The sequence below is a fragment of the Falco rusticolus genome, chromosome 14, assembly GCF_015220075.1.
Source record: "Falco rusticolus isolate bFalRus1 chromosome 14, bFalRus1.pri, whole genome shotgun sequence".
Taxonomy (NCBI): domain Eukaryota; kingdom Metazoa; phylum Chordata; class Aves; order Falconiformes; family Falconidae; genus Falco; species Falco rusticolus.
Genome location: NC_051200.1, coordinates 2,623,985 through 2,681,255, shown reverse-complemented (window position 1 = coordinate 2,681,255; position 57,271 = coordinate 2,623,985). Strand labels below are relative to the sequence as shown.

General features: G+C 42.9%; 2 protein-coding genes across 4 annotated transcripts; both read right to left on the bottom strand.

Moving 5' to 3' along the window:
- Nucleotides 1–1,963: 1,963 nt before the first annotated feature.
- Nucleotides 1,964–29,929, bottom strand: LOC119157148 (pre-mRNA 3'-end-processing factor FIP1-like). Of its 3 annotated transcripts, none has more exons than XM_037407692.1 (16): nucleotides 29,450–29,929; nucleotides 28,753–28,792; nucleotides 25,654–25,759; nucleotides 24,306–24,412; nucleotides 23,179–23,237; nucleotides 21,986–22,096; nucleotides 19,386–19,516; nucleotides 18,540–18,664; nucleotides 16,354–16,459; nucleotides 14,746–14,944; nucleotides 12,756–12,782; nucleotides 10,250–10,307; nucleotides 9,640–9,695; nucleotides 8,129–8,327; nucleotides 6,076–6,234; nucleotides 1,964–3,304 (listed from the first exon to the last, which is right to left on the bottom strand). In XM_037407692.1, the coding sequence occupies exons 1-16, from the start codon at nucleotides 29,541–29,543 to the stop codon at nucleotides 3,172–3,174; spliced, it is 1,710 nt and encodes a 569-aa protein (XP_037263589.1). In that variant the 5' UTR covers nucleotides 29,544–29,929; the 3' UTR covers nucleotides 1,964–3,171. The 3 variants fall into 3 exon arrangements, with proteins under 3 accessions (XP_037263589.1, XP_037263590.1, XP_037263591.1); XM_037407693.1 differs by having other exon boundaries at nucleotides 25,675–25,759; nucleotides 29,450–29,928; XM_037407694.1 differs by lacking the exon at nucleotides 12,756–12,782.
- A 4,395-nt stretch (nucleotides 29,930–34,324) lies between these two features.
- CHIC1 (cysteine rich hydrophobic domain 1) lies at nucleotides 34,325–56,398 on the bottom strand. The gene is made up of 6 exons (XM_037408096.1): nucleotides 56,173–56,398; nucleotides 48,973–49,027; nucleotides 42,124–42,279; nucleotides 39,301–39,357; nucleotides 38,994–39,053; nucleotides 34,325–38,170 (listed from the first exon to the last, which is right to left on the bottom strand). Exons 1-6 carry the CDS (start codon nucleotides 56,334–56,336, stop codon nucleotides 38,120–38,122), a joined length of 543 nt encoding a protein of 180 aa, XP_037263993.1. The 5' UTR covers nucleotides 56,337–56,398; the 3' UTR covers nucleotides 34,325–38,119.
- Nucleotides 56,399–57,271: the final 873 nt, after the last annotated feature.

Here is a 57,271-nt window from a genome sequence, read left to right as displayed (position 1 = left end):
AGCTTTATTTAATGAGGCTTAACTCCCTGGTTCGGCGTGCTGCACAGCTCAGCAACTGCGAGGCAATGCTGGGGCTGCTGCTGTTGCTCCCAGAGGAGCCAGGGTGGGGGCTGGGTTAGGTTGTGTTGTGATTTCTCCTACCGTAGCGCCAAACATCCCCGACTGGAAAGGCAGCGTCTCATGGCCTGGGAGAAAGACATCACTACCATTAACTCTATGCTGCACAACTGTAACGAAGTTAGTCAGTTAGCCTCCCTTCTCCTTAATGCTGTGCCTATTTTATACTGTCAGGAGCTGAACCGCCTGCCAGCGGTTCCCCGGGACACCTCACACCTCCTCTCCGCGTTAAGCTGGCTGGCACTTGTGTAATAAGAGTTGTGCAAGTGTTTTCTCTGGCTGTGAAGTTCACCCTCCCGGCAATCCTCAGGCGTTCTGCGCTCAGGAACACACAGGCCCATTTCTCATCTCATTTTGCTCCAGTACAAGGACTGATGCTACCGGCCCAAGAACTGACCTCTTTTCTGAGAATTATTAGAGCCACCACGCAGTATCCCCGTGGAACACGACCACGAAGCCTGCAGTTGTTACCCGATGCAAGTGACGATTATTTCCAAAGCCCCACCTTTAGACTAATACATTAAAGGCAAACATTTCTATTTCATTAAACTAAACCCATTTCAAACCATTTCCCTTAAATTCACAGCTGCTTCTGGCAGCGTAGGCTTGCTAACACCAGTGAAGGCCTGCAGTCCCTGCCTCTGTAAAAACATTCAGCACACAAGAGGAAGTCGCAGCACCGACTCATCCACCCAGGAGTCTCTGTCCCCTCCCCCACACTGCCATCGGTAAGCCCCGGTGCAGAGGGGTGCAGACTGGATGTGGTCATCATTAATTATGCCAACTCACAGGTCGAGTCGCTTCTGTCACTGCCACAAACAGCACGAGACTGGGGGACTGGACACGGAACAGCTCTACCCACCCCTGGAGAAGCAGCACGTACCCCTTACCGTGCAAAAATGGCAGAAATGCTGCTGACTGGGGCCAAACCCTGGCCTTACCTTAGCGTAAAACTACTGCCAGCATTTTCCCCAGATTCAAGATGGGTGAAAACCAGCTCAGACTGGTCTGGGGGGCACTGCCTGGCCTTCCCTTTGGTGCTAGCTGCCCTAGCAATTTCAGAGTTCATGTTCTGGGGGGGGAGAAAAAAAATTACCAGATTGCATCATTACAGAACAGACGCTCTTCACAGAGGCACAGGCAAGGATACCTGCCCCCCCCCCGCCGGACACTCCCGCGTTGTGCAAGGGAGCCTGCGCTCCAGAGGGCATGTGGGCACATCTGCAACGCACCGCAGGCACGTGTACTTCCAGGGGCACGTACCAAGCACTCTTGATTCCTTCCCACCGGTTTTGGTCTCTCCTCCGCCCGTGCCATGCCACAACGAGATAAAACTTGAGTTCAACCCAAGTTCCTGAAAGCCAGCAGGCAATCCGAGCCGAGACCCACCACCCTGACCCCAGGAAAAACACGCCAGGTTTCCCCTCCCTCCACCCGCTCCATGCCAGGAGCTGGGATTCCTGCAGCTCTTCCCGCAGCGAGGCACCACTGCCCCCGTCTGATGTCCCGACAGGGGCTCTACCGGAGCTCTGGCGCGGCTGCAGCGGGAGGGATACTTTGAAGCCTGATTCCAGGCCCTGTCAAAGAACTGTGGTTCCATGCACACACCTCCCCTCTGCACACACATTTCCCACAATCTCAAAGCACGTTGAAAAAGCTACATGAAAAACAAATAAAACAAACTAAAAATGCCGCTCTTTTTCTTCTCCCCATAGGTGTTGCAGTTAATGACTCATCAAGTGCACTGTCACAGCATATTAACTGTTATCATAGTGCTATACTGGCTCAAGTCTCTAAGGTTGTAAAGCTTCACATGACAGACTTGCAAGATTACAATACAAAAAAATACGTAACATTTCAGAATTGTATTATTTTAGAGCAAAGATTTAAGACAGTTTTAAATAACAAGTCAAAGTAGTAGAAGATACTTAAAAATGAGACACTTGTGGACTCACACAAACAGAAGTGCAGTATCCTAAGTACTAGACATAACAAAACCCCTCAACATTATTTCCCCTGTTCTTCCTGCCCAGAAACATCTCTGTTGCCACCCTCCCCAAACAACACTTACTTCAAACAAACTTTGGAACCTGACTGAATTTATTTTGAGAACTAAGGGGAAGGAATGCATTGCACAGGAGTGTTGGTGATAACCAAATAGAAGTAAGCCAACCCTACGAGGGCAAACTGCTGGATGGGATTTCATGTTATCTACTGTGCTAAGATTATTCAGCTCAACTCTTAGTTAAAAAAAAAAAAGTATTTAAATCAAAACTTAATTAAACTCATGCTCTTACTATGGGTCTTCTGTTGATTTCCCATTTACAGGTGTACTATATGACAGAACTATTTTTGCAATGGATAAAAAAAAGAAGCAGCGCCGTGTTTGAAGTCTTTTCACACCCTATGTAAACACACAACAGCCTCTCAAAGCTGTCAGACCAAAGCAGACCTTGCGACCCACCAGTAAAAGCAGTTCTTCCTCACATGCTGCCCGGCTGGCCACAGAAAAATCGGTAGATATTTTTGTAGCTATAAAGAAATTTATTTGGGGGATGAGACTTTTCACTACTAGAAGCCAGACTCTAAGCTGGCTCTGAGGATCTAAATCACACTTTTCTTTGGACAATAAATTTCAAGTCGCACTTACTGTCCTATTTTTCAAAAAGGAATGATCATGACAAAAAATAAACGCTACTACCTAAATGAGTTAGTTTCAGCTGAAGCCATCTTCCATCAGAAACCATAGGATCTGATATGACAAAGTTCTCCCTAGGGATGTTTATGAGTCGAATAGCTCAGTGCTTTGTGTACTAGTACTGCTGTATTTTGTCTCGTATCAAAAAAAAAAAAAAAGTTTTAACTCTGTGTGCAGCCTCAGCTTTCAAACCACTGCAACGTGCTTCACTGCTCACCCAGAGTCAGCCTCCCTTGGAAATAAAAAATAATAATAATAATAAAAAAAAAAATCAAACCCTCAAAACAAAACATCACCAATGCCACGCTGGTTCAAAAGGAGTGAGTTCCCCCTGAGGGCTGACGGTGGGGCCTGGGTTACTCCTTGGCATCCTGCTCCTCTCCCTCCTGGGCACCATCTTCACTGGTCTCCTTCTCCTCTTTGCTACGCTTGTTCTTTTTGTGCTTGTGACGCCGATGACTCTCCCCCTCCTCGCTCTCATGTTGCTTGCTGTGGTGGGGAAGCAAGAGGAGAAGGACGTTACCCCAGAGCTGCACCAGCACAGCTCTGCCAAAGAGACCCAAACACACCGACTCCAGGGGCGCGCGCAGGGAGGGACGCATTGGTCTCGAATAGACAGACAGATCAGAAGTGCCGAGGGCATCGCTGCGCCATTGAAAGGCTTCATCGTGTTTATTTGGGACGATCTGATATCACATGTGGCTGAACCCAGGGCTGGTTATGCAAACTGCTGGAGGTGGCTGCTTTACACCACGCGCTGCATCGGTACGCGGTCCAGGCAGGCGGCAGAGCAGACAGACTGCTGCCAGAGTAATTTTTTGGATAGTTTTTATGAGCAACGTCTCTTGTGTCTTTGCCACTCCTAAGGCAGCTCTCACAATTTTGACACATCTCAAGCTTCAATGTGAAGCACTGAGGCTGCTGAGAGAAAGAAGAGTCCTAAACCTGCGAGGTGTGTGAAACTTTCACTCTGACTGTCTTGGGGAAATCCCCAGACTAGAGGCAAGAAAGGGATCAGCGCAGCTAGGGAAACGTGGATTGCCTAATGGGAGGCAGATCCTGTCTCTACTTCTGCTTACTCATAAATGACCTGGCACTTCACTAGCTTTAAGACTCCCCTATCTCCTCACCCAGAAGCGCTCTCCCGACACAGCTGGCCAGCTGTGGGTGTTCGTACAGCCTTTCTGTGGTGCAGGCCAACTCCCCGCCAGAAGTCACTCTGCCTAGGCTTGCGCCCCTCGGAGCTCTGCGCCGCTGACCGCAGCTGCAGCGCGTCCGTGCAGCCCCCCTGCACAACGCACGCGCCCCCCACCAGCCTCTGTCTCCCACTGGGAAAAGTGGAAAGGTGGGAGCTCTGGGTTCCTCCACACTGGTTCTTGGCTCCCCCCTGGGAGATTTTCTGCTGCTTCCCAAACATGCAATTATTTCTCCTCACAGGCTGAAACCCAAGTGAGGTCTCTAGAGCTGCACGTGGTGTGAAGGTGGCAGAATTAAACCAGCACGGAGTACAGGAAAAAGCAGGAACATTTACCACAGGAAGGCGTACGGTCACACAGCGCAGATGTGCAGCTCCACAAGTGGGGACAGATGTCAGGTGTAGAGACAAATCTTTACCACGGCTAGAATACCAGTTTAGCAGCAGAGACACCTAACTGGCTGAACCACTGAAGCCCGGGCCGAAAAGCTCCTGGCTTCAAGTCATTTTCTGACTTGCTTAATAAATGGTTTCACAGTCATTACAGGGAAAAACAAAAAAGAAAGAAGGAAAAAACAAAGGCTGCTGCCTTTCCTCAACACACCTTCAGCCACCTTGTGGACAGCAACGCGTGGTGGTTTATGACTGAATAATGCAACTGTCCTTTAATATTTAAACAAGCATCAGTGACTTCCTTCAGACCGGTCAATTTGCAGTAAACTGGAAACTACAACGAAACCCTTTCATCCTCCTGCAAATACCTTAAACAGGCTCAAACCTCAAAGTGCCTCAGGCAGGGACTCCGACAGGCACTCGAGTGGCCTTAAACTAAACGTATTCCTCCATTTGCTTCAGCTAACGAAACACTTCCCATCCTTCCACTTTAAGCAAGACAGAGGGCATCTGTGTGTGGTTTAAGGAGCAGAGGAAAAGTCGCCTCATTCCCACCTCATGCATTAGCTCAGTTGGGTACATCGAGCTCTCAAGCAGATTCTGACACTGCTTCGGTGAATTCCATCCTGTTCATGCAGTCAGGCATCTAAAACTCATCTTTAATTCTAAGAAAGCTGAGAAATAATCCTTAAAGCTACTGGCTTGTTAGTCTGGTATCAGCTCAGCTCCCATTTGTTTTGTGTTCAATTTTGATTATGGTCCTGGCTTTTGTTCCCATCACTTTGTGTCCAACCCTTCGGCAACCAGTCCTTCCTTGAAAATTTATTCATCTCCTTAAGGACAGGAACAGCCTTTTACCTCCAGTCACTATGTAGGTGTTTTTCTGACACTAATTTCAAATTAAGAGTAATTACCTACAGAGTTGACATGAATTTCATCTAAAAGAAGGAAGTAAGTTGAAACACACAAAAAAAGAGCAAATCTGCTTAAGTCATTACCAGGATGTAAACTGACACAGCAACTGAGCACTGCCCGGACCAGAGACCAGAGCTGTTACTTTGCTAGCAGAATGTTCTCACAGGGGATCATCTGGAGCAAACACATTTTCTCCAGAAAAGCTGGGATTTTAAGACATCCTACTCTGCTCCAAAAGCGTTTCACCTTTGTCCAGGTTATCATCAACCTCACTATCAGAAGCACTGGGCAGAGCTCCGATCATGCAGCACTCGGCCGCGGGCTCCAAGAAAAAATTTCTGTTTACAGGCTGAAGGGAGCGCTTCCCATCTGCACAAGAGCCTGGAATACTGAGGGCTGCTGCTTCCGTTACGGGCTGGCACTGGACCTTGTGCGTACCTTAACAGTGGGAGCTGTGCTGTTCTGGTGTGGCGTTTAGCACAGGCCCACCTCTTTGTCGATCAGTGCTGCAACTCTGTTGGCAGTGATTCCACATCCTGCCAGCTGCCTTCCTGAGAACTGACCAGGACGGCCCTCCCTGTCACAGGCAGCTCTGCCTCCTGCCCGGGTACGTGCCCGAGTGCTTTCTCTTGCCAGCGCGTCGCATCTCAGGACATGAGCAGGTCCCAGGAAGCCAGTATGTCCTGGGGTGACAGTCTCGTCTGCAGCCAAGGTGTGTTCCCATCAACAACCCCATTCAACCCCCCACAGCTCTCACCGTCTTGAAGACTTATGCTTGCTGCTCTCCTCTTTGTCTCTGTGCCTGCGCTCTCGGTGACGATCCTCTCGCTCCCTGCTGCGATCGCGACTCCGGCGGTAGTCACGCTCAAAGTCGTAGCTGCGCTCTCGGCTGTAGTAGCGGTATCGTTCATCATCACTTAAAAGAAAGGAGAAGTGAGGCAGAGGGACACACTGCTCATGGACCTGAAAGTCAGGAGCCACGTTTACAGGACGTAGAACCCCATCCTCCCAACAGGCTGAGGTATGGCTGGTGCTCCTGAAGAAGCCTGGAACAATAAGCTGCTGCTGCTCATCGAACCCCAGATGCAACACAATCCCAGTTTCTAACCACAGCGAAACAACTTTCTCCACTTGCCTGTTACACGGCTCATGAGCCCAAGCAGTTGAATGCCGTGGCTTTCTCCTGGCCTCTCAAGACAAAGGGTTTACAGAATTTACTCTCTGGATTTACCAAGGGAGTACCTTAGCAGCAGACATGTGGCCAGTGTCTCCGGGCTTTTGCCCTCACAATCCTTCTGGAACATGTCCGAGACATCCACCTACCTTGTTCAAAACCAACAGAAACACGCTCCTTGTATCATTCTGCCTCCCCTGGTGCTGGATTTTAACTCTCAACACTGTTGTCCCAGACTACCTGTAGTTCTTTCGTCAGCAAGTCAGACTATGGGACTATTTTCTTCCCCAAGTTCAAAAACTCCAGTTGTGAGTAAGGCTGACAAAGTCTTTCTGCCTACATCTAACTATCTGCTCAAGGCACCTCATTTAATCCACATACAGGAGGGGGCACGATGTACCCCAAATCCTGATCCATCTGACACTCCCCTCTACATCTCATAGCCCCTATTCAACTTCCAAAAGCCAAAATCTAAAGGGTTAACAAGCCACTGTCGGAAATCATATTCAGACTCTCAGAAAAAGTAAGTCTGAAATACTGTCTTAACACCCACGGAAAGAAGCTAGACAAGTAAATGTCCAGTGTCTGTGAGTGCTCCAAAGGACTCCGCTTGCCCTGCTTTGGCAAGCATGATCTCAGAGATCAGCGTGCTCGAAATCACTCAGAAATGCTAACAGTGTGCTCCGGAGTGCTGATCACAGGGCTTGGCTGCAGCAAGAACCTGCTCAGGAAGTGGGGGAGTCTCAGCTCTTCAAACTGTAAATAATTTGTCTTCTGTTCTGTTCCTCCCCCTTCCACCCAGAGCACCCACAAGCTTGTAAGGAAAAAACAGAGGGGAGGAAAAAAAAAAAAAAAAAAAAAGAAAAGGTTAGGAAAACGTTGCCCTGTTTGCTCACCCCCTGGGCTGGGAAGTTCCCCACGAATGCGCGTTCTGATCGTGTTTGGAATGACTATTGGTATGTCTGAGCCTGAAGCCTGCAAAACACTGACGCTGCCTTTGACAGGACCAAAAAGTGATGGGTTTAGAAGGAGCCCTTGCAGCCCAGCCTTCGCCTTATCTCCCTAGGTCAACACTGGGAGGCTGGAAGCACTTCCCAAGTGCTCCCAGCAGTGCTGTCACCGGAGGTCACATCAGTTCCCAGGAAGGTGGCTGTCTGCCTGGTTCAGGTTTTCCATGTCAGGGCTGACTCCTGGTAAATGGCACCTCTTGCCCTGCAAGCCTCTACCGAGCCGAGCAAAGCACGGGTGCTTGGTCCTTTGATCTGACAGTTACACTTAGAAGACAAGAAGCAGCAGCTTCACCGGCCAATGGCTCACACTGAGCTGTGAAATGCCCAGTGAACAGAGAGGGGCTATGTCATTCACTGGCCTCACCTTGCAGGTGGGAGAGCAAGTGTAACTGGTTCTGCTGGATTAAAACAAAAAAACAGACACGGGAAATCAGCCAGTGACACTGGCTCCTTGTTTGTCCTCTAGTTATTGATCCAAATTATCTCTTTGCCAGTCGTTTCAGAAAATTATACTGGTACGATCTATAATCCCATCCCTTGACCAAACACCTTCTTGCAGTCCAAGGCAAGGCCAGAGTTCCCCACACGGCAGCTGCAAGCAGAAGCTGCTGGAAACCAGCACTCACTTGTTGTATTCACTAGTGGTCGGAGTGCGGTCTCTGTCTCTCTCTCTCTCCCTCTCACGCTCACGCTCCCGCTCCCTCTCGCGCCTGGAGCCCGAGTATTCCCAATGGCTGCTGCTGGAGCTGCTTGTGCCTTTGTCCACCGTCGTCACCCAGGGTGTGTGGGATGTGGAGATGGGCGGGTAGCTGATGAAACCTGAATCTGCAGCGAGAAAGCAGAATTCTTGTTCATTTGGAGTATTAACAGCATCCTCTCCGTCCCTTCCTTAACATACAGGTGAGTCCAAGGAGACAACAGTGGCCCAGCTCCCCCCTGTCCTCTCACTTTTTGCTTTCAGCCGTTTCCTAAACACGTGAACCCCTCTTCCCCGAGGAAGACAAGCAAGACCAGATATTTACAGATGTCGCTGCCAAATCCCCCCGGTGCCTTACACAGGGCATTACTGCAAGGGCTACGTGCTCCCCCAGCTCTTGCTCTCTACAGGTCCTGCTACACAGGGCATGCTATAAGGCCTCCACCCAAGGAAGCTTCAATCCATCCCTCCCAGACATCCTGGCTTAGAGGGCAAAGGTGCCTGCGGTGCTGAGCCAGCTGAGTTTAAGCAGCCCTAGGCTCCTGGCCACCTTTACAAGGTCTCACTTCTCACCAGGGACTTTCTCGCCTAAGGTGGCACCTGGAGAGGGCCAGGGGCACCAGCTAACAAAGGATGCCGCCCGATGAGCCCAGAGCCACCAGCACTTCCCCATCCAGATGCTGGCCTGCCGGGGCCTGCTCAGCTGGACCAGTGAGGGCATACCCCAGAGCAGCACCAGCTGCTGAAAAGGCAGCACTTGAGGTCCCTCTGGCTGAGGATGGCCTCCTGCTGCCCACTCCTCCAACCTCCTCTCCTGCTGCCTCTATCCTGGCTGCTCCTGTAGCAAGGAGGTGCCACTCCAAGTGCTGGTCACTAAGGAAATGGGAGAGAACACTGCATTGCTGGCAGGGCTGCAGCAGGGAAGGGAATTTGCTGAAATTCTGGCACTGCCTCTTCCATTACAAAACAAAAGGCGACAGATGCCTGCTGGTGCCTGTAGGCAAGGAAGATAACAAAGTGGGGGCGGAGGGCATTCAAAAGAGATGCGAAGCTGAAGGTTGCACTTGTCCCTGAGGGTGGTGGAAAAGAAAGTGTGGGTGAGTTTGAGCAAGTGTGTGTGTAAACTAGCACAAGAACTTGCTGCCGAGGCACACGGGAAAGCTTCCTGTTGCTGGGTTATCTGCACTGAAAACAGCGATCTGAGGCTTAGCACTCATCTACAAAACTGCATTCACCACCGCTGCAAAACAGTCAGCTTTCCAAATGCTTCACGGTGTATTCAAACTCAGCACGTGTTTCTAGTGACTGGGATGGTCTGGGGCACAAGCCAGACCCTAAAGCTCAAGCAAGCACGATGTCCGTCAGCTTAAGAAAAGCCTGAACTACCATATCCCAGCAAAGGGAGACAGAAGCAGTTTGACTGTTATCTTCAGTGCTCACCTGCAGAATTGTAGCCAAAGGGAGGCGGCTGCCTGTTGTTGTAGCTGGCTGGCTGGCTTTGGGGAGAGAAAAGGACGCAAGTTACGAACATCAGTGACCCCACGCAGACCCATGCAGGTATATCTGTGCTGCAAGTCTATTCGATTTTTTTCTGAAGGTCTGCGGAACATCCTCATGGGAAACCCAGTGAATCTCTTTCACTCTGCAGTGAAAGCTATCGGAAATGCATACAGGTGCGGTTGCTTTGTCACAGCTTCTGAAACTGCTGTAATTTAATTGCTTGCCCTGCGTTACCCCTCCCTTCTGTAAATCAGGCAGTGCTTACGAAGTACCTGCGGAACCTTTATAGAAACAGGAAGCAACATATATGCTATCAGCTACTCTGCATTAAACCTAAACACACACTTACATTTTATTGACTCCTTCCTGTGTCATGAATGTAACAAATCAAGGCAAATGTACAGAGGATTCCCTACAAGCTCTGTTCTTGCGCCCCCCACCCCAATCCGAGACCAGACCAAGAACTACTAGCACTAATTTTAGACCTATTGCTCTCCCTTCCTCGCTACGGAGGAGCAGTGCCGATGGCGCAGCCCAGGTGTGGTCTTACCCATCCAAGGTTGGAATGAGGAGAGCTGGTGGCGGTGCCAGAGGAGGCGGGAACAACCCTAGACACAGAAGCATAAGTCATCACAAAGATCTCACAGCTTGCCATGAGGGAACAAGACTTCATTGCTGTTTACAGTTAAAAGCAGTTAAAGCACCTTTTTACTCTAAATGAGGCCCTGAGTAATTTCCCTTCAGGGGTGTGTCTCCTACCGAAATTAAACCCCTACAGCTATGACAGTTCTGTAGGGGTACAGAATGAAAAATAAAAGGAAGAACTACCTTCGGTTGGATTTGATGATCTTAAAGGTCTTTTCCAACCTAAACAACTCTATGATTCTATTTTGGCTTATTAATCTTAAACATAAGATTCATTAAGGAGTAAAGATTAATCATTAACAGTCCTGTGGAAGACAGAAAAAGTCTGGTTCTTGGGATGCAGACACACTGCAACTACAGCAAAGGTTTTACTGCTCCATTGATTGAAATGAGTAACTTTGTCTTTTACAAAGCACGTAACATGGAATTCACCTGATTCTGTTTAACAAAAGCCAATTTTCTGAGGACATATACATTTAAAAATCGTAAGACAACACAGCATCAATGATGCAGAGAGGGCTGTCTGAAAGGTCTGACGCTTTAAAAATGGCAGCATCTTCAAGAAAGCAAAATTAAGCAGAAGTTCACAAAGGCCACTCCCAGAAGCGATGCAAGCATTGGAAACCAAAGCCCCCAACCTTGACCAATCTGAATGTGAAAAGGATGCACTGACTGCCCCTAAGAGAACATCCTAAACTCCTACCGGTAACTATAAGCAGCCATTATTTCTATAGGCAGTTATGAATACCTACAAGAATAAGTTAACCACCCACTGGCTTGACTGTTTATTACTAAACAAAAAAATAAAAAAAATGAGCAAACTGTACCAATACAAAGGCTAGGAATCACCCAAACTAGCTGCAGTCATTTACGCTGGTTCCTTTTCAAGGCAATGAGGTTGAGTCAGCGTTGTCAAGACCCGTGGGACAGCTCAGCACCTCTTACCGTGAACACCTAAACGGGTCGGGGAACCCCTTCCTGGCAGTGTCTCACTGCAAAAAGAGGTAGCCTGAAGCCTCCGGCTCAGCTAGTGAAGATCTATGCTGCAAACAAGTTGGAGGACACATCTCACTCCTAAGATGCTTTTTCCCCCCTCCTTTTCCTAAGATCTTCCGATAAAATGCAATGCCTAGAGCATTTCAATCACACCTGTTCACCAAGCACAAGTACTTCAAAGTACTACTGTTAAAAGCACCTAACTCTAATGGTGGTGGATCATCATCATTATCATAATTAGCAGGTATTATCCCTCATCTCCCTTTCCAACCCAGTTACCTGAAGTGGAAGTTCTGTTTTGCCCACCTTGCTCCTCCCAAACAACTTTAATCTAAATGTACTTGGCTAGCAACTGGGTGCTGCAACGTCTACAATTAAGACCAGTTTGCATCCACTTTCACCACAATCTAGTTCTTCTAAACCCAAGCTTACTACAAGCAGGTTTCTTCTATTACAAGAACGAAAACCAGCTCTACAATATTATTTTACAGAGAACTACAAAAAGTGACATTTTAACAAGTACAGGCATTTTCTCAGTCTGAGGGATGGCCCAGCTAGGGTAGGTTTTCTGTATCTCCACTTGGGAAGCTCAGGGCAGAACATGAACACAAAAGCACGGACGCAAAAGCTGCGAATCAAGCCCAACGCGTCTGACACAGTGAGGACAAGCACATCCAGTACTAAGTGCTTTGGGTGCAGGGCTTTTGCAAGCACATGAATCAGTGCACAGTGTAACGCGGAGGCAGTGGCCTGACTGCATATACGCAGTCACCATCAGCCTTGGCTTTTCAGACATACGGCACCTGGTCAGAACGACTGCTCCAAATGGTCTATTATACAAACAGCTAAATTTGTTTTCCCTATACTAGGCAAAATTGCCAGTAGAATAAAAAAGAAAATTACAGCTAAAAGAAACTCATATAGTAGCTCTGAATCAGTGGGCTTCTTAACTTACGCACAAGATTTGTTGTTACTTTTCTTTATTAGTATTCACCACCTCTACTGCACACCAGGGAGCAAAGGCTGCTGATGGAAACGGCATTTGCTCTGCTCAGGCTCACACTCCAAATTCCTACACAAAGCACTAATTTGTCACTCGGGCTTTTGCTGTGCTAATGCCATAGCAAGAACTAAACCATTTCAGGCTTTTGCCGCCTGAAGTTTTCCACTTTCTAGATTGGTCTTCAGAGACAAAACGAGATCGCATTAAGAAGCCCTACAGATTATTATTTAGGTCCAGAATATAAGATAAAGAGCTGGAGTTCAATGCTGCATTGGAGTTTATCAGCCTTAAATTAACTGTGCTCTAAAATGGGTCTTGGTGCCATCCTATCTTGTGTTACTTAACCCAAACGCTCAGATAGGGCCATCGGTGTGTTCAGAATCACTGTTATTAAGAGCAAGTGAACACCTACCTGGAATAGGACCAGGCGGTGGCAGACCTATGGAAATAAACAAGCAAGCAAAACAAGTGAGGACAACCGGTAAAGCATGTCATCTCTGTACATAAAGCTAACCCAAAAGCATACTTCTGAATCAATCTCACATATCTGAGCAAACAGACCAGCAGAAAAATTGGTCTTACTAAGCAGTAACTAGCCTACAAACTGTATAATTTTCTCAGATTATTAACTCTTTACCTTAATATTATATTTTTAGATCATGCTGCTTTCTTATACTGGAGAATTCCTTGTTCCAAGTGTCAACACACAATTCATTTGGCCTTCACAACAACTGAAGGAGCTGGAGAGGAGGACCTGCTGCAGGTGCCAGTGTGTCCTTTTGCTTGTTTGTTGTTGGTTAGGGTTTTTTTTTTTTAATTTTTTTAAAAAAAAAAAAAGTCAGTCATAACTGCATAGAGAAATCAGACACCCTGGTCAACAACCAAGAGTGAACAATTAATCTTGATTTTGCCAATCATATTAATGGAAGGCAGTACAAAAAACTATCATGGTCCAGCGAGTACTGCAGTAATAATCCTCCTCCAATTAAAAGCCTTGACCATATTTTTTTTATTCTTCATCATCTGCATGTGGAGCACGTGCAAAATACAGGAGTTACTGCACGATGTGCTCCTGGTGGCTTCTCAGAAGTCTGGCTGCTACCGAAGGGACCAGGGGAGCCCAGAGCGTGGCCTTCGCTTCTGCTTCAATGCACTATTTAAGCCAGAAGCACGAGGGGCACGGACGTGACTCATGTTGGATCAGAAGATGCGCAGGCTTAGCAGGAGGTGAAGACAAAAAAGTGTCTTAGGCCACGGCTGGTATGTCCATAAATTGCACTGAAAAGGGTCAACAGAAAAACGACCCTATGCCCCCTGGAAAAGGCTACAGGAACGCACATGTATGTGCCCTTTTTGGCTGCAAAATTTATTCTCTCCACCAGTACTGCCCTGTTTTACCTGGTGCCCCATAGAGTACTACTGGCCTCTGTGCTCTGTGGAAACCGAGTTCCTACATGCGTAGCAGGGACAGTGAAACTGCTCTGTAACATGGTGCTTGAGACAACAAAGCAGAATAAAAAATTAAGACATTTTACCTCTGCTATCTCAGTAGGTTTCAGGACACAGTCTGTAACTGCAGGGCAAAGGGTGCTCCTGCAGACACAGAACCTACCTCCACGTGCCTCTCCAAGTGCCAAGTGCTCCTGGCACAATACAAACCCACCTGGTCATTGGCAAGAACACACAAACTTGCCAGTGCTGAGGCCTGACCATGCCCAATGGGTTTATAGCCCACGGTAACGACCTCATTTACATTAGTTAAATTTTGCTTTTAACATGAAGCACCGCTCTGATGTCTGCACTGGACACTAGACTCTAGGAGAGTAAGAATCACCCTGCAGTGGCTGTTGGTACAATAAAATGCACAGAAACAGACACAGAAAGATACACAACTTGGTATTTTATGGCACAAACCAACCAAGAACTGGCCTGGACTGGGAGGACAATTGTCTAAGCTGCTGTTGCAGAACTGCCAATTCCAGCATCACCCTTGAAACATCTGGAACTGGTCACAGCCAGACACAATCCTGAACTAAACAGCCTGCTGATCTCACGCAGGAGAGCAATTCCTACCTCCGTATCTTCCTCCACAGATAAACAGGAACCCATTTCTTGACATTTATCAATAAAGCAAATGGATGTGTAGCACCCAAAGGCTCTCTCGTGGAAACAAAGCCTATGCTTTTTTTTCAAGGAACAGCAGTGATTTTTTAAGTATTCAAGGGCAAATGTGAAATAGGCTGATGGAGACACTAAACAAAGATCAACCAGTTCTAAGGACCTGTTACCCAAACGCGCAACTGTCCCACCGCAGTTAACAGTTAAACCTTTAATTTGCTCCAAGCTTGCGACGTCCTAACCTGCAGCCTCCGACTGCCACGCATTGCTGTGTGAACACCTACCTGGAGGATGCAAGGGAGGTGGAACAGAAGTAACTGGTGGAGGAGGGTGGAGAAAGTGTGGTGGAGGTGGCCCAGCGAGCGGGGGAGGCGGTGGGCCTGCTGGTGGCGCAAACGGCTGTTGCTGAGGTGGCTGTTGGGGCTGTGAAGGCTGCTGGGGCTGCTGTGGGGGTTGTGGCTTACTTCCGTGGTCTCCAAGGACCTTAGAAGGCAGAGGAATGAGAAGAGAGCATTGTAACCTCTTTGCTCCTGCAGCTAGGACCTCACGCTGGCAGAAAGGGAGTGCATCACCGAAACGGGCAGCACGGCAGGATCTGGGAAGAGCAGGCTGTGCTACACCCAGGGGACAGCATCTTTTGAGGAGGAAGGAAGGCTGATCAAAGCAATCAGTACGCTTAGCAAGGTATCTTCGCTTACGTGGAAGAGCAGCGAGACCAGATTCTAGCTGTACATCCAACTGTGCAAGACGGCTGACATTTTAGTGTTATAAACACCTTTTGTTTACAGGAACTGCCACCGACACAGGCTTCAGATTAAAACCTGCCATATTTAAGGGCAATGCAGTCGTGTTGCTTTTTTAACCCTATTTATCTTTCCTGAGGGCAGCAAGAGGCCAAATTCTGCTCTAGATTGTGCCCACGTAGGTCAAAGGAAGACCAGATTCACTTCTGTCTCACAGAAGCAGGTCACGTACTACTGCTGAAGGAATGATTCATATGGAGAAGCCCTGGAAATACAGGTGACAATGCTTGTAAGTGGGAGGAACGTTTTCCAGCACATTCTTTCTCTTCCGCAAACTTTTTAGAGCACTGTTGGCAAAATTTGGGAAATTGACCACTAAAAAAAAAACACCCACAACCCAGACAACAAAACACATGTAAAAACAAAACCAGGAACTGAGTCTAGACAGGGGAAAGGTTCTGTATTTGGGGATTTTTGGTGACTTAGGAGTGTTGGCAGGAGGAAGGTGATTAAGAGGAGTTCTCAGCAGATGGTCCTCAAACCCTACCTAGCACCTTCCTCCCTAGAAGCCAACCAGGACATGATGATGATACAGTGAACATGCAAGATCAGAGCAGAGTCCAGTTTTAACCCCCAGGCTTTTATTGCTTGTAAGGACCAAGATCCTGTAACACAGGCCCACCCTACGTCTGAAGCGTGGGCTGCGTCCGGTGATGCTTAGACTAAATGTTACTTCAAACTAAAAAGAAACACAAGCCCCAAGGAGAAGTCCTCCACTGCAGAACTGGAGATTCCAGCCTGACAGTGGAGGGGAAGGGAATACTCCACATAAGAGCCTCCCAGCTACGCACCCTGAGGTATACTTCGGGGGAGCTGATGAGAAAAGGAGCTTGGGCCTTTACCATTCAGGTGGCAAGGCTGGTATTTAAAGGACAATCCCTCATTCCTCACAAGACAAAGCTTTTAACACAGAGGCTAATTCAACCTGCAGAAGGCAAGAACACATGCATACACCTCGATGGCGTTGACCTACTGCTTTCCAGACAGACACTGTGACATGGGAGGTCAGGAATGCACAGACAGACTGCTCAGGGTTCACCAGGAGCGCAATAAAGTCAGAAATTTTTCAAGATGGTGCAAAACATTTACCTGAATTGGGTTTTCCTCAGAGGCATGCTTATCACGTCGTCTTCCTTCTACTCTCCTAATTGTGCCTGCCTGGCCACCGATCACATCAATTGTCCCACCCAGCTTCCTGGTACAAAGCAGATGCATCTTTTTAGGCTCAAAGACATCTGAAGGAGCAGTTTCCCCCACTATTAGACAAACTTCTCTTATACATTCTTTCCCACCAGAGAAGAATCTCTAGAGGCAGCACTCAAACTGGACAAGCAGTGAAAGAAAAGTCCCTTTTCACTTTTGAGCAATCTGAACTCTGCCAGCAGGGGTGAGTTCGGTCCCTCTGAACACCCAGAAACATGATCCAAAGAACCACCACATACACAGATTGCTGAAATCCTTTACTCGTTCTCCAGATGTGAGCCTTATTCCCAGATAAGGCTCAGAGAAAGCGGAGAACATTTCTGTGAAGCCTTTAATATTATCAGCCCAGATTTTTCCTACTTTCTGTCCATTATTCCAAGTGTTGTTGATATCAGCGCATTTATTTACAAATTGGATTCTCAGACCCTTTCCAGCCCATCCCTCTGTGATCTATATTAAAGTCAAGTTTTGCCACTGCCTTCAATGAAATCAAGGCTAGATCCTTGAAGAAATGTAGCCAAGAAGCAGTGCTGTCTATGCACCAGTGGAAATCAGTCACAGAACGTACAGTTTTCCACATTCTTTTATCTCCGTACCCAGGACACTCTTAGGGGAAGAACATTTTTATAAAGACTTGCTGTAAGTTCATCACAAGTAAAGGTTTGTGAGAGGGGGAAGCACCTGCAACTGAAGTTTAAGAATGCCTCATCCTATATGCATGCAGCAATTGATTTGTGTAATTAGTATGGCCTTAGGCATGTTTTCTGCAGTTAGGACAGAAAAAAAGTCGCTTTTCCAAGCTAGTCAGAATTTTCTATCTCTGTGGGAAATTCAGACAAAGTAGATAAAAATGCTGGCTAGTTGGTGAGATTTTTTTTCACTGAAATGTCTTCATTTCAGAAAACTGCAAGTTTTCTCACTGAAATCTATTCACTTTGTTTAAAAAAAACACAAACCCCAAATGCCTCATTGCTGAGCCCATGGCTTTGATGTTGCTGCAGCATACCAAGCTAGTCATTCTGGTTCTGACCAAAAGCTCTGCTGCAGGAACAGAATCTTGTGTGTCAGTACTTTCAAACCCAGACTTTAATAAAAGTTAAAATGGACAAAAGCGCTGTATAGCTACAATAGCATCAGCTTATTTTGCAGTGGTGTAGATTTCCAAAAATCTCATGAGATACGCATAACAGCTGGAAACAAACCTGACTGATTTGGTGGCACTACGAAGGGGGACAGAAATGCCACCAATGTGCTTAAATGCAAACAGACTAAGCAGAACTTTAAAGGTTATACTTGAAGCATATAGTTGGTTCTATTCTCAGACAAAGTGCAAAGTTGGAATGTGAGACTGATTTCTGCAAGACAGGTGTGCAAAAGATGTAATGTGAATAAAGCAACAGAAACACCCAGGTCCCAAAGCTCTGGCTCTTCTGGTTTCACATGGCTTTGTTTTCCTGAAGCTTTTGATAAAAAACCCCAACCACCTCATAAGGTCAAAGTGGTTTTCCCAGCAGAGGCTGCCAAGCAAAATGACTCAATTGTTTTGCTTTGTCCAGCCTTGTGGATCCTCTCTCTCATTGGAGAAAATAACTAATTAGCATGCATCAAGCAGCATAGCATACACGTTCAGAAACCAATAGCTCCTCTTATCAGCTGCCAAACATGTAATCCACTTCCACTTAAGAAGGCAAAGATTAATATCGTGGGAGTAAGAATAAGCCAAGTAAGCACAAGCAGCTAGCAACGCCAGCCCTCAAAGCTGAGGTATCTGCCTTGGCTTTTTCTACTCCCAGAGATGAGTCCCTTCACCTGGGATATTGGTTTCCCTCCCCGCGCAGCTTTATGGAACGGATTTACCAAGGAGAGGTATATGGATAGGTAAGGGTTGCACAACCCGTAGAGGAGCAACTGCTGGAGACAACAGTTAATGAGCGACCACAGTAGCTTCCTGTAAAGTTCCAAATTTGCTTCTGGTTCAGGCTTGAGGAGGTTCAGATATGGCCCAGGTGGATCCCTGCTACCCCTGTGAAGAACACAGTGCACCCAGGCTTTGTTTCTGCATCGTCTCTTACCTATTAGGAGGAGGCCCAGCCTTCATGCGTCCTCCCACCAGAGCCAAGAAGTCTGTTTTGAATTCTGTTTTGATGATGTTGTTTTCCACTTCTTTTTCAGCATTTCCTGTTCTTCCTTGCTGAACCTATGGAAGACAAAATATAACACGTAGGTGTAATGCCCTTACTTTCAGCTGAATGTAGCAATGTAGAGATTAACTGTTAGCAAAGGAAAAGGGCTCCCTTGAGGAACAATCACAGGGCTCTTGCAAAGCAGTAGCCTATTATTCAGCCAAGGCAGTGGACACTTCTGTAAACTAGCTGGATATTCCAGCCTCAGCCTGCTGTCCACTGCCTCCTGCTAGAAGTCCAAAATTTAATAATCTGATAATCCTTCTTCATGCAATCCTTAAATCAAAACTGGAAATAGTAATACTTGTTGAATTGACTCTTTGGCTGAAGTTCTGATGAACAGTTGTTGGCCACACAACTGCTGCAGTCAACAGCAACAACCAAAACAGCCGTGTATGCCCAGCTCCCCTCTCTACATCTCTCACATCCACAGGGTCTTCCAACCAGACCCCCCTTTAGCTGGGTAGCCTCAAAGTCAACTGGAAATTCACTCAAGTCTTGCTACTGTAGTAGTTCAAACACGCCAGGCAGGTAGCACTGTTCATTCCATAGAGGAAAGATTGTTAGCAGGGAGATTTAACCTTTCAAGATACACTTTTGTATTTCTCATCAGTGAAAGGAACACAGAAGAGTGAGGTTTTAAGGTATCTCCTGTTCTTACACTCTCATCTCTGCAATTACAAAAACAAGCCCCAGTTTTACTGTAGCCATACGCAGGAGTAACACGTCACCTACCGTGATCTTATTTTCAGTGCTGATGGGAGGAGCAGGATCCAGTCCAAGCTGAAGCCGTCGCTGCTTTTCACAATAACCCTTCCATGTTTCTTCATTAAATCCGTAATTAAAGTAATCAGAAAGATCAGCACCTGACAAGGGGAGTAGAAGTTAACAGGGATTCTAGCAAATTTTCGTTCTCAGACTGTCCTTTAACTGTTTAAGAAAAGAATCTTCTAGATACCACAGCTCACTCTCCAATTTGTTCTGTCAGAAAGCCACTGCATGCCACAGCGGAGACGGCTGCATCTTTTGGGGGGAGGAAGACTAGAACCTGAGCAGCAGTGGGACCCTTTGGGACACAAAATACAGCAAGTATGCAGGCTATTAGAAGAGAAGCTTGCAACCACTTATTTGCTAACCGTTTTTATTCAGACCAGTTTCTTGCATTTGTTCAAATGAGTTGAGTGCTGGAGAGAGCACAGGAATGACAGTTCCAGCTACCACCACAAAAATGGGAAAGTGCCACAGCAGGTTTTTCTTGGCAGAGCTAAGCTAAGACGTTCTGCTGCTGACCATCGCTGCCTTTGCTGTTTTGAGAAAAGATTTTGGGATTCACCCATCTTGTGACAGGGCTAAAGTGGAAGTTTTTTTATTAAGGCACATAGTACACAAGTTCAGTCACGATCATAACTACAGCCTTCCGAGACTGTTATCTTACTTTGACAGTCTTCTGTGAAATGTGCCAATTCAGCAGGAGCACTTCTGAGTAAGAGAGGTGGCCACAAACTGCTTGCCAAGAAAACCTAGCTGCAGAGGGACAAACGCAGCTGCGGCTATCTCTGTAAGGCACACCTCACAACAGGAAGCATTGCAAAGCCCCTCCTAGCCCTGCTGAGGTGTCCCACAAACACCCCCCGCACAAAGGCGCTCCCAGACAGACCAATTCTAAAACAAGCAGCTGATATAAAAGGGCTAAGCGGAACACTCTGACCGTGCTGAGCCTGGATCTATAGAGCGAGGGTGAAGTTTATCTTTCAAGCAGGCCACCCTTCCTGTTGTACCACACAAATATGCAAACTACACCGACACAGACTCAGCAGCATGACATCTACATATCTGTTCTATCAGCCCTCTAACAGTTCTTCCACACTATTTTGTCTTCCTCTCCCTCTCTTAAAGAGATACCAACTTGTTGAACAATTAACTGTAAAGGATATAAACCTGAGAGGCTGCTGAGTAAGAAGCTACTTGCCATCCAAAATAAACTTAAGAGGCCACACTCCTTTGCAGACATCTTCCCTCTATTTGTACTTCAACAGTGTTTTAAGGCTAGGCCGGCTTCATTTTGGTCCAGGGATGTCAGCAGGACCACGCCGACTTCCATGCTTTCTCTCTGAACTTCTAACTTATTTTCTTCCTAGCCCCCCCTTTCTCACCTCACAACCCATGGGACATGCCCTGCAGAAGAAAGGCTACGCTTTCTGCTGCGTCTGTACTAGCTGCTGTTTGTCACAGAGCGCTTTAGTGCTGGCTTGATACCGCAACGCACCAATGTAGTAATTAGCACTGTTATGTACCCTGATGCCCTTCATTTCAGGTGGGCAAGAGATACCAAACCCAACCACAGACAACCTCATAAAAGCACGGCTTACTTGGCATATCTCTGAAAGACAAAGTACAGTGGCTGTCGGAGAGAAGTTATTTCTGAGAAGAGGCAAGTGGATTTTTTGCCTCACTTAACACTTCATCATAGCATGCTTTATGAGAGTAGCACAGCAAAAATTTGCACCTCTTTGGTTTCTTCATTTACATTTGTATCAAATTCAGATGAAAACCAGAAATTTATTTGTAGCATCCTACAGCTGCCATGCAAGAGTCGCTTCCAAGTAGAAATCTCCCTAATATTAATCAGGAAGACAAAAGAGACCATGTACAGACTAAAACCTGCTGTGCAAAGTACTATTTGCCTGGACACAGTCTAGACAGTATTGTCCAGAAGAAATAAGCGGGGACTGCTCACTCACAGTTATGCACCTAGGGGCAGAATCTAGCCAAGAACTAGGCACTGCAGCTTTTCTAAAAGAAAAAATCCTAGCCTTTCTTGTCAGAGTAGACAGTGTTTTCCTTCTTTTTATTCAATCACCTGCAGCAGGAGAATTCAACACAAAAAGATGGCTTTGCCACCATGACATGCTCAGGTGGCAATTCCCACCACTGCCACCCTCTGCAGAAGTGTGGACACCCCCAGGACACAAATAAGAAGGGGATGGCTCTGAGCTTGGCCATGGTGAGAAGAGACCACATATCACCAACGGCCAAAGCGTGATCCTGCTCCACTGACTTTAAGGCCAACAAACATCATCATGTTGGTATCAGTGTAGTATTTCTGGAACTAGGGAAATTCAATTAATAGCATAAATGCAGCCCAATTTTAGGCAGAAGCACGGCTTGATCAATCAGTAAATGTCACTGACTAGACAGGCATCAGAGGCTGAGCAATACACATTGTTCTGACTTCCCTGGTCCTTGGCAGCAACAGACAGAAATTACACGTAAAATTAAAGAGACAGAACTAAAACTGCAGAAAATATTTACCACAAGAAACTGTGAGGCCCCACCTGGTTTCCTCCACGGTTTGTCTTCAAATGAATCTAAATCCACTTCTATAACAGGCAATCCATTTATATTCCCCGCGGCATCTAAGTCAATACCTTTGGGCTGCAACTTGGCTTTGGAGAGAGAGAAACCGTTACTACTATTAATGCAATGCCTTTAATCCACTAATTTACTGAGCAAATTACTCCAGTCAAAAATAAAACTACTCTGAATTCATTGCTGGCTTTATAGCACGTAGGTCACCACAATCAACTTTTATTAAAAATTGCTTCAGTCACTCTATAAATAAATAGCCAGGGTATACAGCACTTGCAGTTGAGCAGCAGAAAAGCAAATTCAACCCAGAATGGTACCACAGACAAACAGAGTAAATTATTAGAGCATGCATGAAATTTACCCCAAATAAAAAAAATAAAAATAAGAATTAAAAAAAAAAAAGAGATGTTTCTCCCCAGGCAAAAATATTTATTTTTCCCTCCCAAGATACACATATTTTCTCACAACAAGAGATTCTTTCAGGATCAGCCTTAAGTGGACCATGTACTAACTGCAGCCAGCAAAAATCTGTTGGGTACAGAACCTTCCAGGAGAATTTGTTCTTATTTTCTCCATCAGACGACAAGTCATTTGTATAAAGAAATTAATGGAAGGAAGCATATGAAGCCCATGAAAGGACAGTATCATAAATGAGGAAGGACAGAATCAAAGTCTTCAATAGACAGTATAAACCAAACTGGAATGGTGGGGATAATTTCAGATGCAGAAATACGCTTATCTGATACTCAAGGCCAGTTTGTTCCATTTAGTATCTTACACTGCAAGCTGCTCAGTATACTGACCGCAGAGTTAAAGCTTCTCCAGGCAATTTAGAATGTTTGGCCCCAGTGCGACAATGATGTTTAGAAATATTCTGGGGTTTTAACTATAAAAATAACCGAGTTATCTTTTTTTAGTTTAAATAAAATTATAATCAGCTTTTTCAGTGATGGGTAATTAAATAATTCGATTGTATCCTGGACCCTCAGGCTGTCCTAGGAGGACACGTTTAGGAAATGCACTTACTATTCCTAGTCTAAATAAGATGCAATAATTTTATATCCTTCCAAACAGAGACCGAGATTTGCAGCTGCTCCAGCTGTCAGTGCCAGATTAGTGAAATATTGCAAAAGGTAAAGGATAAAAATAACAGCAATACCTGAAGCAGATGCTCCATAGCCTCTACCCGTTTTTAAGTTTAAATTCATAGGAGTTCCCCTATATGGAAAAGAATCACTACATTGGTATTTGAACAAGGTTAAAGTTTTTCATGCAAAATATATTCAAGCCCTGACATCCTTCAGAAGATGCTTAGTTCACTTGGGTTTATTCACGCCTCTCTAGGATTTTTAGTACTACGTCTCAACACCATAGAAGTGAGATGCATTTGCCATGCAAGTTTCTCTAAGCCTGCGGAAACCCAGCAAAATCCTGACCGACAACAGAACACAAGAGGATTGTCTTGAACGTGAAGAGAAAGGTTATTTCAAAGACTGGTAGTTACCATTCTGCCCAGGAACGTAGTTAGTATTTAAATGGAGCAACACAGAAATCACAGCTGCACATATATCACAGAATGGGGAGAGAAAGGTAGAAGAAGATTTCAAAAAGGATGTCTGCAAAATCTAGTGATTTACTAATGGATAGAGCATTGCTGTTCAGAGTAATCCATCAGACTGAAACCAGCTCTGCAACAAGAGAAGGAAATCATCCATAAAGTGGAAAAATTAGAATAAGCTGCAAAGGACATGTAAGTCATTTCCTTAAGAGGAAGGCTGCTAGCAGCAAGCAAGAATGCTGTCTTATTTTTATTCAATGCAAATCAGGTAGAATTTTAAGTCAGTGATGTAATTTCCTGATTTGCAAATCCAGCCTCACCATTCTGAATCATGAAAAAAAAAACCAAAACCCACAACAGCTGAAAATCAGTAAGTTCACAGCTTATGCAAATTCTTATCGATACAGATTTTTCTTGAACTTTTCACAGATGATGAGTTAAACTTAACTTCCCACCTTTGATTTTGCCCAATGCAGCATAGTAATTACTTGGTTAATTTTCCAACAGCAGACCCGTGAATTGTCAAATCTATTTTACAGATGGATTCTCCCAACAAGCAGTTGCAGGACAGTGCTGCCCATCAGCTTCTAATCCTATTCCCATGTTCTAAGTGTTGCTCCCATGCCTCCCAGAACACACAGGTCAGCTCTCATCCCCACTTTCAATGCCAATCAACACGCCAGAGCTACCTCAGATCAAAAATCGACACCATAATCAGCAATACATACATGTACGATGGTGCTCCCGTTTTAATGTTGCCAATAGTAACTTTCACGTCATCATCATCGCTGTCGCTATCGCTGTCATCTTCATCATCTTCACCACTTGGAAGGGCCTAGCAACAATAAGAGCACACAGGAGCTCATCAACATGTGAAACTGGTAACTTCCCCAGGACAGCAAGCCAAATAGTACAACGCTTGTATGATGAAGAACAATTAGAAAGAACAATTCTGATATCAAGACATAACTTCCTAGTACACCCCACGGCCATACAAAGTTGTCTCTGGAGGCAAAAACCATGGAAGTTACCAGCCTTCAACATGAACGGACAGTGCCCACAAAGAAACTGCTATGTCCTTGGAAGAAGTGACCCTACATGAGAACCAGGATAACATTTCTGAAGGTGGGGAAGGTTTAGCTTGGTTCTAAGAATTTCATCAAGCCCCACAGTTCTTCTCCCCTACTCTTTTTGAAAGAGCTAGGGCTTTTCGACACAACTCCTTCACGGAAGTATACAGTCACAAATAAAAATCACCAAAATACATTCACCAGGCTTCACCCAAGTACCTCGGAGCAAATATTTTCTCACCATGACTTTTGTGGTAGGACCCTGGGCACAGTCAGTGCCCAAGGCCTTAACTTTACATAAGAACTTCAAAGCTGCCGATCTGACTCCAGTGCAGCACCACTGCTGGGGCACCAGAGCCAAGGAACTCTTCTGGATACCCAGCAGCACAGTTCTGCAAGAGGCAGGAGGTGAATCAATACCTCACCACTACAAAAGAGTATGAGGAAAGTGTTCCTAACGTCCTCCATCCTTTTCCACAGCACATGGGTTTGTCGGAACTCTGTGTGAGCCCTCTTGACATACCACAGCAGCAGAAAATAAACCCATCAAAAAGACTAGAGGAAGAGGGGGTGGAGAAACGAGCCTCCTCCTACTCCTTCAGCGCTGAGCCACTAGGTTGTATTCTAAGAGGTCTGAGCCTGAGTCAAAACTGACTCCCAGCACTTCGGGCTTTCTATCCCAGTGTTTCCCATATTCTACTGACCCTCAAGAAGTCAAGACTAAATACTGAGCAGGGATGGTAGCATCATGCTCTGCTCCTTCTCCCAGACCGCAGCATCAGAGGCCCTCACCTGCCTCTACAATGGCATAAGCAATACTTAGATCAGGGTTCACTCCCCACCGCACAAGGTAGGCTGAGAAGAGAAGCCTGTTGCTGCAGGTAGCACTGGGAACTGTCAGTACACACCTACAGTACAAACGTTACATATTAGGCAGTACCAGCATCTTTACACTCACATCTTTTTACCCACGAGTATGGAGAAAAACAAAAATAACTATGTCTACCATTTGCCGTGGAACACGTACATGTTGTGATATCTCTCGGTCTTCATTGCTGACAGGCCGGCTCTCCTGAGGAGCATCTTGCAAAGGGTGAGAAGATTCTGCGTGTCTGGTAAATATGACAGACAAAAGAAAGTGGACAAGCCCAGTCTAGAGGCTCACCTATCAACATTTCTAAAGCATTCATCCAAGTGACTTTCATATAATGGCTTTATTCATGTAGTGTGTTTATTCTGCTGGCAGTTAGCTCACCTACACAACAAAAAATTAATCATCCTTGCTTGGCTTTGCTTTTGTTGGAAAGAACTAGTTCAGCACTTCCCAGGAGCGCCTTACAGACAGCACGGCTGCCTAGCCAAACACCACTCAACAGCTAATACAGGTGGCAGCTTAACAGCTTTCAGCTTTGGTTCAGCACAATCACAATGGATACAAGTTAAGACCATAATAAGCAAAACTTCACCTTGTCCTTAGGGATGCTAATAATTATACATATGCCAAGTAAGCAGCAAGGGTATCCGTCCCACAGAAATTAAGGAAAAAGTTATTTTAGTGTTCCTATAAATAGTTTCAATTAATGAGTAGGTCAAATTCAAAGAAGACAAGACAGATAATTATATCTGCCCTATCTTCTCATTCATTACAAATTAGTCCTAATGCAACAATGGTCAGGTTCAAATTTCCCTCTAATTCAAGAGTTTGTAAAATGTTTATATTACTTATCGCATTAGCCAAGCAAGAAAGTCAAACTGGTATACACATGCTAGAAAAGAGTATGCTAAGTGTTACAAAACAAAAATACAAAGAGAGATAATTTTTTTCTAAGGACACAGGTAAAACCTAGTAGAATTTCAAAATAATTCTGGCTTTCTAAAACAGACAATTAAAACAACCCAGGCCCAGGCCACCCAGTTCTCCACCGGTACTCTGTGGAGACGTTGCTATTAATTTAAAACCCCATGTTGGATAATAAACCTATATAAGATTATCTTCAAGAAGAAACACACGTAACACCTAACAGAATCCAAACACTGGTCAGATTAAAGCCATTTCAGAGGTGGCAGGAAAGGAGACACCGAACAAGCCAAAAGATCACGCTAACACAACTCAGCAAGCAGTTACTGAGCATAAAAACCAGAACAAATGAACAAGACCAATTTGAGCAGTTACTGAAGCTCCCATATTAGAAAAGCCCCGTATACAAAGAAATCCAACAATCAAACCAAGATCAAAAAGAAGGGATGGAGGTTCAGCAGATAACGAAGGAAGCACAGGTCCCATTTTCACCAAGTTCCTGAGGTGACAGCTGAAGACACCTTCAGTTATAAACAGCAGCCAAGATGTCTAAGGGAAAACCAGCCTCAAAGTATTTCAGATTTGCAGACATAGGCTATTAACGTAAGGACCAAAAGATGCACTACTGGAGAAAATCTCACAGGTGGCTCCAAAACCTTTTGCATTTTGTTTGCCAAATCCAAGCAACCTGTAACATTGACCTCAACCCCAGAATTTTCTTAAAAATCCAAATGACTGAATTAGGGAAGAGCGACAAGTATTACCTTCAGCTTCAAGTCACATGAAGTATCTGTGGGTGTGCATTAAAATTTATGAATTGGAGTTCAAATAAATATTTGCTAAATGACAGTCTTTCGTTCCTAACCTATTTGCTTCCCAGGAATGAACAATCCGACAGGTCTGAAGCAGTCATTTGCATGCAAAAAAAAGTTGCAGCTATTTGATTTCCCCAGAATGCCAACATAACCCTGTGCTTTGCTGGCCTAACAGCATCCTGCACAGGCTGCTGGTATTCTGCATCCTTCAGGGTAAGGAATGTTCATGGATACTGCATCCTGCACTACACTAATTTCTGCTCCACGGGTAGAGACAAATACTCTAGGCAAGCCAGCAATGTATCCCTGGAGCTGCAGCCATTGACAACATCACAAACAAAGAGTCATTTTTCTTAAAACACCCCACAGCTCTTCATTGAGGAAGATTCTCATTGTGCAACAAAGCAGAAAAAAAAGGGGGGGAGGAAAAAAAAAAAAAGAGCTAGTATGACCACTAATGCTTTTCCTTCATGCTTCTTGCAGTTATTGGAGATGGTTGCTAGAAATTCAGATTTTTAATCCTGCTTGTAAAGTAAAATTACATTGAGATGAAAGTGTCAAGAAACAATAAATTTATGCAAGTTAGCAGTAAATCTCTACATACACTAAAAGTTGTTCCTTCTCACAAAGCTCATTTGATGTTTTTAGGTAACGATTTATCAAGTCTGCCTAAAACTTGTTTTTGAACAAGTTCTCATATTCCCTAAGCACAGGATACTTACTACAGAAACAGGACAGTACCCATAACAGTCCTAGAAATTCCAGATACTGAATTCAAGATTACCCTAAAGGACGATATTCAACTGAACTTTTGAAGGTGCTGAGCACACAGAAGTCCAGTGAAGATCAAGTCTTCTGAAAACTGTCTCACGCTGTAAAAAGGCAAACAGATAATATTTCTGCTGAGAGAAAACTCTGCTGGTGCAAAACACACTGCTACAAATACATGGGAGTTAAAATCCAGGACAGACAACACTTTCCACACATAGGAAGCAAAAAAGGTCACTGTGTTGTCCCCAACACTTTTATCTGAAAGTCTTACCCAAACCACATACTTCATAGATCTTGTATAATTTGCTGATTTGATCATGTCAAGATTTTAACGCAGGCTCAAGCTTTTTAGCTTTTCCAGGCTAAAGCAAAGCCAGTTTTATGAAGGCCAGGCCAGCACAAAGGCCAATCTTCAAGGCACCATTTTTCCCAGGGAATTAAACTAGAAAACAGACCTGATTTAAAACTAATCAGGGAAGGGAAAAAGGGTTAAAAATTAGTTTTAAGTCAGATCAGTTGACCAATCCAGTTCACTTTCCAAATCTTAAATGCTGTGCCAGCCCAAGCACAGGGGCTGGGGCTGACCCCATGGGATGGGAAGAGGATAGGCTGCCCTTCCTGGCAGCAGCTTTGGGCTAGAGCATTCATCAAGCTACGCTTAATGTGGCTTGATCTTCTTTGCAGCTTATATTGTTTTAATGAATAAACACTCTGGACTCACCCAGAAATTGGTCCGTCTTCTTGCTTACCAGTGGTGTCATCTGCAAAAACAGTAATAATAACAAAAATGATTCAAGTGAAAGAAAAGAAAAGCTGAATTTAAGCACAAAACGCGTCGCAGCTACAGAAATCCCTAGCAGTGCCAAGTTGCTATAACCCCACCGTTCTTTTTTCAACGAAGTTCCAGTAGAAATGGAGCAAGTTAAAAAAAACCCAACTCAACGAGCAGAACCTATCTGCAGAAGTCAAGTCTCACAGCACTGGCACAGAACCGAACTGAAATGCACATCCCAAGCCTGGGAGCAGGCGCGAAGGAAACACCGCGCAAGGCGCCGCGGGCAGCCGCGAGGGGCTCCGTACCGGTACCGTGGGGGAAGGCACGCAGGAGCGCCCCGCGGCTGGGAAGTCTACGAGGGGAACAAAGACGTTTAAACCAAGCCCCGGGCTCTGCCCCCGCCGCCCCCAGTCCTGGCCGGCCCGGGGGGCATCTGCCCCTCCCAGGTCAGCAACACCGGCGGGACGAGGCGCTGCAATCGCCCCGGCCCCGCGCCGTTACTGCCCCAGGGGCGCCCGCCCCTCCCCCCGCGCGGAGGCGGGACCCCGGGCCCCGCACGCCGGGACAGCCCCGCCGGCCCGGGGGCAGGGGGCCGGGTGCTTTGGTGCGCCCCCCACCCCGCGGCCCGGGCGGCGGTACGTACCTCCGTAGAGCCAGTGCTCCTCGTCCTCCTCCGCCTCCAGCGGCGCCGCGCTCGGCACGGCACCGGCCGCCGGCGGCTCCAGCTCGGTGGCCATGGCCGCCCCGCCGCGGGGCCGAGGGGAGCGGGGCGCCCCGAGCTGCCGCGCTGCCCCGCGCCCGCGGCAGGAGGCGGAGGAGTGGCGGCCGGGGCCGCGCTAGGCTCCCGCCGGCGCCTGAGGCGAGGCGCGCATCCGCCGCGGTCGGCACGGGGCGGGGAGTCCGCAGCCGCCGGGCCGCGCCGAGGCCGCCTCGCTTAGCGCGCCGCCATCGCCCTTGCCGTAGCTCCTGCGGGCAGGGGGCCGGGGCCGAGCGGCGGCGGGAGCAGGCGCGGAGGCGGGCGAGAGCCCCCGGCTAGGAGCGGAGGCCGCGCCGGGCCGCAGGGCCGCCCGCTCCGCCGTTACAAAAGGCGCCGCGCACCGGTCCCGGCCCCCGCCCCGGCGCAGGGCGGGACAGCGGCGGCGCACGCGCGACGGGCGGGAGGGCGCACGCGCGGCGGCGCCTCGGGCGGGCGGGAAGGCGGGCGCGCGGCCCCCCTCACAGCGGCGGGCGGGCTCCCCGCTGGCCTTGGGGCAGGGGCTGGGCCCGGGCGGGCCGGCGGGCTCAGCCGGGCTGCCAGCGCCGTGGCCCTCGCCGGGGGAGCCGGCGTGGCGCTCCGCGGCTGCAACCTGTGCGGGGCTTGCCTCACGGCTGTCCCCGACCCGAGCCAAGCGCCGGGCGGCGAACTGGAGGGCACGCGTTTCTAAAACGCCAGAATCTTGCAGCCTTCCACAGGTCCGGTAGGACTGGGGCTCCCGAGCGCTTCAGCTCCTGAAGGCAGCTGGCTGAAGAGCATGCACGGGCCTGGCCGGAGCTCCGAGGGCTCGGGGACCCCAGCGGAATTCCCAGAGAGGTTTTTGGAGGCGAGTGGAAGCCCAGAATGCAGCTATTTGTCTGCCGTTCAGAGTCCCAGCTGTTCTGCCACTGTAGCTGTATTCGCAAAGCTGTGAAGGAGGTCAGCATGATGGGGGGGGGATTTACACAGCCCCTTTCTGGCTTTGCAGCTCATAACTGAAATTTAACATTTTACACTGAAGATGTGGCAGCTGATGCTTATTCTTCAGTAGTTCAAAGCTGTCTGGTAGCCTCTGCTTCAGAATAGCTATACCAGTAAGCATCATCCCCTTAGTTTCAAAGCTCTTAATTCCATCTGTACCACGTGGAAACTTACAGCAATGTGATTTTCAGCACTACTCAATGCTACCAAAAATTATAAAGAAACATAAAGCAAATTACCTTTCTGATGCACAAGTGACAAAAAATACTTTATCAAAAAAGTTACCTCCAAAGTGTCTCTCCTCTTTGAGGTTCAGGTGTGGATATGATCCATTCCTCCTTGCTGTCCCTTGCTTTCTGCTACAGGTGAAAAACACTGAACAAACACCCACTGTAGCAACTGCAATAGGAATTGGACAACTGTTCCACAGGACCCCCAAAGTGTATTGCGAGTCAGCTCCTGGTATCCTCCCCTTACACACTGCCACTGGGTTTGCATTAACTCAGAGGTGGAAAATTGCCACTCGTACAAAGAACCTCAGCAGTGGCCAACAACTGTTGTTGCCTCTTAACCAGATTGTACAATAGTTGTTGGGGTGGGTTTTTTTCTAGATGGTCCGAAAACGGCACTTGAACCTTACTAACACTTGAGTATGATTAAAAAAAAAATAAAGACCCAATAGAAATTAAATTAGATTTGAAAGGAACTTATTTGTACTTTTTTTGAAATGGCAGATAGGATAACTGGCTTCTTGGTTTCCAGTTTACAACTTTGTACTTCATGATCTAGCTCAGATCACCATGTGGGCTGACCCTCTGCGGCTATGGGCTTTGCTGTCCAACAGACTGTCATTTTAAGATCAAAATAAATTAAGTCTAATTTAGTCATCCTAAGTCTAATAAAGTCATCCTAAGAAGGATGAAATATTCGGGTATGTAGGAAACTAGTATGGAATTAAGTTCACAAGCTGCCCTGTGCTGCTGAGCTGTACCATATCGCTGTGGTTTCTCTGAAGCCCTTCCCACTATTATTTGGGCACTGAACCATTTTATGCACTCGACTGTAGGGCTATTGTTTGCAGAAAGTCGTAACAGACCATATTCTGCAAGTCACACAGCTTCAAAGCACCTCAGATCGCAACCACCAGGCATGTTGGTGTCTACAATACTGCCAAAATGAGAACTTGGTTTTACTTCTGTTGCCCTGTTCAGACACTTCATTGTCATCAGTGTCCAAGGATATTCCTGTAGGGTTTGTCTGGAGAAGCAGTAATTTCCAATTACTCATTTAGATCTGCACATCACAATTTACACTAAATACAGATCAGTCATTACCGTTTAATACATGCCTTTTAATTTAACTTTAAATTATTTTTAGCCTGAGAGCTACTGTAATTCTTCCTCCCAATTTTATTACATTTTGGATAGCCCATGTGACCTGGAGTGTTCTTAAAATGTGGGTTTTTTTCTAACAGAAATCTCTGGTCATATTTGTTCAGTGAACAGACATATAAATCTATTTCCTGTAGAAATTTTAATTTGCTGTTCAAAAGAAGGCTATTATGGATCATACAGTTTATATAAAGGATGTGAAATAAAATGTGCATATATTAAAAGGACAATCCCCTACACAGACACAGTAATTACAGAAAATGCAGAAAGTTCCATAGTTCAGCCTAGACCCAAATCTGCCCTGTTCACATGTTTACAAAATAAACGGGTGTAAATCAACAAAGTCCAAATAGGTTTGATCTACCAGATAAACTGCAACAAGGAGATTGCTGGTTCAGCTGGATGGAGAAACAATTTAAATCGGGTACAGGACTAAGTAAAAAGGCTTTTAGAAAATTACAAGCAGAATTCAGGCACCAATCTTCAAACTAATCTTTTTAATAAAAACATTTTGGTTAACTTTGCAGATGGAATCAGTCAGTGACAAAGATTTATTTATGGGAGGCATGGAAGCAAGAAGATATATACAAGAAGAGCTGGAGGGCTGGGAGGACCACTGTAATGTAAATACTGAGAAATTCGACATCGTGCCACATGATGAGTTTGGACTGATGGGACTAGTAATAAGAGTGTCTGTTGGAAGCTCCTATAAACTAGGAGTGACTGAAGCTGAAAAGTCCCAAATTTGTCACAGGATGGCTATGAATCAGAAATACAATACAGCCATTAAGGAGACAAATGTGATCCTTTACATGCAATAGATCACATTCTTTTCACAGAAGAGGGAACTCTCTGCATTGGAAAATACGGTGCCTTAGTCATGAGCCATTAATTGGAATATCAGATTGTTTCTGGTCACCCCTGTTCAAGGAAAATTAATTCAAACTGGAGCAGATGCAAGTAGGATGATGAGAATCAGAGCACTTTGCTCTTGAGAGGAGACTAACATTTCGTTTTGTCTAGCAAATGAAAACTAAATGGTTTAAGTCTCTATAAGCTTAACTAGAAAAATAAATTCAGTTGGAACACTTCAAGTATTTATGCTGAAGAACAATACTGACATAACAGACACATAGCATTATAAATACACTGGCACAGACATTAGAGTAAGCTTCACAAACAAACAGTCCTAAAATTGCCTTCCAATAGTAGAAGTCAGGGCCAAATCCCAAATATTCTTGAAATGAATCTTTGCTAGGAGTCTAGGCAATTGCATCTCATAAAGCCTAACAGAATTAACTTCGTGACTCAGCCCAACGCTCCCAGATTTGGCCCAACACCCCAGTAACATTCTCTGAATTTCTCAAACGATATTCAGTAACAGTTGCATGCTTACACAGCATATCAACCCAGATGCTCCTGTAATTTTTCCAAAACAACTGAGGACACCAACTTTCAACAAAAGCATTGCACGTGCCTGTTTCAGGAATGCAGCATTTTTCCCCCAGGGATGAGCCAAAGGCTTTAAGTCCCGCTTTCACAGCTACAAAGCTAGCCTGTTAACACAATCAAAAGGCTGTACTGTCCTATGTTCACAATCCTTTATAGAAGCCAACGATTTATTTCACTCACACGATCTGTACTCAGGTGGGCTCCCTTTGAGGTGCAGCTACAACAGCACTGGAGAAAACCCTCTGCTTTTTGCAGAGGGATGCCGCAGCTAGAGACTCCTACAAGAAGTCCTTACAACATAGGGTCTTCGGTCATAGGTAAGACAACCAGTCAAATTATCTGGAAGACTAAATGTGATGATCATTTTTCAATTTTCTGTTTTAGAAAGCCTTCCTAAGCTTTCCAAGGCTTGCTCTTTAAACAAGCCAAACCATACCTGAAGTCCCAATCAATGCAAGCACCTAATTTGGCCATATCAGAAACGTGTCTCACCTCTAGAAAATCCATCACTACTGCCATTCCAGTTGCAACTGATCAGCACGCTGCTACAGGGAGAGACGCCAAATATTTTTTTCCATAAACACACCGCAGTATTCAGAGGTTTTCATCTTTGAATTTAATTAAAGAAAAACATGTCAAAGTGATCAAGCATGTCTGACTTCCAGCTTCTTTTAACAGCACAAACCAGTGCAGTAAATTTTAGAAAGCGAGCTCAGTTAGAATTTTATTTTAATTAAAAAAAAAGAGAAAACTCTTAAGATGTGAGGTCCAATTTAAAAAGTGGCTGTTCACTTGTAAACAGAATAAAGAACACGAAGTTTCATACAGCTTAAACAAAACCACTTTTCTTAAGCAGTACAAGTAATGTTACAACACCATAACACCAAAAGCAGAAAACAAAAAACGGCAGAAGAATCACATAACATTACTTACTAAAATGATAAATAATTTACACTGAATATTAATAGCTTGACATTTTTATTGCTCCAATGGTAGTGTGTTGACAAGTGAATGCTGTAAACTGTCAAAGTGGGACGATAATGAACATATATTTATGGTTTTGCATATGGAGTTTTGTACCTATCAAGGAAAGCATAGGAACTTTATTTCTCAAGACCACACCAGGTTTAACAAAAATGTTTTCTGTTTCAAAGTCACGTATCTACAACTGAATCCGCACTTCCCTAGACTTGTCTGTGCATGTCTTGGAACGCCTTTTTTTTTTTTTTTCCTGCTCTTATGTTAAGACAACTTCACAGATGCGGGAGGGGAATCAGTAGGCAAAAGCTTTGATGTTCTGCCAGTATTCTTTAAAACTTCAATAACTCCTTAGATACAAAACTTACTAGATACAAACCCAAATATTTCCTAGATAAAACCTAGAAAGGAAAGTTAGTGTCAACATGTTTATATGAAAAACTGAATACTGATTTGGTAGACAGTAACTGCATTTTAATATCTGCTGCAAACTCACACAGTTACTAGTTCCCTTTTCTCCTTACCCTCTCTTCTCTTTTGTTGGAACAGTCAAGGCACTTTCTTTACCACTTCCACTATACTTTGCTAACATTAGTCTCCATCATATTGCTACAAATTCTTTCTCCAATTAACAAGTATCCTCCATAAATAGGTTTACCAACTCATGCTGACTTATTAGTCAAAAATGAAATTTTCAGTCTTGTGAGGTATAATTACCTGCTGGATGTTTTTATATTAAAGCAAAGGATAGCCTAGGCAAAAAAGAACCTGTAGGCAGCACAGAAGTGCACAGGGTTCACAGCAGTACTCAGAGCTGCCTACGGAACCTGTGTCTTTCAGATGCAAATATAATACTGTCTGTTGGGTTTGCATTTTAATGCAAATTTATCTACTTATTAAAGCATGTCGCTTACTGTAAATGGCAGTTTTGGCTCTCATTCTTTACTAGTTGCTTTATGGCCACATATGTCTATTAAAACACAAAGCGAGACCCTTTCATGGTTTGAAGACTATACAATTATTAATTAAGGACAAAGTAAACTGTATAGAATTTACATACTTAAAATGTAAACTTTGAGAACAAATATTCTGTGCTTCAGTGCTGCACAGTGCCCGGGAAAGACCCAGAGGCAGCTAAACTGCAGCAGGCAGAGCAGCCTGTGGCGCTGGACGTGGCCAGGCCAACGGGAAGGGAACAAAGGGATGAGATGAAGGTGGGAAAACAAAGCTGCCAGCTTGTTCTGCCTTGGATCTCTGCTCATACCGCAGCACAGGGTGGCCAGGGAGCAGCCCAGAGGTACTGGGGGCTCCTGTAGCTCTGGGCGTTCTCTCAGCTTGGCACGGCACTTCATACAAAGAAAACAAATCAGGTTGTGAAATTCTGAACTGAATACGATGAAGTCAGCACAGACTGAAGAGGATTTCTTTTAGCAGCAAGACTGAAGACCGCTCAGCATTCACTGCTGGCAGTTACTGGAATTCTCATTCAGACTGCCTATTCTCTCAGTTGGAAAAGAACATTTTGAAAATATAGTCACATAAAGAAGAAAATAAGAACCTGCTGAGAATTCTCAAGTTTCTTACATGAAAAAAGAAAACTAACAAAGTTCTGGCGTAACAGTAAAGAAACTTCCATTTTTCTGTTAATTAAGCTAAGCTCCCTTCATTTACTCCAGAAACTTATTTGTAAGGGAAATATATAGAATTGCGTGTGCTGTTTCAGTTTTGGTTTACACTGCCTCTTTCTGCCATTAAGTATTGTCTCTGCTTCCAGTTAACACTCATCCTAAAAAAATAAATTGGAAAGAACACTTTGCTTGTTTCTGTGGTAGAAATCTGAGTTGCAAGGGTAGCTAATGTTAAATTCAAACACCACAGCAGTTTTTTATTCGTTACATTACAAATGCAATTACACAGTTAGTTGTCACCAATCTACCAGTCACATGAAACATCTGCACTAAGGATACAGATTTCAGAACCCGAAGCATCAGTCTGTGATTGGAACTACTGGAAGTGCTGGATTCTGACACTTCTCAGCTGTACAGTAAGAATAGCATGAAATTTGATTTGAAGTAACATCTTGCATACAACTGGCCTTCTGTAAACACTGCATACAAGAAACCTGGCCTACTACAGTTATTAGAATGCAATGGTGTTACAAATACTGTATTTTAATACAATATTGCATACTGAAAAGATGCAAATACATTCAGAGGAATTCCCAAGTCACCCTGAAACTAAAAAGCAACTTGAGATGATGTTATGTCACAAGGAGTCAAGTTGCTGCAAAGAAATGGCTGGACACTTACAACTATATTCATCACACCTTGCAGATATTCAGTCATCTGCTGCTTTTTTTCCTGATTTCTTATTTCTAGTTAGGAAAGGGAGGGAACTTGCATCAATTTTCCTTTGCTTGCTATTATCAAGTGGTCTTGCTCAGGCCAGCCATTACACGAACTTTTTCTACAATGCTCTCCCTTCCTGGGATCAGGCAAACAGGGAAGAATCCAAAAATACTGATGAATTCCACGTAGCATTTGTGGTTCTTCAGACTGTGCTGGAATGCCAACACAAATGCATGGACCCTTTCAACTTATCCACTTCCTTCCATCAGCATATTTTGAAACACTACTCTCACTTGAATAAATTTTTTTTCCACTGGAAAGGATGCCACATCACTTAACTGTTAAAACGTTGAAGTGCTATCACGCTGCAAAATAACACAAGGGTTACTTCAGCTTTGATTTGGCTGTTCCAAATTTTTCCCCTCAGTAATGAAGGTCTCCAATTACAAAACATTTTTTTCCTTACTTAAAAACAAAACTTGACATCCACATATCCCTAACTTAAAACAAGGCTTTAGGATATTTTAATAATAGCAGCCACCATCTACCCCACAAATGTAACTTTTTCAAAGGTGAACAGTATTTAAGCTTCCTATGTCAGGTGCTACAAACAACACCTGCAATACTTAAAAAAAAAAAAAAAGACAAATGCTATGCATTTTTCATCCATTTACTAAACAAAGTGCAACTGAGCCCTACACGTCTGATAGTATGTACAAACTTATTATGGCTTTACCATAAAACCAGCATGTGAATGCGTCTATACAATCAGAGGAATACTAGCAAATGTAACAAATAAAACTATGTCGGACTGTTGGCAATAGAATAAAAGCTATATTACATTCTGTAAACCTTGGCATACCACACTTTACATTATGCAAAGAGTCAATATTTACAAATCCATAGTGGGTAAAATAATTAACCCCCTAATATAAATGATGATTTTGCAAAGTGCAGGACAAAACCAGTGCTGTTGATTTCAAGTCCTATGCAAGCAAGTTATACTAAAATCATTACTACTAGACGCTTACCTGGACATTTCTACTGAGGGTTTATAGGATTGCAACATTTAGAATGAAATATAGTATGACATGGCATTAGGATGCATGTTTGAAGACAGCAAATATAGAAATTAATAAGGCAGCATGCTCAGAACAAGTTTAAGCAGCACTGATGTTAGATCCCTAGTGGCAACTATATCAGTTATTGTTAATGTTAAAATTCAGAGTGCAACACAGAAGCCTCATTTAACATAAAAAAAATGTGCAAATTGTTCTCTTCTTAACAAAAGAAAGTAACATAGCAAGGAAGATATTCTACTGAAGAACATATTTAAGTCACAGCAAAGTAGACCATCTTCTTTCCAAAATCATCTACAAGGCACTAAGGGTAGAAAATGACAGGTAACATGAAAGACCAAATGCTGTTCCTCAGTCAGGTCGAAATATGGGATATTTTGGTAAGAACTCTATTAATATTACCTGTTGAAGAAGGGAAAAAGACAAGAACAGAACACAGTAACCAAAAAGTTAAAACCTTCAGCACAATTACAATGCAACATTAGCTAGTACATAAAAGAAAACATATCTGGGATATTCTGTAAGGAGGGAATGTTTCCCTGAGTACCAAAGCAGAGATTTCAGTAATTTCAAAATATAGGCCTTCTGGACACCTGACTTTTTGGGGGTAACTATCTCTTTTCAAGCCTACACAATCTTCATGGCTATACCTGAAAGTGAGTGGGGGGGCTGTAGGACCACAGAAATATTTCAACTTCTGCTCTCCTAAATGGACTGTTGTCTTGGTTAAAACTTTATGAAATTCAGAGCTGGCAAAAAATTAGAAAAAAAAAAAAAGGGGGGGGGGGAAGAAAAAAGATCCAGACAAAACCCACACTACTACAAAAATGCAATATTTCAGCAGAAATAACTAGAATCAGAGTAATTATGAATACCAATGGAAAAGGTGGATAGCTTTAAGGAACTATGGACTGCTGTAGGAATCACACCAATGCACAAAGTCCCAGTGGGTCTCCCTCACCACAAATTACAGACCAAAACAAGTGTAACTGCAGTGCCAATGTAGAATTGCTACAAAGAAAAAACACATTTAGTGGTGACAATTTCAAAGGCACAAGATATGCCATGGCTGCTCTTCTTAAAAGTGGCCTTGACAGGTGTACGTCAAACAGAACTGCATGTTTTTCTGAGAGATTTTTTCGGGTAAGTGACAGTCTAATAAGTGTTTTATCTACAAAATCATAGTTCCATTGAATGTCAAATAAGTAACAGAAGTAATACTTACATATTCCATCATATTGCTAGTTTCGCATTTCCTTTTACTCAGCTTCCAGTGCAAACCAAGCTAAAAAAATAATTATCAAAGGATTAATGCATACCATAGCATCGTTTTGATGAACGTAACAAGCATTAGCAATATCAAATTATTATGATCTGGAATACTTCAGACACAGGTTTAAGATCAGTATAAAGTACGGAATTATAACAAAAGTACGGAATTATAACAAGACTGTAAAATTCCTACATGCCAATTATGCAAAAAAGCTTACTCTTCTTAAAGCTGAAAAAAAGAGCACACTAACTTTTCTTACCTTATGATATAGTCTGTTATTTTCCCATTCTAATAACTTCTGAATTGATCTTCTAGTCTAAAAAGTAAGTCAAAACTGTATTATAAATAGTTCAGCAGCCAGCCTCATCCAGAAGAATCTTACTATTGCATTTCTGGCTTAAGATTAATTTAAAATAGAAAAAGTAGAACCAAGCAAAAGAGAAATTATAAATGGAAGTCCTACCACTTCAACTCCCCACTCCTCAACATCAGATCATCTTCAGAAAAAAAACCAAAAACCCACCCATGGGTTTTTTGTTAACTTAGGACTGCAGCTTTCCCAGAATTCATTTGCTAAGTAAGAGAGGCTTTTGAATTTCATATTTTTACCCATAGCCAAGCCAACAAAACAGAACGTCCCACATTCTCTTGGCCAAATACTGCCCTCACTACAGGTGGTCTACTGACAACACAATTAACATACATGTAATTTCCAGATTTTGGTAACGTAATTGTTATCTGAATCCTGAAAAAATCTCAGCACCACAGAATTCTGGCTCACAACACTGCCTATATTGTCAACTCTCGGATACTAAAGTGTGTATGACCTTCACATTCTGCTCCTTCCACAACCATGGGAGAGGAGAAGATTTTTGCAGTTTCAGTGAATTTTTAAGGTCATAAGACCACCACTGTGATGGTCTACTTAGTTTCTCCATGATGTGCCACAGAATTCCACCCACCCATTTCTTTGCTAAAGCTAATAATGGTAGGTGAGCTATACCATCTCATTAAAAAAAAAAAGATACAATGCTATCCAATCCTGAGTCACAGACTTCACAGTGGAGAATCCACACTTCTTTGCAAGTTCTTCCAGTGACAAAGCTACCCCTAGAATTAAAAGGTGCATGTTGTTTCCCATGTCAGCTGTCTTAAGTTTCATATTGCAGCCTTTGGATCTCACAATGCCTTCTGTTGCGAGATGAGCGTACGGGGACTGCCTGGGCTGGAGTTAATTTTCTTCACAGCAGCTTGTATGGGGCCGTGTTTTAGATCTATGACTAAAATAGTATTGATACCCCATCAGTGTTTTAGCTATTACTGAACAACATTGACCAAAGGGATATTCCATGCCATGTAGTGTCATGCTTGGCAATAAAACAGGGGGCTGTTCTTTCCAAAGTAGTCCATTGCGCAGAGACAGGCTGCGCATCACTCTGCTGGTGGGAAGTGACAAGTGATTTGCCTTTGCATCACTTGGGTTTTCTTCCCTTTTTGTCCTTTGTTTATTAAACTGTCCTTATCTCAACATGTGAGTTTTTCTTACTGTGTTTGTGATTCTCTTCCCCATCCTGCCTTGGGGGGTGGGGGGAAGTAAGCAAGTGGCTGGTGGGTGCTCAGCAGCTGGCTGGGTTCAATCCACCACAAAAGAAAATTAAGAACTATCTTATGCTTGTGATTGCTAAAGTGATGAAATCGCTCTAATATATAGACACACATATACCCACAGAAGTAACATGATCTTCCCTACTCCTACTTGGTACACATTATTTGTAGCCTTGAGAATTACATCAACACTACAACATCATCATAAATGAGCATTTATTTAGATTTTCACTAGCACAGGAACATTAAATATAATTTAAAAATGCAAATATTCCCTCTGTATATCTCAACCGTACTCCTCTGCAATCAGGATGTTTGTAAAGGCAGTTAAAATGAGCTAAAACAAGTCCTGTAACTTTTTAGTGACATGAGCTTCAGCAATTAGCAGTTAAACAAGTTAACATATTATGCCTTCAGCACATTTTTTTTTTAAACCAAAAAAACTCAGTGTCAGTCAATGTAACTTATTTTCTTAAGCAAGTTGGAAAGTTTGGCAAAACACTTCTGTTTTATTTTCTCTGAAAAAGCAATGCCTATGCCTTGACTTTGCTTTTGGTTTGTTTTATTAAAGATCATAAACTCTCAAAAGCCAGAAGTTACTTGTTAACAGATTTTTAGTTAAGATCTTTTCCTACAATTAAATTGACAAGTGTGAGGGTTTTTTCCTAGTGCACCTACGTACTATTTACATTTGTGGATAGTAAGATTTTATGGCTACGAGTCTTACAAACTGTGTAGCCACAAAGAATATCATTACATTATACCTATTTATGCATCTCCTAAATATTTACTGCTGTGATAAATCAATTCTCAATGTAAACCATAGAGGTAATTAGGATCATGTTTACCTGATATTGCTAAAGTGCTTTTCAAAAAGTGTTTTATTACTGTGGACCTGATTACAAGAACTGTCAACATTCTGTAATGGTTTTTTTGAGGGGGGAGGGGGGTGTCTTTAAACTTCCCAAATAGAAAACAAATTTGTGTTTGCTCTTAATAGCAACAGCACAGTAAAATATGTCAAAAACCACAGCTCTAAAATGTTATGGGTATCTATTGCATACAAAAAAAGTGATTTTTAATTTTAAAAAATATTCTGGCATGTGTGTGTGAAAAGTAATTTTCACTCCAGGTCAGGCTGTCTTTGAAGGTCAACGTCCAGTTCTGCACTCATTTAATTAAATTTTTGGCCTTTAGAAATCCTGGGAATTTAGGTTATCATATACTCCATTGTGTTCTTTCAACTGAGATGGGATTACCTATTCCTAAAGCTATTAATTCAGCTGGTAATTTGGTATCAATTACTCCATTAACAAACATTTTTTCTATTTTCTAAGGAATGGAAAACAGAATAACCTTTTGAATACAAGTAAGACAAAAAAAGGGTTTTGAAATGGGGATTATACTATTAAACATTATTTAGTGTTACCAGCAATTGCAAAATAAAGAGAGTAAGAAGAATGAAACATGTACTTACTCTTTTGTTAAGACAGACTACAGGCCACAGGCTACAGCCCAGCGTGCAGCAGCAGCACAGACAGCCGCAAAGCAGCCATTTTACATTGACAGGGAGATTTTTTCTTAAGCAGGCATTCACACGACTGATGCTGGTCTTGAATTCTTCTGGGGCAACCTGCAACAGAAGTGCAGAACTTCAGTAGAACGCAATTACAGGTGTGTTTTCTCAGCAATTGCCTCTACAGGTTAAAATGTAAATGAAACATAATACCATTACACAATATGATCCCATCTTCTAAAACACTGGTCACCCAGTGAACATGAAAAGTCACTTTCTTGTAACACAATTCATTTATGTGCATGCCTCCCAAGAACTTGCATTAAAAATCTAAGCACTGCTTAGAAGAACAGACTTATCCTTATCTATTGCACCATTAATAAATCAATTGTCCCGATAACATAGTGGCCCCAAACAAAACTAGAAGTGGGGTAACAGTGTGCAACATATGGATTGGCTACACTGACAAAAAGACAGATACCTGTTTCTAAGGGAATGAGGCGCAGCTTCATAGTAAAAACACTTAACATATCACTTGGGAAAGGATAATATTGTCCAAACTCACTTCAAACTAATTCAACTTCAAACTAATTCAAGTCTACACTGTGCCTGGGTGAAGGTGGACCTCTGTCCACAAATACATTCCTATTGATACGAGGCCACAACTTCACTTGTGGCTGCTTCCTAAAATAGGGAAGCCCGGAAAGACACATACTGGATTACATTCAAGGCAAAGAAATGCATCTTTTACAGGGTTACGAATAAAGCCTAGCTGTTGAAAAACACTAATTTAAATCAAGGCACATTCAGCAGAGCTTACTCAAAATACTATTTTCTATATATTGCCACTGCAGAGTCACAGTGGGAAACCACATTTTATATCCGAAATAAGCTCCCTTCTCTGATAGCAGCATGTTTCTTACAGACAGTGAGAGCACTTACCTATTTACCTACCCCAAATCCCTCATCTCTCTACAGAATCTAAATAACTTATATCTGACAAGTCAAATATGGATTCATGGTATTGACTCAAACATGGCACTCTTAACTGTAACACAATTCAGCATTTGAACAGACAGCACAATAATCAGATCCAACATCAATAGACTTGAACAGTAGGCACAACTCAAGAAAAGAAAAAAAGCATTTCCCAACTACTTGCCATGTTGAAGAAAAAAACCCCTGGAATTAATCTGTATACAAAGCTGTGCAACTACTACATAATCCTTCCAACCAAGGAAGCTCAAATTTCATTTGATTCTGCAAACAAGGGCAACAACAACAAAAGCATTAATTTAATGACAAAGACCCCTTTCACCAAAGGAGCAAAACTATGGGACAGGAAATGGAGAGGACCCGATTCTGCTACCTCCACCCATTCACAAGAGCCAAATTCATTAAAACACTGCAGGAAAAGGGAGTAAATAAATACAACATCTGTTTCCTGCCCATTCAGATCACCATGCAGTATAGAGTCAGAGGTCATCTGGGTTTGTACACAAGCCAGGCCTACAGTTAGTAATGTAAGAACATAATTTAACATTGTGATTATTTTATAGCAGGAATTTATAAGTACACAGAAAGTATTTATTTTGCAATTATACAAGCTCTCCCCCCCTTATTAAATAGACTGTCTTGTAATTCTTTTTACATATATAAATGGAGCAAGTAAATAAATTCTGTAGACTGACTGGAACAACAACATTTAAATATATTTCACAACAGACGTAAAAAAAATAGAAAGAAAATGGCAAAAAGAAACAGAGATCCCACATACTAGGGCATTTTCAATGAAAAAAAAAAAATCACATTATAATATAGAAAACTAGCCTGTACTTGCAGGTATCTGAAACAGAAGGTTTTACAGGTCTCTTTGCCAACGCCAGTTCTGGTATTTGGGATATAACAAATATCAGATGCACATGAGCTAGACCATTTCATCTTCAATGTGGGAGAACGTTTTGCAGTAAAGTACAACTGGGCTGGTTGTATGTGGTAGAAGTAACACTGAACAGCTTCTGCAGTCAGAATTGTTTCAAAGTAAACTGAGACTGTGTACGTTAACAAATGAGCATTCTCAATGCTTAAGGAAGTTTACATGTTCCTGGTGTTTAGATATATACAAACAACACTTTCTTTGACGAGTGTTTTTTGTACATTTGTACTTGTATCATTTATTTTAAAGATAAAAATAAGTAGTTTTTTTTCTTGATTCCATTAGTACTTTTGGAATGAACCCCACTAAGAAAAGAGAATGTTCCCTTTTCCATTAGACACAAAGTTTACCAAAACTTGACAACACACCCCAATCCCAAACTACAGCTGTACAAACCTACCAAGGACAATGGAATTGCACAGTCTAGCATTTGGTTTAACATGAATAAACATTATCATCAGTGACAACATCCAACATGAAAAGAAGACAACCAGATTCTTAGATCACAGCTGGCAGAAAAGTTTGGGACCTAGTAAGGAAGTACTAGGGTGGTGAGGTTCCCTATTTCTGTGCTGCTTTTAAGGGAGTCACTGTTCACATCAGGTTAACAGTTTGAAGCTAGTTTGTAAGAACAATGTTGAAGAGCTCTCCTTCCTGTAGAGTACTGCAAATGGCTAAACTAGACACCAACTTTGGATGCCACCAAGAAAATGAGAAAATTTCAACTTCAGAAATTTTGGTATGATGCTTACTTTAATATAGTATTACAACAGCACCACCACTACCTGCTAATGCACCAAATACTTTCATGTGGAGGTGGATCTCTTAGCCATTTAAGATGGTCTTGGCTAACCCAAACTACTGGATATATTTCTCCCTTTAGGAAATGTAATCACAATAAGTATTTGTCAGTTAATGACACATCTTCATTTGAAATTAAAGGAACTGGTGACCAAGGTAAGCCTCATTCTGTGACAAAAAGAAGCAAAGGACACGTTTAGTTGCTCTGTTTACAGCTCATTAACAGTTAAGCATCGTTACACAGCGACAAAGGACAAATAAATAAAATAACTGTAGTAGTTTAATAAAAAATGGTATCCAAATGAAACAGTCACCAAAGAATTGTGTTGATTTTCTGGCATAATTTTAAATCTTGCCTTTCTTGCAGGTAGCGATATTTAAAGGTTAATATGAAATGACTAATGCATTTCAAACAGAGCATTAACAAGCACCTCCTGTGCAAAGCAAGCTCCCTACAGAAGTCTAGTTTTGAGTAATTTCGGAAGGTCTTTTGGAGAGTTTCTGTTTGGGTCTTGAAAAGAATAAGTACATAGCTCCTGGCTGTGCAGTACACCTTGTAAAGAGAGATTAGTTCCTTTTAGGTCTTTGAGGGGGAAAAAACCCAAAAAACATAAAAGGAAAGGAGGGGGTGTCATAATATTTTACAACAGGATGCAAGAGAATGTACAAACACAGGAAGAGAGCAAGTAAAGCCCAGCAGGCCTGATCTTTCTCCTTCAATCATCATGATCACAAACCCTATCAATCACATGTTGCAATGGGATCACAATACCAAGACCACATTTTATGGCTTACGTTTCCCTGCATTGCACAGTAATCTCTGTGTAGGACCCTCACTGTTTAACACCAGGGCAGGAAACTCCACTTTCTTCCTTAAGGTTCACTGCCTCCATCATTTTCTTGTCACCTGGAGCAGTATGTATTACTGTGCTGTGCATCACGAACTGTATTGTGTTAAAAGCTTTTAAATGCTTGTTTTAAAAGAATTAATAATCCTATAAAACTGTAGCGCACACAAATTTAGCCAGAATTTCAATTTAGGCCAAAGTCCAATCACATTATTAAAAGTTAAATACTGCCTCTGTATTAAGTGTAGTCAAATCTTTCCTGAAAATACTCTGTCAAAAAAAAAATGCACTGTTTGAAAGCCTACCTCAGTGTTTATACACCAGCTCAAGCTTGCATCTCATCCTGTAAGATAAATATTTAAGTCAATCTGAGTTAGCTAGGCCCAACAGCTGACCTAACTGGTACTTTCCTTTATTGTTTTATTGTCTGTTTTACCCTCAAACATACTCATTCACCTCTCCCAAACACAGCAACAAACATGTCTCAATTAAATATTTAAGATGTAATTATATGCATCTTCGTTCTAGGCTGATTTACAGTAACTATCCAGGTACTGTGAAAACTAGGAGACAAAGAGGTAGGGAAGACGGGTGAAGGAGGAGGTGTATTTCAGATTTTCCGAAAAGAAAATTAGTGGAGGATTTACTACCATCATTATGTAGATGAGCAAATTGAGGGTCAGGAAGTTTAAGTAAATTCCTAAGACTACACAGTAGCATAAATCCAGAATGCTAGTACTTCTGGGAGAAAGGTGCAGCTAAATAGTTTGATCTATTTAGGATTTTTATTGTGCATTGGACAGATTTTTATCCTATGTTTAAAAATCTAGATCTTCATCTATATTTATTAAAAAGAAAAACAATTCTATTGAGAAATCTATCAACCCCACCTAATGGCTTCATCTTTAACACTCCATTAGCGGATGAGATGTATTCTTAATATCAATTCACAGTGGATAACAAAGCCATTAAACAATGTTACACAGACAGTCTTAATGAACTATGATATTGCCTTATACTAGCTGTGTACTAATGCAAGATCAGAGTAAACATTTTAATCACAAATTGTTAATATAAACAGTCACTATGTTATTCATAAATTGTGATTTCATAAAAAGTAAAAATTTGTATTTTAAGACCGGTAAAAGACCTTAAAGTGGTGTATGAATTGACTACAATGCTTATAATTGTGAATTATTTATGAGGATATTTGAAGGAAACCTTACTGGAAAAAACCTGAGTTTTCATTTTAAATAGGGGTAACGGTGATTGAGTGCCACAACCAGAGGAAGAAGCAGATTATTTACTTCTTGTATTTCATGGAAGTACTCAAAAAAACCCACCTGACAACCCTAAACCACAACCGTGGTTTTTAATGTCTTTCATGGCAGAATGTGGCAAGCAGTAAGAAAAATGTATTTACTACCTTATTTGAGTGGCATTTTCCCCTGACAAAAGGAAACTAATTTATTGTCAAGGTCCTCTTCCTCAGAAAGCCCCTCAAACCCATATGTAAGAAAAAGACAACAGGATATCAAGATTCTCAACAGAAGCAGCATACCTAATGCAGTAAATCCTTGCTCATGTGATTTATTTTGTCACTGATCAGATCTATAGAATAAGAAGGGTAAATACCAAGTTCCTCTCTTTGCTAAATTAAGTCCAAGCAGTCAACCGAACTTTAAATTAAACTTCTGTTCACTCTGTTTAACAAGAGGAGGACAAGAAAGTGGAAAATGTGACAGTCATTGATGTTCATATTAAAAAGTACACGTTTGGAGGGTTGGGTTTGTTTTCTTTCTTTAATATACAAAATCATATTTGAGAGAGACAGAAAAACATGAAATTATATAATCAAGTTTTAACATTTCCTGCTAGGTATTTTCTGTAGGCTTATTTGTAACAAAGTACAACTTGACAAAAAGAATATAAAAAATGTTATTTCCAAAAAGTATTCATGCTGTGGCTTTTCGGTGATCAGAAAGAGCTTTGCAGAAAAGAATAACCCTGGACATGCAAGGTAGTGAGATACAAGTAGCATTATCACCTGGCCCTCCCATCAGACACTATGGAATCAGTATAACTTTTCCTTCTGAGATTCTGAGGCAAGGCCAGAGTTCCCAGGCTGTTTTTCAACAACCAAAACCTTAAAAAAAAAAAGCTACCTGCTTTTCAATTGTTCTGCTGTCAAGAAAAGCTGGTCGTATTCAACAGGAGTATTTAATTCATTATACTCTGTGGTGAAAATGAAGGAGGAAAAACTCCTGATGGATTTTGTAGAACCAAGAGACACCATCCAGCTGCATTTCAGTATAGTGTTAATAAGGCTCAACAGCTACCGTAGGAGGCTGCAGAGTAGTATGTATAAGTGGTAGTAGTAAGTAAGTATGGCATGACATTAGAGAAAGTAGCAAGAGCCAAATAAACCTTCTCCTCTCAAATTCTGGAAAAGAAACACTAGGGGGATATAAAATGAAACAAAGAAAAGCACTAAACAGCAGGAAAAAAAATCCAAGATAAAAAGAATTCAAAATTTTAAAGTCTAAAAATACCTCCAAAACCAGTTATGAAAAGAATGTAAACCCATAACTAAGAATTTTGTTAAAAGATTTCATTAATTAACAGCTACAAATGAATATTTATTAAACTTACATTTCGTAAGATGCCAGGACTCCAGAGAAAGGAAGAGACTTGTCACCACTAATTTTTAAAACTAGACAATTATTATAATTCTGAAAATGTACTAAAACCCTACTCAATTTGTAGATTTAACACTATAATATGTTGTTCCTTAAAGCTTCAGATAAAACAGATTCTCTTCTAGAGATCTGCCTATATATGAACTCAAGGCTTGACAAACATATTAAAATGAGAGGTCTAGTATTTGAAATAATTTAATTCACACAGGAGGCAGCACAAACTCCAGATAGCTATAAAACAAGGTTAAGTGAGTCTTGCTTTCATGCAGCTTGCCTGCATGAAAACAGCATATGATGCCGTCTTGAGCTTTCCTGTGGTTAGAATGTCAATGATAGTGAGCACTGCAAATAATTTTATCTTCTTTCAAAGTACACCATAGGAACGCTAATCAACCGGCTAGTTCACACAGACAGTTAATTCAACAACCTTCAGTGCAGCGTGCACGGTGGATTCATGAGCATGTATTTATAACACAGAAACCACTGGATCTTTCCATTTAAAAGAACAGTTTAATCTCACACTTACCTTCCCTGTCAGAACAGAAGGAAATTCTGTATCAAACTTGTTGCTCAAGCCAAACCTTGAAAACAAAAGAGACAAACAAAATATATTCCACCTAACTTATTTTGTTTCCCTTAATAAAAAAAAAAAATAATAGATTTTTTACTTTAAAAAAACCCAAAAAAGCTATTAATGTCTTCTGGCCTTAAATTTATGTGACTTCATGAGTTTTCCATGTAAGTTTATATAAGGTCATGTTATATATATATAAATATCATATATATATATCATTTATATATAAGACAGAGAAATACAGCTTGTTGCCATACTTCAATACCTTCAAGTTGCTAAAAGCTCAAAAATTCTTTTACAATTGGTTGGCAGCAAGTTTCAGTCTTTGCTTTAAAAAAAAACTCCAGCTATTAAAATCCAGTTTTATTAGCTTCAATAATCCTTTTACTGCTATTTTTCTTACACATGCAATTTATTCACATGCAACAGATAAAACTAGTTATAAGGAACCCATTCATCATAATCTCAGAAATTTAACTTTTAACCATATAGTTTTTAAAAAAATTGCTTTGGTTTATTTCATGCAAAACATGTAAAAGCCTACACAAAGAAGTTTTAAAACAACTATGATCTTCAAGAAAATGAAGTCTTTGATATCACTGTGCCTGTTCTCCATTGAAATGTTCTGAGTTTTGAGCAAGAGGTAGGTCTTCACTGTAACCCATGAAGCCCCCCAGGAGCTAGACTTCGCTTGTAAATCTGTGTTACCACTACCTCCAAAGTACTGAACCAACTGAAACTTCCAAAAAACTAGTGTTGTAGATTAGCAGGATACCAACAGTGCAAGCTGACTTGACTTGTATTTTATTTAAAGCATGTAAGTAGTCAAGAAGTTAACTAAGCTGTGATGCTAAACCTGCTAGCTTACACAGAACAAGAACTCTGATCTTCCATCCCTTCTACCTTAATTGAAATCTTTAAACTTTGTGATTCAGTAATTTAACAAAACACAACAGCAGCTGGCTCTCAGCTACAACCTTTATGTTTGAACAGAGGTTAGTAAGTTTCTAAAGTTAAATACACTGTACATCAAGTTCACCGTCAGCTCTGCTAAACTATCTCCTGAGTATATTCATTCAAAAAAAGAAAAAACCCAAAAGGATCACAGCCAAAAAGAGGAGCACAAATACATTTGCTATTGTAATATTTATTGTAGAAACAAACCTTCTGGAAAGAAGGGTATTTGCTTTGAATCAAACTGACACCTGAAGTACTCCTTACTGGTCACTTGTACAAATGCTAGTATGGCCGAAACGTCACCAGTCCCTCACACTACGACAGACATACATACCCACCCAGCTGCACAGCGTAGTAATTCAGATATCCATACTTGGCAATGTAACTTGTTTAGAAGCATCAAACATAAAATAAACCTCAAAGAAAAGAGAAGCTTAATAAAAGAACCTGTGTTGTCTTTAGAAATCCAGTAAGCTTATTAAAATGTTTATCAATGCTAGTGAAGTCCAATCAAGTTCTTCAATGTCTAATTTAAGTCAGAGCCTTGGACTCTTGTAAAGAGCAGCATACTGGAGCACTAGTTGTGCAAAACATTAAAAAAATGAACCCAAGGAGCAGATCTTAATTGAAGTGTTTCTCAACCTTTGCCTCTTAAGCTACTCAAGAACTATAACCAATTGCTACCTATTTCTGTTTGTTTCATTCAACATATTTTCACTAAAGAGTTTCTAGAAGTGAACATGCATGAACTGAACATCAGCCTAGCATGGGCTACTGTGTGTTCAAGTGAACTGGAAAGCCATGATGTTAAACTTGCATTATGAAAATAAACAGTAAAAATAAGATTTTAGGCAAGCACAAATGTTAATATAAGCACATTTCCATTCTCTGTGAATGTAACCTGGCAAGTTAGCCTCCACATTTTAAAGCTTTTCTTTTCAAGCTGAAATCTTCCAAGTTTTGTCATACTATAAATTTCTTTTTAAGGAAGCCTGAAGAGCAGTGAGGTAGCCTTTTCAATCTTCAAAAAAAATCCAGAGAAGATTAAGGATGTGAAGCACATACACAAGCTTGTTTTTAGGCTTGTGTATATTACTGTGTATATCAGCAATGAAACCACCTGAAACAATCACAAAGTTCTAACATAGACAACATAATAAATGAACTACAGAGAAGTTCAGGTAATACTGCAGAATTATTCATTCTAGCCATATAACAGACTAATTCCACTAAACCATGCCAAAGGTCCACCTAGCCCAGAACACTGACTCTTACAGTACCCAGCAGCAGATGCCTAGGAAACAGCAAAATAAAAAAAAAATGAAAATGCAAACGTGTACTAGCATTTCCCCAGAATACTCTGCTGACCTTCAACAATTTGTAGTTCAAAAAATTCCTAAACCATAGGTAGCATCTTTTATCTCATTGCTCACATATATTAATTAAAATTCCCATTGCACCACCAGTTTCTGTAAAGAAGAACATAAAGTAGTGCTTTCTAATTTAGATCTATTAGGAATAAAGACCATAATATATTTTATTACATTACATTTGAAGGTTGATAATGTTATGAAACATATTTAAAACACAAAGCTTATACATCAGTTGCCAAAACATTCCAGTAATAACACATCCAAGAAACCTCAGTTACAGCAATGTATCTCTTTTATACAGACATGTGCAAAAGGCTAAAAGAATGTAAAAAATTTTGACCATACTGAAAATACGGCTATGCTACATTAAAATATGTTTAGTCAGCATCACCAAGGGCCTTTAGCACAGTTTTAGTAAAGCGTCTTTACAAGTTTTACAGACTATCCTTGTGATTACTTACCTCATAGTTCAGAAACATTAAACTCCTATTAGATGGGGTGGGGGATAATTCAAGAACCAAATAAATTATTAATTTTTTTTAGAAATGTTAAAGCAGAACATTACACAGTTCTACAGCTTGGCAAGCAACTTTGTAGAAGTACTGAAGTGTTATTAGAATATTTATTGTAAAAAAGTTAAGACCTAAAATCCTGATTAAGAGATAAGGAACTTCACAGACCTTCTACAACAGACCAATGATCCAGCATGATTTGGCCTGTGAAGCCTTCTAAAATTCAGTATATTTAAAAACTGCTACATAAAATAAATTCCAGTGTCTGTCCTTTAACTCATTTAAAACATCATTTGGTGGTGACTTATTTCTGGGCTAGTTCTCTGGCTGCTCAGTGAAAGCTGCCCAAAGCCTAACGTTATGAAGTTTAGGTAAGTCACCCATATACTTTGTAGCAACTTTGTGGCTGGATGACAGGTATCTCTAAAAGCAAGGCAACGTTTTCTATAGGGAACACCACTGGAATAGAACTAGGATGGCCTCACTTTCTAGTTCTTCCATCTCTCCTTCCCTGTTTTAATGTGTGGCATCAGAGAAGTCCCATGATCTCATTTTCCCCTATTGGTAGAGTGAAGAGAATGCAACTTCTTGTAAGGAGCCATAATAAGATATATCCAAAAATCCCTCAAATTAAAGACTGAAACACCCTGAATCATCAGTCGCAAACCCTACCTGCAACAAATATCACATAGTAAAATTCCTTCTATTAGTTTACAAAGTGTAAGAAAATAAGTATTCCTGTCCCAGAACTGAAACATGAGAAAGTGTTTCCCAAAAATCTTTTGATCTAGAACAGACACATTAACAGGTGCTTGACTTTTTTTTTTCTTCTTAAATAACACTTCATTCTCATTTATCCCACTACTGTATTTATAGATAGTAATCAGTCTTACTAGACTACACAAGCTAAACCTGTTTAGTCAAATCTCATACAATAGGCTCTCCGACCTCCTTTTCAGCATGACTCCCTTCCCCACACCTAATCCAGGTTATGTTTAACCTATCTTGAACAGACCAACTCAGATCCTACATACTAATCTTTATGAAGTATCTAAGCTTTGCCTAGCATTAGGAAATAAAGAAGACATTCAAGATCCCGAAGCTGAAATCTCCTTGAATGCTTAATGTTTCTCTTCCTAGTCTAGGACCTTTTACTATGAAGCCAACCAAAATACTGAAGAGCATCCTTACCCATGGACATTTTGGAAAACTAAGTTTTTGATAACTCATGGAAGACTGAGGTCATTTACTATTTTAAATATGTGGAATTTTCCATTTTAAATACACAGAAGGTGGAGTAGTATCAGACAATAATCAAATGTCATTTTATCACAATTGAGAGCACCTGGCTCTTCCCTGCTTTCCCTAATTGGTGACAATATACTTTTCATTAGCACCTCGATTGTGGATCCCTGGGGCACTCCTACAGAAAACATAATGGAATAACAAAAGTTAACTTGTATCCAAAACGAGGAGGTTTGCAGACTTAAGCAAGAATCAGTAGCTGCACACTAAGGGCAAAAATATGCTTAATGACTATTTCATTACCTCATTATTATCCATCCACATAGACTTAATTATATGGAAAAATTACATCAGATAAATGAAAACCAAGTTAGACTTTGTTTACTGCTCTGTTTTTGAAAGTTATTGCTGTTGCTTTGGCAGGCATATGACTCAGTTCACTAAAAATGTTTATGTTGAGATATTTGGATATACCAACCAGAATCACACTGACTATGCAAGAAGCAGTGAACAATGAGTTTATAACTCATTACAATGGAATTTTAGAAGCAAAGGTACTTACTAGGTCCTAGTAATTTCTCTGTGCTAAAATTCAAAGGCTTTTTGAAAACAATAAATATGACTGATAGTTAATTTTTTCAAAGGAAGGCTCTTCTAGAGCGAAAGAACATTGAACAAGATGAACATAAATTTTGTTAACCACTTTCACATACACTCCCTCTCTCTTTAAGCAAAATAAAACAAATACACTTTACATGATCACTCTTACCATGCACAGGGGTAAAAGGGTTAGCAAAACAGTAAAAAAGCAAGATCCTGCTAAAAACCCTCAGAAGATTCTTGGAATTTGTATTTAGTACTGCTGGATACTGCAGTAGAATTCTTGTTAGGGTCAGCAGCTCACTGACAAGGTCATAAGAATAAAAACTCTCATGCAAGAAACTACACATAGTTTGAATTTACTAACTTGGGAGTTTTATAAGAGGACTGTACATGAAAAGCGGGACCAGAAGATGACCCTGGAATTAGAGATTTATCCCTTCTCTATATACCAAAAGTATCCAAGAAGGCCAGTAGCAGATGACGAATAGAAGACACCTGAAACAAAAATCCAAGGAAAACAGTGGCTTTTTAAAAGTAACTGGGTTTTGTTTGTTTTGGTTTTTTTTTTTTTTAATAGAGCATCTGCCTTGTCAGGACTGAAATTTTTACCAGCAATATTGTAGAGAGGTTCAGAAAACAAACACAAGTTTTACTCGATGATGTATCTCATTTCAGTAACTAGAGCAGGCTGCTTCTGAAGCCAAGTAATTTCAAAAGCAGCAGCTTCTGTGTTATCAAAAAGTGACAGAATTTCAGAGCCGATACATACTAACCAGAAACTGTTCAGGAAGCAAAACATTTCCCATTTAATAAGGAAGTTGGGCTTACATATTATAGTGTCCAGGGTTTATTTGTATTTTACTGATAACATCCACTCACTGGTTTTATTAACTTAAGGATATTTACAAATACGTGATGAACTGATGAAAGTTGCCTTCTACTATTCAGGTAGGTATACTTGTCACAAGAAGAAAGCTGGGAAGAGTGGAAGAAAGGGAGAATAAGGTGGATGGGAATTCACTTCAGGTAGTTACAAGGGCACATATGCTAGCTCATGATTTCCACATCACTTACAAGTATTGCTTTCTTTTGATGTAGACATCACCAGTTGACAGATTTCTTGGAGACACTCCTTCCCATCCCTAAAAGATGCTGGAGCCAAGAAGGAACTTTAAGGAACATCACTAATACAAAAGCGTAACAGCAGACAAAGCAAGTGTGTAACATTTTTTTCCAGTTTAGTGCTTAAAACCAGGTAACTAAGAAGATGGGCATAAGGTATCCTGATGGTTTTGCTTGTGTTACACCCCTCCTTTAGGCAGGCCACATGCTATTTGGGGACAGGACAAAGAAATTCCATCAACACAAGCAAGTACACTGCCGTGCAGCAGAGCAACTACCCACTGGCACTAGCTCAACGCAAACCTGAATTAGACTTACATGACGGACAAGTATCAAATCCAACATTAGTTCTCTTAGGATGAGAGAGCCTTCCCCACCCAGAGTTTTTGCTGCAGACAGCTAGATCACACTGCACCTATTTACAGAGAGAAATGTGCATTCTTTTATGTAATCCAAAGACAGACCCAAAGCAACACAAGCTTGGTGGACCTCCGCAATGCAAAAAATTCAATACCTGCCTCCTTGCCATTAAAATGAATGTAACAACCAACAACTTGTTACGGATGTACTTTGTTATATTAATTCCTCCACTGGCAGGAGTAAGAACACTGGGAAAGTCCCTACGAGTAACTTACACGTCAGGTCAGGCAGCTTGCTCATCTTCTGTTCCAACTGTTTAAAAGAGTTGCAAACATTCTGGGCCATGTTGCGTCCTAATGATATAAACACAACCTATGCCAAACTCCCAACTAAGTTTGGAGCAGCTAGACCACAGCACTGCCATGTGCCTCCTCTGCAGTGCAGTGGGGGGCTCCAGGGCTCCGCTGAGCCCGGAGAGGGTCACAGTGGGCCCGCCGGCCCAGGCTGCCCACCCCCGCGCCGCCGCGGGCTGGCTCACGGGCTCTGGGGGGGCAGCAGGAGCCCCGGGGCTGTCAGGGTGGCTAGCTGCTGCCTCTGCGCCCAGCCGCCGAACTTCAGCTGCTCGTTCGTGACGGTGGGTTGCCTCGAACGAGTAGAAAAGACGAAGCTTCCCGTTCGAACACGTTAAAAAGAAAAATCCTGTCACAAAAGCGGTAACGGGGGTGGGGGTGGGGGCAGAGGGGGAGCAGGGCTGCGGATGCCGGTACCGTGGACAGGTCGCGTCCTGTCGGGACAAAAAAAAGATGGGGCGCAACCCTCCTGTCCCCCTGACCCCTCCCGGCACCGGCAAGCCGTGCCCCGGGCAGCACGGTGCCGCCGGCAGCTCGGCGCTCCCGCCCGGCCCCCCCTCGGCCGCCCCGCCACGCCGCACCGGCCTGTCACGCTGCCCCGTGCTCGCCGCCTGCCCCCCAACTCCTTACACAGTGATGTGCCCGGCGCCCCGTACCGCTACGGGATCCGGCGCATCGCGGGGCCGGGGCAGCTCCTGACTCCGCACCACAGGCTCGGACTCCTCCTCCTCCTCCTCCTCCTCCAGCTCATAGATAGTGTCGAAGTCCGCCATATTGGGGAGTAGTACACTCATCTCAAGCCCTCCCCCCGCGCCGCCTGCCCGCGCGCTTGCGCACTGCGCGCTGGGGCGGGGCCCGGTGCGCCCCCTGCGGCGGCAGGACGGCGCGCAGGCGCAGTGGAGGCCGCGCCGTACGCGCCCATGTGGGGGGGTTTCTGAGGCTGCTGAGGGGAGCGCGTTCCGCCGGGTGGCGGGATGCTGCCCCAGTGTCGCCTGGTGGGGCTGAGGGTCAGCGCCGGGCTGCCCGCAGCGGGAGGTGCCCGCTGAGGGACCGCGGGTCTCGCACACCGCTGCTGAGGTCTCTGGGGAGGCAGTGCCCGCCTCAGGTGCGCGCGGCTTTTCCCGCCGCACGGCGGGGGTCCTCCCCCTCCCCGCGCCGCGGCTGCTGAGGGAACGAGGGGGTATCCAGCCCGCCTGTGGCGCGGCAGGTGGTGCTCCTTTCGGTTGCGCCCCTTTTTCAGGTGTTTTTCAGTGGCGTTTTTAGTAAAAACTGCCGACTAGATATTTCCTTCTCTTCCCCTCTCATTTTTCATCGTTTGCTACCTTAGCTTTGGCTCCCGCTACTCGCCGGGGCGACTGAGGTGAGGGGGGGGGGGCGGGAGTGATTTTCCCGGTGAGGCTGGTGGCTGTTGCATTTTCCCGAAGCTTTGAGATGGTTAACCGGGTTTCTCGGTCGGGTTGGAGATTTGAGTTACGTGCAGGGTAATAAGGTGGGAAGAAGGAAGACAATCCACATAGTAGTACCAAAACTGAGGAAGAAAAATCTTTCAGAATAGTTGAGAGCAGAGGAATGCCCCCCTGCCCCCTCTGGGCACACAGGTGTAAACCGTTAGTGAGGTATGTTTAAGCACTTTGTTAGTGGCCTACTGCAAATGGAAAGTAAGCCCAAAAAGTGGTGTTGGTGTAATTGCAGTATAGGAATCAAATAAAATTCGCAGAGGGCTGGTGGG

What these genes read in the sequence shown, in the direction of transcription:
- LOC119157148 (XM_037407692.1), bottom strand. Translation starts at nt 29,543, where the DNA reads ATGGCCACCGAGCTGGAGCCGCCGGCGGCCGGTGCCGTGCCGAGCGCG. An exon ending in TACGTGTTCCACGGCAAATG is followed by an intron (nt 24,413 to 25,653) that starts GTAGACATAGTT and finishes TATTGTTGCTAG; the next exon opens with GCCCTTCCAAGTGGTGAAGA. An exon ending in GCTGGGCCTCCTCCTAATAG is followed by an intron (nt 16,460 to 18,539) that starts GTAAGAGACGAT and finishes GCTTTGTACCAG; the next exon opens with GAAGCTGGGTGGGACAATTG.
- CHIC1 (XM_037408096.1), bottom strand. Translation starts at nt 56,336, where the DNA reads ATGAGTGTACTACTCCCCAATATGGCGGACTTCGACACTATCTATGAG. An exon ending in CTTCTGTTCTGACAGGGAAG is followed by an intron (nt 42,280 to 48,972) that starts GTAAGTGTGAGA and finishes CTTCTGTTGCAG; the next exon opens with GTTGCCCCAGAAGAATTCAA. An exon ending in CTAGCAATATGATGGAATAT is followed by an intron (nt 38,171 to 38,993) that starts GTAAGTATTACT and finishes CTTCTTCAACAG; the next exon opens with GTAATATTAATAGAGTTCTT.